This window comes from Cervus elaphus, chromosome 6, assembly GCF_910594005.1.
Source record: "Cervus elaphus chromosome 6, mCerEla1.1, whole genome shotgun sequence".
NCBI classification, from domain to species: domain Eukaryota; kingdom Metazoa; phylum Chordata; class Mammalia; order Artiodactyla; family Cervidae; genus Cervus; species Cervus elaphus.
This window is the reverse complement of record NC_057820.1, coordinates 30832467-30894160: the sequence shown is the minus strand read 5'-3', so window position 1 is coordinate 30894160 and position 61694 is coordinate 30832467. Positions and strand designations below refer to the sequence as shown.

Here is a 61694-nt window from a genome sequence, read left to right as displayed (position 1 = left end):
CAGTAGTCATGTATGGATGTGAGAGTTGGACAATAGAGAAAGCTGAGCATTGAAGAATTGATGCTTTTCAACTTTTGTGTCACAGAAGACTCTTGAGAGTCCCTTGGACTGCAAGGAGATCCAACCAGTTCATTATAAAGGAAATCAGCCCTGAATATTCATCGGAAGGACTGATGCTGATGCTGAAACTCCAATACTTTGGCCACCTGATGCGAAGAACTGACTCATTGGAAAAGACACTGATGCTGGGAAAGATTGAAGGCAGGAGGAGAAGGGGAGGACAGAGGCTGAAATGGTTGGATGGCGTCACCGACTCGATGGACGTTAGTTTGAGCAAGCTTTGGGAGTTGGTGATTGACCACCTGGTGATAGATAAGCTTGGCGTGCTGCAGTCTGTGAGGTTGCTAAGTCGGACATGACTGAGCGACTGAACCAATTACTGTTAAGGGCTTCACTAGTGGCTCAGACACTGTCTGCAATGCAGGAGACATGGATTACTAATAATATCATAGCTATGATGTATATATTTTCCTCCTTTTGTTTCACAATGACTTCGGAAAGAAAACATCTTGAGAATATATTGGTTGTAATAGCATAGTCCCCATATGTGGTTTTAAAAGTGGTATTTTTAAATTTTTGCACAAATTTTACAGTAAGTAAACACCATAAGAATTGTTTCTTACTTTTTAAAAGAAATATGTTTCACTTGGTAGTTTTATATAAAAGTACATTTCTCTAATATCCTTATATATATATATATTTTAATTTTCAATAATCTAAAACAGATGCTGGGAAAGATTGAACGCAGGAGGAGAAGGGACGACAGAGAATGAGATGGTTGGATGGCATCACGGACTCAGTGGACATGAGTTTGAGCAGGCTTTGGGAGTTGGTGATGGACAGGGAAGCCTTGGATGCTGCAGTCCATGGAGTCGCAGAGCTGAACACGACTGAGTGACTGAACTGAACTAACTGAAAGCTGGTGTTTAAAAATGAAGATAAATTTTAAGTTAATACGTATTGAATATTTGGGTTTCCCAGATCACGCTAGCCATAAAGAGACCCATCTGCCAATGCAGGCAACATAAGAAACATTGGGTTGATCCCTGATTCGGGAAGATTCCCTAGAGGAGGGAATGGCAACCCATTTTTTACAGAAGAGAAGTTACCTCCTTTGTTATTGCTACAGTGCAATGCTACCACCCTTTTGTGAATCAGAATCCGTGAGCTGTACATCTTTATTTATCCTTCCTCCTTGTCTGTTAGTCCATAATCGTTTCGAAAGTAGAAAGAGCTGTAACTCCAAAGCCTGCAACTGAAATGTTGAGTACACTCTATATTATAACATGGCTAACAAGAAAAATAATAACAATATTAGGAAACATTCACCGATGTATACTAGGAATGCATCTAAGAATCAATATATCATCCCTCTAGATAATCATATAAGCTACTATTGCTATGCATTCCATTTAACAATGAAAATCTGAGAAAGGGAAAATAAAAAAGCAGTCAGCAAGATAAGCATCAGATTCAGGATTCAAACCAATACAATTCACTTCCACACTTTAATCACTGCTTTGTCATCACAAAATAATTGTTTTGTTGCAGACATTTTGCTAAAAAAAAAAAAAAAGAAAAGAAAGAAAGAAGGGGAAAAGAGAGTAGCTGTATCTGGGTCCTGAAGCAGGACTAGATGAAATTATTCCAGTTTATTCCAATAGGAAGGAGTTATGTTAAGGCCTCCACCCTCCTGTGATGCAAAGTATTGGAGTTTCAGCTTCAACATGAGCCCTTCCGATGAACACTCAGGACTGATCTCCTTTAAGATGGACTGGCTGGATCCCCTTGCAGTTCAAGGGACTCTCAAGAGTCTTTTCCAACACCACAGTTCAAAATCATCAATTCTTCGATGCTCAGCTTTCTTTATAGTCCAACTCTCACATCCATATATGACCACTGGAAAAACCATAGCCTTGACTAGACGGACCTTTGTTGACAAAGTAATGTCTCTGCTTTTTAATATGTTGCCTAGGTCGGGCATAACTTTTCTTCCAAGGAGTAAGCGTCTTTTAATTTCATGGCTGTAATCACCATCTGCAGTGATTTTGGAGCCCAGAAAAATAATGTCAGCCACTGTTTCCATTGTTTCCCCATCTATCTGCCATGAAGTGATGGGACTGGATGCCATGACCTTAGTTTTCTGAATGTTGAGCTTTAAGCCAACTTTTTCACTCTCCTCTTTCACTTTCATCATGAGGCTCTTTAGTTCTTTGCTTTCTGCCATAAGGGTGGTGTCATCTGCATATCTGAGGTTATTGATATTTCTCCTGGCCATCTTGATTCCAGCTTGTGCTTCCTCCAGCCCAGAGTTTCTCATGATGTACTCTGCATATAATTTAAATAAGCAGGGTGACAATATACAGCCTTGATGTAATGGACATGAGTTGGTTCAAAATTGAGAAAGGAGTATTCCAAGGCTATATATTGCCACCCTGCTTACTTTAACTTATATGCAGAGGATATCATGTTGGATGAATATGATGAACAGGCTGGATGAACACAAGCTGAAATCAAGTTTGTGTGAGAAATATGAGTAACCTCAGATATGCAGATGACATCACCTTTATGGCAGAAAGTGAAGAGGAACTAAGGAGCCTCTTGATGAAAGTGAAAGAGGAGAGTGAAAAAGCTGACTGGAAATCAACATCCAAAAAACTAAGATCATGGCATCCAGTCCCATCACTTCATGGCAAATAGATGGGGAAATAATGGAAACAGTGGCAGATTTTCTTTTCTTGGGCTCCAAAATCACTGTAGATGGTGACTGCAGCCATGAAATTAAAAAATGCTTGCTCCTTAGAAGAAAAGCTAGGACAAACCTAGACAGTGTGTTAAAAAGCAGAGACATTACTTTGCCAATAAAGGTCCATCTAGTCAAAGCTATGGTTTTTCCAGTAGTCATGTATGGATGTGAAAGTTGGACCATTAAGAAAGCTGAGCATCAAAGAATTGATGCTTTTGAACTGTGCTGTTGGAGAATACTCTTGAGAGTCCCTTGGACTGCAAAGCGATCAAACCACTAAATCCTAAAGAAAACCAGTCCTAAATATTCATGGAAAGGACTGAAGCTGAAGCTGAAACTCCAATACTTTGGCTACCTGATACCAAAAGCCAATTCATTGGAAAAGACCTTGATGCTGGGAAAGATTGAGGGTAGGGGCTGAAGGGGAGGACAGAGGATGAGATGGTTGGATGGCATCACCGAATCAATGGACATGAGTTTGAGCAAACTTCAAGAGATAGTGAAGGACAGGGAAGCCTGGCGTGCTGCAGTCCATGAGGTCTCAAATAGTCAGACATGACTGAGTGCCTGAACAACAGCAAATGTATAGCCTGCTTCTTTCTCTGGCAGCTGGCTGAGTGCTATAGAGACCAGATAGAGATACATGTGAACAATGCAAATTATTTATGTGGCACATCCGTATTTAATGTGGAAGATCTTTACAATCTTTGGAAAACTATCTCTTATTCAGCTCTTCAAATGAACCATCAGGCATTTCTTCATTCTCCATGAGAAACAAAGTGAGTTCTGAACTGACACATTTTGTGTATGAAGCCGTATCACCTGAATCTTTCCTGGAGGGTGAAGATCATCAGTTAGTAAAGAAATAACATATTAAAAGGCCATAAATTGGAGTAAAAATGTCACAAATATCATGAAAGATACAAACCAAATAATATGAAGATGGAAAAAGAGAAAATGACCATTGAGAATGTAATATTCATTGTATAATTAATCAATTATACAGAAATATTGGCCTAGAAATATATCAGTTACTTTGAGTTTGTAATACATGAAAAATGTATTAATCTAATGAATAGTTAATGGTTGAGTGACTGCAGAGGTAAGGTTATCTTAGATAGGTATCTAAGTAGATACCTATCTTAGTAGATAGGTAACCCTTTCACATACCTGGGTTTTTATCTTTGGTTTTTTTGTATGTTCACCTAAATTTTAAAACTAGTTGAATGTTTTGAACATCTTGAGCTCCAGAATCCTGAAGCTTCATTCCCATATCCTCTGGGAAAAACTGTATACAGTGAACAATATTCATACAGTTACAAATTTTCTTTTTCTATTTTATTTTTCTGGAATATACACTACACAGTATGAGTTGATGGGGAAAGCTAGAATGTACCTGATAAGAAGCTATCAAAATTTTGAATTTCCTCACTTATTCTTACCAACCTAAGATAATTTCATGACCCTGGTAGATTCATTGTAAGAACTAAAAGTAAATCAGCTTAACACTTGAACTGTATTGACTCCCACTTATCTTTTTGTACGATTATGGTGCTTGGTGTCTACAGAGATTAATGCCAGTTCACCTGGGAATTAAAATCATTTTGAACTGGCATCCCAACCTAGAGGGATGTCCTAAGAAATGCTCATAGGAAGAACATGGAATAGCAGGTCAGATTGCATCATATTTTCCAGTAAGAAGGAAAAAAAATGAATATCACTTCATATAAACTTATTGTATGGACACAGAAATGATGGGTGTGTCCATGATCAAGTTTGCGTTTATAATTCTGAAATGAGCATAATCGGGTCATGAAGCCATTTCTTTGTAACAAACATTGACAGATACTATTCTCCCATATATGAATTTCTGAGTGTCTAGTAAAGTGAAGTCCCTCAGTCATGTACTCAGTTGAATCCAATCTCTCTGACTTACTGTAATAATAACTACATTTATCATGATGGTCTTGAATAAAGTGAGCCTTACAATCTTTAGCAAGTGTCGTGAATATTTTTTTTCCCTAGAAGTAATGTGAAGAAGACAAAAAAAAATTGTTTTTGCTTATTTTGAATACAAATTTGTTGAATTTATTTGTTATCGAGTAAGTGAGAGTTGGACTGTGAAGAAAGCTGAGTGCTGAAAAATTGATGCTTTTGAACTGTGGTGTTGGAGAAGACTCTTGAGAGGGATTGCAGTCCAAGGGACTGCAAAGAGTTCCAGCCAATCCATCCTAAAGGAGATCAGTCCTGGGTGTTCCTTGGATGGACTGATGCTGAAGCTGAAACTCCAATACTTTGGCCACATTACATGAAGAGCCAACTCATTGGAAAAGACCCTGATGCTGGGAGGGATTGGGGGCAGGAGGAGAAGGGGACGACAGAGGATGAGATGGCTGGATGGCATCACCGACTCGATGGGCATGAGTTTGAGTAAACTCTGGGAGTTGGTGATGGACCAGGAGGTCTGGCGTGCTGCGATTCATGGGGTTGCAAAGAGTCGGACACAACTGAGCGACTGAACTGAACTGAACTGAATCAAGGCAAAAGATCTAAGATGTGAGTAAGATTCCCTCCATGGAAGTGTTATAATTTACCATCTGACAATTGCTTTAGGGGTGAAAGGTAGACGCCTGCATTGCAAGGTGTCATACTGACTACTGACATCATATATGAGGGGATTACATCTGAGGATATAAAAAGATCATCTCTGGGAATAATTATGGAGGACTTGAGAGTGAAGCATTAAGATCTCCACATCTCTGGCCACATTTACATCCAGCATCTAGAACCATGGCAAAATTGGGATGAGACTCAGAATCAAAGAACTGTGGAGGAAACGAAACTGAGAAGCAAAAAGTCAGTAGGTATTCAATGTGCATTGCAGAACTGATGATTTTCTACTCCATAGGAAGCAGACTCTTCTAAATCCCAACTGTATTGCTATTCAAAATACCACAGTTAATGTTCCCATAACTTTAAGGAGTATGGTAGATCTGAATCTGAAGGTGAAATCATTATTTTTGGTAAAGTAGGTAGAACATTACAGAAGCAAATATTTCCTTCACATAAAAGGGAAGCAAGTTCAAAAACAAAATCATGAAGCCATATGAGTCACTTTTTATTTATAACATATAGAACTTGAATTTGTGTTCACACATATGTGTATGTACACATGTATGAAAATGCTTGTACCTACCTGTTATTATTTTCAAATAAGTCATGATACAGAAAAAAAAAAAAAAACTGAGCAGAATTTCCTAACATAGCCACATATAAATTATAAGTATTCATAGTTTTGTCCACATACCTACGGACACCTTATCTTTGACAAAGGAGGCAAGAATATACAATGGAAAAAAGACAACCTCTTTAACAAGTGGTGCTGGGAAAACTGGTCAACCACTTGTAAAAGAATGAAACTAGAACATTTTCTAACACCATACACAAAAATAAACTCAAAATGGATTAAAGATCTAAATGTAAGACCAGAAACTATAAAACTCCTAGAGGAGAACATAGGCAAAACACTCTCCGACATGAATCACAGCAGGATCCTCTATGACCCACCCCCCAGAATATTGAAAATAAAAGCAAAAATAAACAAATGGGACCTAATTAAACTTAAAAGCTTTTGCACAATGAAGGAAACTACAAGCAAGGTGAAAAGACAGCCTTCAGAATGGGAGAAAATAATAGCAAATGAAGAAACAGACAAAGGATTAATCTCAAAAATATACAAGCAACTCCTGCAGCTCAATTCCAGAAAAATAAATGACCCAGTCAAAAAATGGGCCAAAGATCTAAACAGACATTTCTCCAAAGAAGACATACAGATGACTAACAAACACCTGAAAAGATGCTTAACATCACTCATTATCAGAGAAATGCAAATCAAAACCTCAATGAGGTACCATTACATGCCAGTCAGGATGGCTGCTATCCAAAAGTCTACAAGCAATAAATGCTGGAGAGGGTGTGGAGAAAAGGGAACACTGTTGGTGGGAATGCAAACTAGTACAGCCACTATGGAGAACAGTGTGGAGATTTCTTAAAAAACTGGAAATAGAACTACCATATGACCCAGCAATCCCACTCCTGGGCATACACACTGAGGAAACCGGATCTGAAAGAGACACGTGCACCCCAATGTTCATCGCAGCACTGTTTATAAAAATAAGATATTTTTAGAAATACTGTTTTAAACTGATTAGGAAAGCCAGAGGTCATCAAACTCCAGAAAAAAGTTCTTCTTATTATAACTTCAAGTGGAAAAATATAACATGTTACAAAGGTTTAGCTTTGCATACCTAAAATTATTATCAGATTATGTATAGATTAGTTTGCCAACAAAGGTCTGTATAGACAAAGCTTTGGTTTTTCCAGTAGTCATGTATAGATGGATGTGAGAATTAGACTATAAACAGAGCTGAGCACCGAAGAATTGTTTTTGAACTGTGGTGTTGGAGAAGACACTTGAGAGCCCCTTGGACTGCAAGGAGATCCAACCAGTCCATCCTAAAGGAAATCAGTTCTGAATATTCATTGGAAGGACTGATGCTGAAGCTGAAACTCCAATACTCTGGCCATCTGATGCAAAGAACTGACTCATTTAAAAAGACCCTGATTCTGGGAAAGATTGAAGGCAAAAGGCAAAGAGGGAAGAAAGGATGAGGTATTTAGATAGCATCACTGACTCAGTGGACATGAATTTGAGCAAACTCTTGGAAATAGGGAAGGATAGGGAAGCCTGGCATGCTGCAGTCCATGGGGTCACAGAGTCAGACATGACTTACTAACTGAATAGCAAAGATTATTACACCAAAAGACATTATTTTATTGCTAGAATAAAGCATTTAACAGTATGGTTTGATTATGCTTTGATTACATGAATTTAGATTTTAAGACAAAAGGCATTAGTTCTTTCATTTTTTTTAATTTTATATCTAAAAGTATAATAATTATTTAAGTATTTCACATTTCACAAAATTAATTTTTTCTGCTAGATTTCTTTATAGTTAATGTCCCATCTAATGAAAAATGTATATTTATCTTGTACTTACTTGTGCCACTACTCCTGCTTAAAAAAAAAAAAAAAGACAAATGCTCAAAAGACTTACATTTGTCCTAAGATAGTTTTATATTTTTTCTAAAATAATTATATTTTTGATAGAGTTATATTTGCTCTATGAAAGTAATTTTAAGGTCTATCTTGCCTGAGTTATAAACATCAAAGTTCATAGTAAATTATTACTGACTGGTTAATATTGGAGAAGGGAATGGCAATCCACTCTCAGTATTCTTGCCTGGAGACCTCATGGACAGAGGGGCTTGGCAGGCCACAGTCCATGGGGTTGCAAAGAGTTGGACATGACTGAGAGAATAACACTTTGTTAATATATATTATATTGAATAATTTTTTACCTCATTAGCAAATTATTGGCTAGCATACTGAAGATAGTCTTTTTGGAAATGAAAGATTTTTTTCTTTTAAATGGAGAATTTGGTGGAATTTCCAAACAAAATCATTGTCAGAACTCCCTAAAATTGCCCTTGTATGGTAAGAAAAGGAGGACTTAGTTTTTTTTTTTTTTTTTTAAGATATATCTTTTTATTAAAATTTAACATGTCTCTTCATATTTACTGCAGATGTCAGGATGACACCAGTTAATAAGAAGCCAAGTACTTGTGCCTGGTATAAGGATCACAGTGGAGTTTATGAGAAGACCAAGGGGAAGTGATGGGATTAAAGAAAAGGAAGAAATGTAAAAATCATTTCTGATTAGATGGAGTTTCTGATTAGATGGAGAAATTATTCCCATGGCAAATAGTATTTCAGAGAAATGCGTTTTCCTCCAAAGAATCTGCAGTGTGGCTCTAAGAAATTTGCTTATTTCTGAGTGTGTTTATTGTAAGCAAAATTAATGTAGAGCAGATTTTTTTAATTAAGCTATTTTAAAAGAGTAGTTATTAAATTCCAATCATTTACTTTTGCTTCATCATGGCATCAACCATGCTAACATAAGAGTCAACTAGTTCTCAGAAAACATGTTTTGTAATACAAATTAAGTACTATCATTATGGTATCTAAATGAAAGGCAATCTTTAAATCAAAGACAAAAATTAATGTTTTGTATTACAAGAGGGACAAAGTCTGATGTGTCATGAAAAGAAATTGATAGTGTAAAATATGCTTTATGGCATCTGGTGGCTCAGATGGTAAAGAATCTGCCTGCAATGCAGGAGACCCAAGTTTGATCCCTGGGTAGAGATGATCCCCTTGAGTAGGGAATGGCAAGCCACTCCAGTAATCTTGCCTGGAGAATTCCATGAACTTGGCAGGCTACAGTCCATGGGGTCGCAAAGAGTTAGACACGACTGAGCCAATAAACAAACCCAGAAACCCTAACAGTTTCCTGATCTTCCTGATTCGAAGGGAAGCTCTGACTAGAGTGCTCTGCACAACTCCTTGTGTAGTTAGTTCCTTTAGAGAATAAGAAATAATGATTACCTACTGGACCCAAAATCATGTTAGATATTTAGGAAATATGCAATATGATTAGTACTGAAAATAGAGTTAATCACTATGTTCCCAAAGCCTCAAATGGCCTCTCAAATCATTGAGCTGAAAACAGTGAATAAAGTAAAACAGTGTCTTTAATGATTACAACTTCCATGCATTTGTTTATCCTCTCTTTATAAATACATTATTTTAAATCTTAATTGTAAATCATGTGTCACATATTTGAGTTAAGCCTTTGATCTTTGACTTGATAAGTTAAGGAATGAATAAGAACCCAGGAGAGTAAGAAAAGGATCTATTCAAAACAGTGGTTGATGGACTCTATCAAGGTTTCCCCGCTCAATTGTTAAAAAAAAAAATGAAAACAAAAACAAGACTACTCTCTTTCTTCTTTGCGGTTTTACCAAACTTCCAGCAACAAAACAGGCAACATTTAGTGACCAGAAATATAATAGTTGCCACACATGCTAACAGGAAACCAATGACATCCAAACAATGGTGCTGGTACCAGGTGAGGTCATGGAAGGCTGGCCGAAGGTGTTTGGCTCCTTTGTGATGCCTGATAAACTTAATCCAGAAGACTACTCATTCCAAGGGCTTCATAGGCTGATCATGGTGAATTCTTGATAACTTCATAGCATTTTCTTTATAGCTAAGGATTGAATATATAGTCATTTGAAAAATTTCTTAAGAACACAATATATCTAAATATATTATATATCTAGATATATCTAAATGTATGTTTAGGTAGACATATCTAAAATTGTTATATATTATTAAAAGTACATTACATAATTCTTAATACATTATGCCATAAAAAATCAAGGATTGCATTCTCAGGCATGTCTGACTCTTTGCAACCCCATGGACTGTAACCCACCAGATTCTTCTGTCCATGGAATTTTCCAAGCAAGAATACTGGAGTGGGTTGCCATTTCCTTCTCCAGTGAATCTTCTGGACCCAGAATTCAAACCCTTGCCTCCTGCATCTTCTGCATTGGCTGTCAGATTATTTTACCACTGTGCCACTGAGAGGGTAACAGGCAGGAAGGCCAGAGGAAAGAGGCTGCAAGTGCCAGACATTTTTATCTCTCTTAAGCGGCAGGAGGAAAAAGCCAGCGATATTTTTCTTCTCTATACAAATTTAAAAGGTTTCTCTTAAAATGCTGTGTTGCCATGACACCTGGTTTCACCTGAAGCTAACTACTCTCAAACCTTGAGTTAACCAATACATTTCTTTTTCTTATGGAAATGTTGTCTCAGACTCTATCTTCAAGTTGGTTCTGCCAAATGGCCCAACCTACTTACTCAGGTATTGTTCCCCTAATCTATGTAAATGAAACTATTTGTTGGTATTCTGCCCTTCTACAAAATTCAAGTCAATCATTTTATGGCCGGGGATGAATTATCTGGTGCCATTCTAAATTTTATGACATTCCTTTCTTTTCATTAACAGACTGTGAGTGACTATATAACATACAGCTAAAGACTAGGAGGGGGGTACTCTTTTGCCCCCTTCTGATGCCTATGTCAGAAGCTTTCTCTATCTCCTTTATACTTTAATAAAACTTTATTACACAAAAGCTCTGAGCGACCCAGCCTCGTGTCTGGCCCTGGATTGAATTCGTCTCCTCCGGAGGCCAAGAATCCCGGCGTCTTACCATTCAGCAACAACCTTTCACCACCTGGGAAGCCCAGAATGCAGAATGCATTTGAGAGTTTCTTTCCTCATGAGGTATTTTAGATGTAGTGGTCTACCAACTAGAATTTGTTGGATGTTTCATAGTCTTAGTAATGACTGGAGGTAAGGGAGAAAATAATAATTTTTTCTCCCAAAATAATTATTTCTCCCAAAATAATAGTATTTTGACAGTTCAGAAATAGGAATGAAGAATATATAGTTTGAAAATACAGAACTTTGATCTTGTTTGCTGACGGTGGTATTAGGAACATGATAGTAGCAGGAAGCCACATCAAGTGCAGGTCTATGAGAAAGAAATCTTTCCCCTTGCCACTCCATCCTTCTCTAGGTTTGGTCTGGAGTGTTAGTGTTAAGAAGAAGCAAGTCTTTAACAGTATCAGGAAATGGTTTCAGTCTGTGATCTTCATGGCCCTGAATGCCAGATATTAAAAAAACGCCCTATGGACAAGAAGGAGGGCTTGAGTGAGGTAGATGCTGGAATCTTGGCTTCAAGCAACCAAGGGCTACAAGTGCGATGATGAGATGGAACAATGGTGAGAACACTAATCAGTTTAACTTCTGTTGAGAAACAGAAGACCAGAAGTTTGGGCTTAGGTTTTTTAATGGCTGACTTAGATGACCTATTTCCTTGGATCTGTGAAGGAGATGAAGAAGGGAGGCTATTCTCCCACATCGAAGTGCAGTCATTATTGATGGAGAATACAGAACATTAAAGTATAAAAACTAGTGGAACAGCATATAGAAAGTTCTGAGAATGAGACTTTTGAACCAAAAGAAATACTGAGTCCTGTTGCCCTTTGAACTGTGGTGTTGACGAATACTCTTGAGAATCCCTTGAACTGCAAGGAGATCAAACCAGTCCATCCTAAAGGAAATCAGTCCTGAATATTCATTGGAAGGGGTGATGCTGAAGTTGAAACTCTAATACTTTGGCGAAGTATCTAATACCTGATGCAAAGAATGGACTCACTGGAAAAGGCCCTAATGCTGGGAAAGATTGAAGGCGGGAGGAGAAGGGGATGACAGAGGACGAGACAATTGGATGGCATCACTGACTCAATGGACATGAGTTTGAGTAAGCTCCAGATGTTGGCAATGGACAGGGAGGCCTGTTGTGCTGCAGTCCATGGGAGTGCAAAGAGTCAGACACTACTGAGTGAACTGAACTGATCTGAACTGCAGAGATTCCAGTTATTTATCTGTAGTGTATATACACGAACTCAAAAACAGCACACAAATGTGGTTGATTGTGAAAATGTTCAAATTTTACTAAGTTCTCTCATCATGTTCCTTTCTGTTAGAGCCTCAGACCTCATGACGAGTTTTCAGCCTCTTTATGCATTACTTTGCACATTCACATTGGCTCTATATGTATATAACATGTAGACTTAGTGTATTTTGTGTGTTTATGCTCAGTCGTGACTGACTCTTTGAAACCTCTTGGACTGTAGCCTGCCTGGTTCCTCTATCCATGGAATTTTTCTAGGCAAGAATACTGGAGCTAGTTGTTATTTCCTACTCCAGGGGATCTTCCTGGTCCAGGGATCAAACCCACAGTTCTTGAATCTCTTCCGTTGGCAGACAAAGTCTTTACCCCTAGCGCCACCTAGTGTCTTCTTTCTATACATCAGTTCAGTTCAGTTTAGTCGCTCAGGGCGTCCTACTCTTTGCGACCGCATGAATCTCAGGATGCCAGGCCTCCCTGTCCATCACCAACTCCCGGAGTTTACTCAAACTCATGTCCATCGAGTCGGTGATGCCATCCAGCCATCTCATCCTCTGTCGTCCCCTTCTCCTCCTGCCCCCAATCCCTCCCAGTATTAGGGTCTTTTCCAATGAGTCAACTCTTCACATGAGGTGGCCAAAGTATTGGAGTTTCAGCTTCAGCATCAGTCCTTCCAATGAACACCCAGGACTGATCTCCTTTAGGATGGACTGGTTGGATCTCCTTGCAGTCCAAGGGACTCTCAAGAGTCTTCTCCAACACCATAGTTCAAAAGCATCAATTTTTCGGTGCTCAGCTTTCTTCACAGTCCAACTCTCACATCCATACATGACCACTGGAAAAACCATAGCCTTGACTAGATGTACCTTTGTTGGCAAAGTAATGTCTCTGCTTTTTAATATAATAACCCAGGTCGGTAGGTGCCCAATATGCTACTGGAAATCAGTGGAGAAATAACTCCAGAAAGAATGAAGGAATGGAGCCAAAGCAAAAACAATACCCAGTTGTGGATGTGACTGGTGATAGAAGCAAGGTTCGATGCTCTAAAGGAGCAATGTTGCATAGGAACCTGGTTGTTAGGTCCACGAATCAAGGCAAATTGGAAGTGGTCAAACAGGAAATGGTAAGAGTGAACGTAGGCATTCTAAGAATCAGCAAACTAAAATTGACTGGAATGGGTGAATTTAACTCAGATGACAATTATATCTACTACTGTGGGCAAGAATCCCTTAGACGAAATGAAGTAGCCATCATGGTCAACAAAAGAGTCTGAAATGCAGTACTTGGATGCAATCTCAAGAATGACAGAATGATCTCTGTTCGTTTCCAAGGCAAATCATTCAATATCACAGTAATCCAAGCCTATGCCCCAACCAGTAACACTGAAGAAGCTGAAGTTGAATGGTTCTATGAAGACCTACAAGACCTTTTAGAACTAACACCCCAAAAAAGATGTCCTTTTCATTATAGGGAACTGGAATGTAAAAGTAGGAAGTCAAGAAACACCTGAAGTAACAGGCAAATTTGTCCTTGGAGTACGGAATGAAGCAGGGCAAAGACTAATAGAGTTTTGCCAAGAGAACACACCGGTAATTGCAAACACCCTCTTCCAACAACACAAGAGAAGACTCTACACATGGACATCACCAGATGGTCAACACCGAAATCAGATTGATTATATACTTAGGGATGTTATTGAAAATCTTTTTTTAATCTGTCAAAATTAATTATATGGATAATTCAAACAATTAAATGCTATAAAAATGCTTGGAATATTAAAGACTCTTTACAGCCGTCATAGACTTAATCACTTTTTTTCTTTTCCGAGTGTAAGAACTTGTGTATTATTTGACTGCAGAGATGTTATAGTGCTTTCATAGATATCCAGGGCTCTAGTATTCTTTGGTGAGTAGAGATGGGGAAGTAAAATTCAGTTGGAAATACTTGAACGCTCTTACTCTTTCTGGACATCCTTAAAGTTAATACAAAAAATAGATCCTTGGTGTCACATTGTTGGTAAATATTAAACACATAAATATAAACAAGTACACATTATATATACATGCATGTGTGTTACTGGGTCAATAATATGGCAATAAAATAACTCTAAATATGCTCTATTTAATAAGTAAATAAGTCTCACGCTACCCCAATGTTTGATTTCTAGGATTTTAGATTTGAATATATACGTGACATAGGTCTTTTATCAAAAGATATCAAATAACATTTCAAAGGCTCAGAATATTTAAATGATTACTTTCTGAGCAGAAATAATGGCTTAGAGCTCTGTAGAATGGATATTCAATACTATTAACTTGCCAAAATATTATGTACCCATATAAAAGGATAAAATTAAAATTCTTATTACATGATTTAAAAGTTTCCAAATATTCTCAAAATCGTAACTGAGTATTTCATATACTTCCTGAAAGTGAAAGTGTTAGCCGCTCAGTCATGTCCGACTCTTTGCAACCCCATGGACTGTAGGCCCACCAGGCTCCTCTGTCCACGGAATTCTCCAGGCAAGAATACTGAAGTGGGTAGCTGTTCCCTTCTCCAGAGAATCTTCCAGGCCCAGGGATCAAACCTGGGTCTCCTGATTGCAAGCAGATTCTTCACTATCCAAATCACCTATACTTCCTGGCCTTACCTTAAACTCAGGTCTCAGCCTATAATCCTTTAAGTATGCTCAATCATTCTATTCTACCTATATCAATGAGACTCTAGACAGGGGTTTGATCTGTGTCTTCCTTTCTTCTGACTGCATTTCCAACCATTTACTTTTCTCTGCTCTTAAAAAAAAAAAAAAATCCTTTCTTTATGTGTTTATTCTGTACTGTCAACTAGTGTTCTAATGCCAACAGTCAGGGTTTCAAGAAAAACCTCAGTTCACAGAAACCTTAAGCATCTGGCTTATAGTTTCTTCCACTCCAAGTTCTGTTTTTCACTCTGAGTGATGTAATATTTACAATGAGCAGCCAATGCAAAGTCATGATTCTTATTCCTTGACATCCCTGATTTAAAAATATACTGCTTATGGGAAAGGTGAATTTATGGAGGGAGTTAAAAAATGGTGATTTCCAGAGATTAAGGGGTAGGGAATGATGAAGTAATGGAGCACAGGGAGTTTTTAGGACAGTGGAGATTCTGTATGAGAGTGTAAGGGTAGATGCATGTCATGATGCATTTATCAAGGTATAGACTGTAAAACACAAAGAGTTAACTTCATTGTCTGCAGTGGACATTTGTTCATATTCATATGGATGTTAGTTCACAACATGTAACAAATGTGCCACACACAGGAGTGTGGGACACTGATGGTGGGGAAGCTGTGTATGGGACAGAGCAAAAGATAGTGGGAACTTCCGGTGCTTTGCGATCAGTTTTGCAGTCAATATGTCTCTAAAAAAAGTCTATTAATTAAAAAAAAAAAAAAATACTGCTTAAACCTGCCCCGAGATTAAAGTGTGAAAGTGAAAGGGTTAGTCACTCAGTCGTGTCCAACTCTTTGTGATCCCATGGACTGTAGCATGCCAGCCTCGTCTGTGGAATTCTTCAGGCAAGAATGCTAGAGTGGTAGCCATTCCCTTCTTTAGGGGATCTTCCAGATCCAGGGAACAAACTTAGGTCTCCACTGCAGGCAGATCCCTTACCAGGGATCTGAGTGACCAGGGAAACCCACCCTGAAATTAAAGCAGTGTATTTAATAGCTACTTGCTAAGCACTGCTTGTACCTCATTCAGCATACACATATATGAACCAATCATTTTCCCTCAAAATTGTTCTCCTTTATTTCTTCACCATGGTAAATGACACTATTCTCTACTAAATCGTCCATACAAAAATAAATAAACAAATAAATAAATGTAAAGAAATGGCATGTATAAAGAAACAAAAAGGTAACAATTAATTCTGAAAGTCTCTCCCTTAATCTCCACCTTCAGTCTATCAGAAAATCCCATTGACTTTCTTTGCAAATATCTCCTAAATTGCTCAATTTATACTCAAAATTGCTATCATAGTTTGGATCGCTATAAAGTCTTGAAGGAATTATTGCACATCTATCTCAGCTTAAAAAACAGAGACATTACTTTTCCAACAAAGGTCCACATAATCAAAGCTTTGGTTTTGCCAGTAGTCATCTATGGACATGAGAGCTGGGCCATGAAGAAAGCTGAGTGCCAAAGAATTGATGCTTTTGAACTGTGGTGTTGGAGAAGACTCTTGAGGGTCCCTTGGATTGCAAAGAGATCCAACCAGTCCATCCTAAAGGAAATCAGTCCTAAATATTCATTGGAAGGACTGATGCTGAAGCTGAGACTCCAATACTTTGACCACCTGATGTGAAGAACTGACTCATTGGAAAAGACCCTGATGATGGGAAAGATTGAAGGCAGGAGGAGAAGAGGACGACAGAGGATGAAATGGTTGGATAGCATCACCAACTCTATGGACATGACGTTGAGTAAACTCCAGGAGTTGGTGATGGACACGGAAGCCTGGCAAGCTGCAGTCCATGGGATCGCAGAGTCAGACACTACTGAGTGAACTCAACTGAACTGAATCTCAGCTCATCTCCCTGATGTATTCCCTGAATAAATTCATCTCCCTGAATCTCAGCTCATCTTGCTCCATTCTGAATAATTCAGTAGGCCATATTTATGCAAGGGTAAGTTGTATCATGCTGCTGCTTAAAAATTATACATTGATCCTTCACTGACCTTAGATTTTAAGTAAAGAATACTTAGTATTACTCATTTGATTTTTTTTATAACCTATCCTCTAATCACCTCTCCAGGCTAATTTCTCTTTGTCCAAACCCAACAAGTTATCATTACTGAATTTCTACCAGGATTTTGAGTGAATCATTCCATCTTTATTTGCTCTTTTCTATAATTATTATACTATCCCTATTATGTCCATTTTTAGACTAAGGTATGCAAAATAACTTTCAACTTCGAAATCTTGGAAGCCTAAAACAACACATTGCTTCTTTCTCGTGTCATATGTCCATCTATTGAGCCGTTCCTGTTGCTATATTCTTTAATCAGGACTCAGGCTGACAGAATAGCCACTCTGGAACACACCCCTTTGACATCATAGAGGAAAAGAGAGCTCTGGGGTAAGTGCTCCTGACAATTGAGTGCTGGACCTGGAAGTGATTCATGCAACTTCAGTTCACTGTCATTGCCCAGAGAGTATTGAACAATCCCCGAAACTCAGAGGCTAGGACCATTATTGTTGTCAAATATTTGGTATATTTGATAAACATCACTAAGGATTACCATGATAACATGGCAAATAGTTAATGGTAGCATAATATTAATAGTCTAAGGTGGATAATTCCCATTAATTCTTGTGTCTAGTTTTTCAGTTTGAGAGTCAAACACTAAAAATGATAGACTTGAAATCATTCCAGGAGGTAAATACTCAGAGAAGTATAAAGGAGCACACTTAATTTACCTTAGGCAGGAATTTGCAGGCTTGCAATGCAGTCCTCCAACAAATTCAACATTAGGTAAGTAAGGGTATGGAAATTAACAATCCCAGTAAGTTCGAATCAACCACATTTCAGCTTTTCCCATAATCTTACATAATGTGGTAGGTTTTCTTAGACAAAATGAAAGAGAGGGAAAACAATCTCATGTTAAGTGGGGCATGCTTTGCCAAAGAATTTTCTAAGAAAAATATTTAAAGAACCAATATTAGTTCTATGCAACCCATGAGAAATCAATAAGTCTTCCCCCCTCAAGAGTACACAATACTGAGATTATGATAACTAAACATGCACTTAGGTATGGAATAAAGCCAAAAGCCTGTTTCTTTCTCTCTGCCAACAGAGTCTTTCTGTTTGAGTTAAGCCTAGCCCAGCTGCATGCTCAGAATCGGCATGTGCTCCTAGCAATGAACAAAAACTCAGCCAGAGGTCCTCAACCTACTATGGTAGTCTCTTCCTCTTCTGTAATTCCAATTTACCTCATCCTCATTCCTCCAAAAGTGGCTGATATCTTTTAAAAACAGCATTTGTAATTTATCCATCTTTTCTTCTTGTGTTTGGTACTGTTCTTCCATAACTGAATACATCCTATCAGGAATGAAAATCCTTTAATAAAAATATGAAAGTAATGACTTTCTTTCCTATACATAATTATAGCTCCTGTCTAACAAGACTTTGTTCTCTTTGGTGAAGATAGAACACTGCATAATAATTTGATGGTGTAATATTTGCCATTTTGACATATTTAGCTGATAAACAGTACCAAAGGGTGACCTTTGAACTGAAGTGGAGACCAAGTGAACTTGAACAGAATAAGAACTCAAATTAGTGACTCTGCATTGAGTTATCTTCCTTATTTTGGAAACAGAGCTTCATTTCTGAATTGTATTTTATTACTGTGGCATAAGAACCTTACCCAGAGTTTGGTGTCCTTTTGAAACGTGTGCTTCATATCACTGATAGGAGGAACCCGTATCTATCTGTTTTCTCACCACATGGCTTTTTGAATATTGTCTTGATGTCCTAAGTGTGATGAAGTTTTGATCAGAAAATATAAGGGGTTTTGATCTGACCAGGACAATCTTTTTATGTGAAAGATCACAAACAAATCTCAGTAATTTAGGGGATGATTCTGTTAATGACAAAGGTATTAAAAATCCAGTTTCAGATCCAAGACAGACCCCGTACTGGAGTCTTACTGGTGTTAACCAGGGGTATAATCTTATTCACTTTGTGTGATGTTTCTCTCCCATGCTTTATTTTAATGACAGTTTTACTGAGATGTATTTTATATGCCATACAATTCTTCTTTTTAAATAAACAATTGAGTAGTTTTTAGTACATTTATAACATTATGAAAACATCACCACTGGTTCAGTGATAAAAGAATCTGGATGCCAATGCAAGAGACTCAAGAGATATGGGTTCCATCCCTGGGTCAAGAAGATCCCCTGGAGTAGGAAATGGCAACCCCCTCCAGTATTTTTGATTGGAAAATTCCACAGACACAGGAGACTGGGGGGCTGCAGTCCATGGGGTCACAAAGAGTGGGACATGACTGAGCACACATGTGCATGCGTATACACCACTGTTAAATTCAAAAGCAAATTTATTACTCGCACAAGAAATCCTGTATCCATTGGCCACCATTCCCCATTTCTCCCTGACAACCGGTAACCTATTTTTTTATCTACTTGCCTGTTCAAAAATAATCTTATTTCCCTTAATATAAATGAATTCATACATTATTATGTCTCTTTCATTGCCTTCTTTCACTTAGCATAATGTTTTTCAAGGTTCACCTGCATGGTAATATGTATCAGTACTTCACTACTTTTTGTTGCTGAAAGATTTTTGTCGAGATATACTTCATTTTGTTTATTTATTCATTGGTTGGTGAACTTTTGAGCTGTTTTCATGTTTGTCTACTAAGAATAATGCTGATATGAGCATTCATGTATATGTTTTCTGTATACATATGTCATCATTTTTCTTGATTTTAAACTTAGGAGTAGAATTGCAGGGTCATATGATTGTTTCACTAACCTTCTAATATATTATCAGATGACATCTTTTTCCTGTTAATTCTCCACTCCTGATTTAGTAATCTAGAGTGGTAAAGAACCCGCCTGCCAATACAGGTTAGATGTTTAGAGACGCAGGTTCAATCCCTTGGTCAGGAAGATCCCCTGGAGGAAAGCACTAGCAACCCACTCCAGTATTCTTGCCTGGTGAATGCCACGGAGAGCAGCCTGGCAGGCTGCATTCCTTACGGTCCCACAGAGTCAGACACGACTGAAACAACTTAGCAGCACACACACACACGCATGTGCTTAATGCATCTTATTGAAATGAAACTGATATTGTAGGAGAAATAAAAAAGCAGTTTATCTGAATAAGAAGACTGTGAGACAATATCTCAAATTTGGAAAAGCATTTCCAAATTTCCAAAAGCAATGCTACATTTGATATAACGCTGGGACATTTGCTGAATATTGAATGATTAAAGAATTATTTACATCCCTTAAGAAAAGCTAGGAAAGTGTGCCTATGCTTTGTTTTGTTATTTATTATTGATTTATTGTGGACTTTTGTGTTCTGATACTGTGAAATTAAAAACTTGAGTTATGTATTTCTGTCTGGTAAAAAAATCATCCATTAAGTTATGATTCTGTTACCCTTTTAGACATTGACCATTTTTGCGTCTAACCTAACAGTTCTTTTTCTCCCAAAATATTTACAAATATTTTCAATATATGTTTTGAAACAGATACCACCTTACTCATTTCCTTGTCAATTATTTGAATGTATCTATGACATGATTCAGTTTATAATTGTATAATTTATGTTATCCTTTTAAAATCTGAAAAATATACTTGAAATGAAAATCCTCATATACTTTATAATGAAAATCCTCAATGGATTCTGAATAGCAATCTATATGTAATAGCATTCTAAACTTTATGAGAGTCAAAGAAATGTTTTTCTTCTATTTACCAAGCCTCTATTATTCTTTCTCAGATTATCGATATATTCCCCAAAAGAATGTTAGTGTGCCAAGAGTTAGGAGTAAATCAGAGTCAGAGTTATATCCTGTCACTATTCCTTACTATAAAAGAGTTTTTACAACTGAGTACAAAGTTGTTGGAACCAGAAGTAAACAAATAGCTTCAGTCCAGCTGTAGATCCGTCACTGCTTGATCCGTTACTCAGAATATGTCACCAGAAGATTTTCACTTTTCTTTTCTCACTTTTACCTTTTGCAGCTTGGACTCTCACTTTGCAGCAGTTTTGTCCACACTCTTTAGGGTCGATTCTAGAGCTATAAGCACCTGTTTCTGTCACAGAGTGCCCAGAAAAAGCCTCCATGCAACATGTCGACCTTAATTAGGTCATATACCTTTTTTGAATCTGTGGCATATTTCTACGTAGCATACCTCAGTAGAAACACTCATATTGTTTGTGAGTTGTAGAAGAAAAATTTCTCAAAGATATCTTGAAAAAAATGAAGTGGCTACAAACAACAAGAGATCACAAGTATAAAGAAAACTGTTACTTGGGAATAAGCTTAATTTTTAGTAATGATGGGGTTTTAGAGATTTTGATACTTATGTTAGAAAATAGCAACAAAGAAAACACTTTTAAAATTCATGTGTCTACAAGCAATAAATGCTGGAGAGGGTGTGGAGAAAAGGGAACCCTCTTACACTGTTGGTGGGAATGCAAACTAGTACAGCCGCTATGGAGAACAGTGTGGAGATTTCTTAAAAAACTGGAAATAGAACTGCCATATGACCCAGCAATCCCACTGCTGGGCATACACACCGAGGAAACCAGATCTGAAAGAGACACGTGCACCCCAATGTTCATCGCAGCACAGTTCATAATAGCCAGGACATGGAAGCAACCTAGATGTCCATCAGCAGACGAATGGATAAGGAAGCTAAGGTACATATACACAATGGAATATTACTCAGCCATTAAAAAGGATTCATTTGAATCAGTTCTAATGAGATGGATGAAACTGGAACCCATTATGCAGAGTGAAGTAAGCCAGAAAGATAAAAAACATTACAGCATACTAACACATATATATGGAATTTTAAAAGATGGTAATGATAACCCTACATGCAAAATAGAAAAAGAGACACAGATGTACAGAACAGACTTTTGGACTCTGTGGGAGAAGGCGAGGGCGGGTTGTTTCGAGAGAACAGCATTGAAACATGTATATTATCTATGGTGAAACAGATCACCAGCCCAGGCTGGATGCATGAGACAAGTGCTCGGGCCTGGTGCACTGGGAAGACCCAGAGGGATTGGGTAGAGAGGGAGGTGGGAGGGAGGATCAGGATGGGGAATACATGTAAATCCATGGCTGATTCATGTCAATGTATGACAAAACCCACTACAATATTGTAAAGTAATTAGCCTCCAACTAATAAAAATAAATGAAAAAAAATAAAATAAAATTCATGTGGAACTACAAGACTCCAAATAGTCAAAGCAATCATGATAAAGAAGAACAAAGCTGGAGGCATCACAGTTTCTGATTCTAAGCAATGTTTTAGAGCTGTACCAATCAAAATGATATGATACTGGCATAAAAGCAGACCCACTGATCAATGGAACAGACTCAAGAGCCCATAAATAAGCCCATGCATATATGGCCAGCTAACATTTCACAAAGCAGACAAAAATATTCAGAGAAGGAAGACAGTCTTAAATAATTCTTGCTGAAAAAACTGGATATTTACATGCAAGAGAATGAAACTAGACCCCAATTTTACTTCACTACAAAAATTAACTTGCAATGGATTAAGAAGAATGTAAATGGAAGCCCTGAAACCATAAAATTCTTAGGAGGAAATATAGGGAAAACCTTCCGACATGGATCTTGGCAATGATTTTTTAATTATGACAACAAAATCATAAGTGATAAAATTTAAAATAAAAAAGTACAGATTAATTCACATTATAAAGCTTTTGAACAGCAAAAGAAATGATTAACAAGATGAAAAAGCAACCTATGAAATGAGAGAAAATATGTGCAAACTATTTATCTCATTTGTTGCTACTATACGAAATGTCTAAGGAAGACAAAGAATTCAACAACAGAAAAACCAAATAATTCAATTAAAAAATGAACAAAGGACCTGAATAGACATTTTTCCAAAGAGGACACTCAAATAGTCAACAAGTACATAAAAAAGTTCTCAACATCACTAATTACCAGAGAAATGTAACTCAAAACCACAATGAGATATCACCTTTCACCTATTAGGATAGCCATCACTGAAAAGAGAACAGATAACAAATACTGGTGGGGATGTGGAGAAAAGAGAACCCTTGTGTTCTGTTATTGAGAATGTAAATTGGTAAAGCTACAGTGGAAAACAGTATGGTTATTCCTCAAAAACTTCAAAATAAAACTACTACAGCACTCCCATGTCAGTTGGATCATTATTGACAATATCCATAATACAGAAACAATCTGTTTTTCAGTGAGTGAATGGACAAAGAAAATATGGTTACATCAAAAATAAAAAATATTATTAAGTCATGAGAAAAAGGAACGATCTGCCACTTGCTTAAACAAGAATGAAACTTGAGGGAAATATGATAAGTGAAGTAACTCAGAGAAGGCAAATACTGTTTGATATTATTTAAATATGAGATCTAAAAAGAAAGCGAAACAAAAAAGAAAAATGAAGTCACAGAGAACAGACTGGTGGTTGCCACATCCTAGGGATAAAGGATAGACACAAAAGGTAGGTGAAGGTGGACAAATGATATAAACTTCCAGTTTTCAAATAAGCAAGTCCTGGGGATCTAATGTATAGCTTGGTGACTACAGTTAATAACTGTGGTTGTTTTTAGTCACTTCAGTTCAATTCAGTTCAGTGGCTCAGTCATGTCTGACTCTTTGTAACCCATGAACTGCAGCATGCCAGGCCTCCCTGTCCATCACCAACCCCCAGAGTTTACTCAACCCATGTCCATTGTGTCGGTGATGCCATCCAACCATCTCATCCTCTGTCATCCCCTTCTCCTCCTGCCCTCAATCTTTCCCAGCATCAGGGTCTTTTCAAATGAGTCAGCTCTTCACATCAGGTGGCCAAAGTATTGGAGTTTCAGCTCCAGCATCAGTCTTTCCAATGAACACCCAGGACTGATCTCCTTTAGGACGGACTAGTTGGATCTCCTTGCAGTCCAAGGGACTCTCAAGAGTCTTCTCCAACACCACAGTTCAAAAGCCTCAATTCTTCAGCACTCAGCTTTCTTCACAGTCCAACTCTCACATCCATACATGACCACTGGAAAAAACATAGCCTTGACTAGACGGACCTTTGTTGACTAATGTCTCTGCTTTTTAATACACTGTCTAGGTTGGTCATAACTTTCCACCCAAGGAGTAAACATCTTTTAATTTCATGACTGCAATCACCATCTTCAGTTATTTTGGAGCCCAAAAAAATAAAGTCAGCCACTGTTTCCACTGTTTCCCCATCTATTTGCCATGAAGTGATGGGACCGGATGCCATGATCTTAGTTTTCTGAATGTTGAGCTTTTAGTCACTAAGTACTGTCTGACTCGTTTGCACCCATGGATGGTAGCCTGTTATTCTCCTCTCTCCACGGGATTTTCTAGGCAAGAATACTGAAATGGGTTGCCATTTCCTTTTCCAGGGGATCTTCCTGACCTAGGGATCAAACGTCCTGGCAGGCAGATTCTTTACTACTGAGCCAACAGGGAAGTCCATCGTTGTTAATACTGTATTGTATATTTGAAATGTGCTAAGAGAATAAGTCTAAAGTTCTCACCTCAAAGGAGAAGAGAATTTTAACTATGTGTGGTGATGAATGTTAACTAAAGTTACTGTAGTGATCGTTTCACGATATGTACAAATATAAAATCATTATGTTGTATACCTGTGATGAAACAATATGGTTGTTTTGTGTGTTTTTTTTTTTTTTAGTGAGTTTTGCTTTTTTTTTCTCATTTATTTTTATTAGTTGGAGACTAATATTAATGCATATATATGGAATTTAGAAAGATGGTAACGATAACCCTATATGCAAGACAGAAAAAGAGACACAGATGTATAAAACAATATGGTTTTAAAGCAGGACAAGAAAAATTTAACCTAAAAAGTTCTCTGCCATTTGAACCAACACCCTGCTTCCTTTTAGTATACATTTTACATCTCCATTGTACATTATCAAGATCTGCTTAGAAGATACAGGAATGTCTACTCACAATAAAACAAAAACAAACAAAAATTACGATTTCCTCCTGGCACTAGCAAAGTAACTCCTTAGGAGATAGCATTCCTTCCTTAATCTCTCAAGGGGTCACAATGACCCACCACTTGCTTTATTGGCCTCTATAAACTGTCAGTATATTACTCTGATCTAAAACCCTTTGTCTCAAAAACATATAACCGTTCTTTGACTTCTAATGGGTGAAATATTCTCCAGAGCTTTCTGAAAGACTCTCTCCTGGGTTATAATCCTCATATTAGCTCAAATAAAATTTTCCACTTGTTTCTTAGGCTAACTATTGGCTAATTTCTTCATCCACACCTGAAACTAATACAATATAAAATGTTAATTTTATTTAAAAAATCTAACTAAATAATGCAAGTAGGGTACTGCCTCCTCTAAGATAATTAGTATATTGTGCAAAATCATCCTTAGCACAATTAAATAAATTTAAAAAATCAATTATGAAAAATGAAAAACAAAGTGGCACACAGACTTACTGAAATAGAGAAAATCTTTTTGTTGGAGTCAAAACTCACTAGTTGACTTATAATGTAGTTATGAACAGAACAATAACAACAGGATGACAATGAGATAAGTTTAAACATCTAGAAACATGGTCCTTTAGAGAAAAATCTTCCATGTTTCTCTTCTGGGAAACAAGAGTAGAGAAACCAAGATTTATATATTTCTTTTCCAGTTTCATGCTCACCACATTCCAAGCCCAGGAATCAGTCAACCAAGTGTTGATAGGATACAAATATAAAACTTGAAAAGAGAAGATTAATCAGGAAGAAAACAGAGTATATAAAAAAGAGAGGTAAAAAAGAGAGAAATAGTCAGGGTTATGGAACTTACACTGTCAGATTTGAGTTTTCCAGATACTTTGAAAAAATTAGTAACATCAAATAGGATATATGGAGAAATAAAGAGAATATTTCTTCTGTGATACATATTTTCAATACACAATGATATAAAACAAAACAAAAAACCAGAAGCTTAAAAAAAGGAAAAACTGAAGAAAAAGTTATTATTTTCATTCAAAACAGTTAAGCAACAGAATCTTGTATCTCACTTAAAAGAAAACTTTTCAAAGGTTTCATACAGTCAGATAGATACTCACATTATACATATGAAATAAGAATCATTATTGCATGTAAATTTCTCTTACCTAAAAACTTGCTGTAATACTCATCCCATTCTGGAAATGAATAATGTGCAGACATCACATCACCCATGGTATACAATAACCAGTTCTCCAGCCTCTGTATAAAAGTCATACTGTCTATCAGTCTTGATATGACACAAGGAATATATAAAGAAAGCATAAGAATCCCAGAACACAATCTCTCAATGACTTTTTCATAAGAAAACTGCAAAGAATATATAAATGGAATATTGATGAGTTCAGCCACTAATTATCTACAAAGGTCTAAAGGGTCAGCAATACAGATATCAAACTTAGCTGTCTGTAACCTGCTGAGTTACTTCTTCTTTGTGACAGCACTTATCACATACTCTTTTGGCTATTGCTAAAAATATTTGATCATTTTTATCAGTTTTACTTGCCTGTCACATCATGAAAATTTTGGCAGTTCAAAAGAAAGTGTGTAGAGACCAGCACTGAATTATTCCATGAAATTTTCTTTACTTGTTGGAAGTTGAAGAATCTCCACATTAAAGGGAGTCTGGGATGATCAAGCAAAGAACTCGTTGAAGGTACCAAGACGTTATCTCATACCCATGAAGGTAGAGTTCATCCAGAATAACTTTAAAATTAATCCAGTAACTAAAATCCATGGGTCATACAAGTACCTTCTCAGTAGTCCTTCCTTTCAGGGTCAAAGAACCATAAATGTAGCATGAAAAGGACACAGAAGCCTTTCACAGTTTTCATGACATTAACTGTGCTCAAACTAAATCTGGGTTTAAACCAATTGCATGAAACTCACAATCCAAAGGTCTCTCTGAGCTTCACAGTCAGTTTATAGAAGGTTGGACTAAACTTTGAGTTGTGTACTTTGCATTAAAGATTAAAAGGAAATGCAATTGCTTTGATGGAAACAAAAATATCAATAAAGTCAATAAAATGAGTTACAAAGAAACCCCTCAGAATGAGAGCTTCCAAACTTATTTTAGTTGATATCAAAAAGGGCATGTGAAGTTAAACATAAATTCATAATAATTTCTAAATAATGTCAAGAAAATCCATCATCATCTCATGTGTATACAATGAAGACTAGAATTTTTGGAAATAAATAAATAAATGGCAAGTAGATGGGGAAATAATGGAAACAGGAAGAGACTTTATTTTTGGGGGCTCCAAAATCACTGAAGATGGTGACTGCAGCCATGAAATTAAAAGACACTTGCTCCTTGGAAGAAAAGCTATGACCAACCTAGACAGCGTATTAAAAAGCAGAGACATTACTTTGCCAACAAAGGTCTGTCTAATCAAAGCTATGGTTTTTCCAGTAGTCATGTATGGATGTGAGAGTTGGACTATAAAGAAGGCTGAGTGTTGAATAATTGATGCTTTTGAACTGTGGTGTTGGAGAAGACTCTTAAGAGTCCCTTGGACTGAAAGGAGATCCAACTAGTCCATCCTAAAGGAAATCAGTCCTGAATGTTCATTGGAAGGACTGATGCTGAAGCTGAAACTCCAATACTTTGGCTCCTTGATGCAAAGAACTGACTCATTTGAAAATATCCTGATGCTGGGAGAGACTGAAGGCGAGGGGAGAAGGGGATAGCAAAGGATGAGATGATTGGATGGCATCACTGACTCGCTAGACATGAGTTTCAGCAAGCTCCGGGAGTTGGTGATGGACAGGGAAGCCTGGTGTGCTGCAGTCCATGGGGTCACTAAGAGTCAGACATAACTGAGCAACTTAAGTGAACTGAACTGAGATTTTTTTTTTTTTTTAATATTTTGGAATTTTTTCTCTGATTTTATTTGAATGTTTGTTTGAACAGGATAGTTAGTCTCTGTGGTATTTTTCTTTCTGATGAATCTGCTAAATATTCAGATAAGAATGAGGCCATCACTTACTGCCAGATGGAGTAACTATGCATACTTTGAGATGTTAAGACAGAGAGACTTAGAGCCAAATGTTTTGATGCTAAATTCAGTACTCTCCCTGCTAAATCATATCTATCTTTAAGAGAAGCAGAGAAATATATCTTTTCACTATTAGGGCAGATAAGAGTTCAAGCTCTGGTTCTCATCAGACTAATGTTATATAGAGAAGAGATACTTTATTAATAGAGTGAAGTAAGGAAGTCATGAAGAACATAACTTGATAATATTATCCTTCTATCCAGCAAGTCTAATTGTATTATCTTTGCCTTCTTGTTCTAAAATAATTTTTATAATGCAAAGTTCCATTTTTTTTTTTTTTTTGCTTGAATTTTTGCAACTTGAATTCACTACACTCTGTAGAAATGAATCCAGTGATATTTAGGGACATTGGCTTAAAAAGTTTATTTTCCTCAAGCAATTAAACAATAGGAATATATAAAGATAACATTGTCATAAGAATAATTGTTTCTTAACAAAAATATAATTACATAATTATCCAATTGTTTACTATCTCTACACATTCTACTCCAAAATTATAAATCAATCTATTTACATTGTAGATGTCACCATTACAGTCATTTATATATCTAATCTGGAATTACTACAGAACCCTTATGGTCTCACTGCTTCAAATTCTGCACACGTGCAATTCACATTCCATAGAGAAATTTTGCTGCAGTTTAAGTTGTGTCTGACTCTCTGGGACCACATGGACTGTAGCCCACAAGATTCCTCTATCCATGGGATTATTCCAGCAACAATACTAGAATGGGTTGCCATTTCCTCCCCCAGAGGACCTTCTTGACCCAGGATCGAACCAGCGTCTACTGAATCTCCTGCTTAGCAGGCAAATTCTTTACCACTAAGTCACCTGGGAAGCTAGAGAAACTTCACTGATCTTTTTTTTTTTTTTTTTAATTCTCTTTCACAAATTATCTTACTTGAGTCAAATGTTTTAATAACTACGTCTTGTATAGATATTAAAATCTATACTCTCTGTAATGGCCCAAAAGATGCTGACTTGACTTCTAATCTTACGTTGTTCCACATTCCTTCCCCATTGATATCTGCTTTCTTTGAGGTTTTCATGGTAAGAATTTCTCCTCTGGAATGACATTAGCAAGACTGCAAAATAGGAGATCTCTGCTGTCATCCCCACAGAACAATGATTTTGGTAGTTACCTCAGGATGAGCATAACTTTCTGGGAATCTGAAAGCCCAGTGAAGAAGTTTCGGCCCACCATGGGAGCAAATAATCCCAAGAATGTATGCGTTGAAAAGGGTAAGTGAACAGTTTTGCTTTTTGTGTCACTTCTTCCCCAATTATCATGGTTCAGTGCCACAAAAGATCTATGTAAAATATAATTTCTCCCAGAGGAGAAAGTGAAATTGTGTGAGTCAGTGCATGATGTCCCAGCAATAGGAATGTCTTTTTTTTTTTTTAACCTTGCCAAGATTACTGAGTGATCTGCAAAGCTAAGGGGTTACAAGAGGCTGGGATCATTGCTGGGTCTTAGAACTTCTCAAAGCAATTCCGCTAACCATTTTGTGGTTCTTCCTACTAAACAATTTGCAGACTCCATCAGGTGGACTTCCCACCATCTCCTTGGACACCTCATCTGCAGACCAGTCTGAGTGGCCACAGGCTTCCCCAGTGCTTCATCTGTCTCACCCACTCCACTCTGCTCCTCCTCCCTGACCCACAGAACAATCTCCTCTGTGCACCGCCATGGACATCAAGAGTTAGCAAATGCAGAAATCTGACCCATATCTGTGGTATTGGGAGAATACTCACAACCTTGAACATTTCAGGACTCTATACTTGAGAAGACAAATGGGAAACTCTCAACATGCGGCTGGTATTGTGGGATCAAAAGGAGATACACAACCTAAATAAATCCCCCACAAGAGGGAGAAATCAATGTGGAAGAGACATTGGGAGGTCGTCTGTGGGGTCACAAAGAGTTGGACATGACTAAGCAACTAACAGTACACTGCTACTGCTATTTAGTACAGTTAATATAAAATTTTCAAGGCATCGTCACAAAAATAGGAAAAACACTCCTAATATTTGTATGGAGCCACAAAACACCCTGAATCACCAAAACAATCTCCAAAAGAAAGACAAAGCTGAAGATATTACACTTCCTGATTTCAAGTTATGTTACTAAGAAATAGCAATCATGAACTGAAATGACGCTGGCATAAAATATGGGCAAAGACCACTGAAACAGAGTTGAGAGTTAAAAAAAAAAAACTGTAAGAAATATGGGCAACTAATATTCAACATGAGGTCCAATAACAATAGGTGGGAAATGGATAATCCTTTTCAATATACAATGTAGGAAAACCAGATTACCATGTCCAGAAGAATGAAACTGGACTTCTATCAAATGCCACTCACAAACTTAGCATGAAATCGATAAAGAATTAGACATACAAACAAAAACCTAAAACATTCCTGGAAGAACAAATAGGGAACATGTTCCTTGACATTGGTCTTGGCAATAGTTTTTTGGATTGACTCCAAAAGCACAACAATAAGAACAAAAGTAAACAAGTGGGACCACAACAAAATAATAAGCTCTGCACAGCAAAAAAGAAAGAAAGAAAAGGCAACTGACAGATGATATCAGCAAGCCACATATCTGATAAGGCATTAATATCCCCAAAATAAAAAGAACTCATATGTCAAACCCAATCTCTCAATTTACTTTGCTGTACAACAGAAATGGTGGCTCAGTGGTAAAGAATCTGCTTGCCAAGCAGGAGACAAAGTTTCAGTTCCTGGGTTGGGATAATCCCCTGGAGAGGAACATGGCAACCCACTCCAGTATTCTTGCCTGGAGAATTCCAAGGACAGAGGAGCCTGGCAAGCTACAGTTCATTGGGTCGCAAAGAGTCAGACATGACTGAGCAACTAAACAACAACGACAGCAGAAATTAACACAACATTGTAAATCAATTATACTCCAATAAAATTTAACTTTAAAAAACTCATGCAATTAATAGTAAAATAATCTGATTTAAAACTGATCAGACACATCGAATAATTTTTCCAGAGAAAACATATATATGCCCAACAAAACAATTGAAATGCATTTCTAACTTTCACAGAAATGCAAATCATAGCCACTTTGATATATCAGCTAACGCTGTTAGAACTAGTTCAGTTCAACCACTCAGTCATGTCCAGCTCTTTGCGACCCCCTGGAATGCAGGGTGACAGGCTTCCCTGTCCATCACCAACTCCCAGAGCTTAATCCAATTCATGTCCAGTGAGTCAGTGATGCCATCCAACCATCTCATCCTCTGTCATCCCCTTCTCCTCCCAACTTCAATTTTGCCCAGCATCAGGGTCTTTTCAAATGAGTCAGTTCTTCAGATCAGGTGGCCAAAGTATTGGAGTTTCAGCTTCAGCATCAGTCTTTCCAATGAATGTTCAGGACTGATCTCCTTTAGGACGGACTTGTTGGATCTCCTTGCAGTCCAAGGGACTCTCAAGAGTCTTCTCCAACAGCACAGTTCAAAAGCATCAATTCTTCAGCACTCAGCCTTCTTTATAGTCCTACTGTCACAACTATACCTGACTACTGGAAAAACCATAGCTTTGACTAGATGGATCTTTGTTGGTAAAGTAATGTCTCTGCTTTTTAATATGCTGTCTAGGTTAGTCATACCTTTTCTTCCAAGGAGCAAGCGTCTTTTAATTTCATGGCTGCAGTCACCATTTTCAGTGATTTTGGAGTCCAAAAAAATAAAATCTGTCACTGTTTCCATTGTTTCCCCATCTATTTGCCATGAAGTGATGGGATCAGATGCCATGATCTTAGTTTTCTGAATGTTGAGTTTTAAAAGTATGAAAAGGTGAAAAGATAGGTACTTGTATTACATCATGTCATGTGGTTTGCTGATATTATATACGAGGGAATTGCATCTAAGGGTATAAAAAGGACATCTCTGAGGGAAATAAATGCCAGGAACTGAGAATGTGATTTTAGGATCTCAGTCTACTTAATCAAGCTTAGAGCCAGAATCTAGAATATTAGTAGAAATGGAGTGGAATTCAGAAGCAAAGAACCTAGGGAGGAAACAAAATTGAGAAACAAAAGGTCGGTGCAATCCAGTGTGAAACGCAGAACTGATGTTTCTCTGCTCCATAGACTGCATATTATTCTAAGCCCCAACTGTACTGCTTTTTAAAACACTACAGTTGATATCCTCATAAATTTATGGATAATGTTAGATCTGAGATTACAAGTGAATCATTATTTTTGATAAAATATGTTGACTATAGCTGAAACAAATACCTCCCTCACCATAAAAGACAGCCACATTTAGAAATCAAAGCACAGAATTTCATGGATCATTTTTCATTTATGACACATAGAACTTGACATTGTGTTCATATATGTATATATGCACATATGTACAAAATATTTGTGTATATCTGTGATAGTTTAAAATTATCATTTTAAATTAAGTCTTGATATGGAAGAAATTTGAGCAGGATTTCCTAACATAGTGATGTATGAAATGCAACTAGTTTAAATATAAAGTATTTTAGAACATGTTATACTATCTGACTAGGAAAACCAGAGGTCATCAAAATGCAAGGAAAAAAAATGCCTATTAAAACTAAACTGGGAAAATAAAGCATGTTACAAAGGTTTAGCCTCTGTATACCTAAAATTATTAGCAAATTGTTTATTTAATGCAATGATGTATAGATTATTTAAGTAGGTAAACATTAGTGCTTAAGAGAAGTTTGTTTCTATAAAATAGAATAGATTCACTTATTTATCAGAGTAGTTCTTTTGTATAAGCAGAAAATTCAGAAACAAGGTATCTAAATCTTGAACCACTTAAGCTCCTTTATGTTAACATAATTTTATACTATGCAAAAGATTTTGATTTTGGCATAAAATGGTGAAAGATTCAATTATGGTCTTTAAAGAGTATTATAGAAAAGGACATTATCTTACTGTCAGAAAAAATGCTTTAGCACTATGATAAATTACTGCTTTGATTATATGAATTAGGCCTTAAAACAAGCAGCTTTAGTGTTCATGTTTTTTAAACTCTATATCTTAAAGTATAATAATTATTTCAAACTCATAAAATTAAGAAAAAATAATTTTCTGATATTTGTATAGTTAATTTTTTATAGTTAATTCCCCATTGAGGAATATATTTATGTTTACCTTTTTCTTATTTGTGCCACTATTCCTGTAATAAAACTGAAAAATGCCCAAATCATTCATATTTGTCCTACTTCCCTGGTGGTTCAGACAGTAAGGAGTCTGCCTGCAATGTGTGAGACCTGGGTTTGATTCCTATGTTGGGAAGATCCCCTGGAGGAGGAAATGGCAATCCACCCCAGTATTCTTGCCTGGAAAATCCCATGGACGTAGGAGCCTGGCAGGCTACAGTCCACAGGGTCCAAAGTGTCAGACACGACTTTCTTGAAGATAATTCTATATTTGTTCTAATATATTTTTATGTTCTTAGACTAATCTGATAAACTAATATTTATTCTGAGATTGTAATTTGAGGTCTATTTTGCCTAGGATATAAATATCAAAGTCTATGGTAAATCATTACTAAATCTGGTTGATATCAGTTCAGTTTTATTAGTTGTGTCAGACTCTTTGCAACCTCATGGACTGCAGCACGCCAGGCCTCCCTGTCCATCACCAGCTCCTGGAGTTTACTCAAACTCATGCCCATTGAGTCGGTGATGCCATCCAACCATGTATTATGTTAAATAACTTTTTGGAGATAGACTTTTAGAAAAGAATGTTAGGGACATCTTTTTTAAAGGGGAGAATTGGGTAGAATTCAAAATCATTGTCAAGACCCCCCAAAACTGATTCTGTATAATTAGAGAAGAAAGAAAGGGAATGTTCTTTTTTTTTTTAAGAGATACCTTTTTTTATTAAAATTCAAGCTGTGTTTTCAAGCTTACTGCAGATTTCCAGCAGATGCTAGTTAGTAAGAAGCCTAAGTACTTGTGCTTGTAATAGTGATCAAAGGACTATTTATGTGAAGACCAGGGGAAGTGATGGAAGTGAAGGAAGAAATGAGAAAACCCACTGAGTTTCTCTTTAGATGGAGAAATCATTCCCCATAGCAAATAGCATTTCTGAGAAATGCATTTTCCCCAATGAATCTGCAGTGTAGCTCTAAGAAGTTTGCTTCTTCTCTCCAAATGTATATGTTCTAAGTAAAATTAATATAGGGATTTTTTAAAATTAAGTTAGTTTAGGACTTGCCTGTTGGTCCAGTAGTTAAGAATCCACCTGCCACTGAAGGAGACATGAGTTCAATCCCTGGTCCAGGAAGATCTCACATGCCACAGGGCAACTAAGCCTGTTCAGTAAGACTACTGAACTCCCACTCTAGAGCCCACAAAACACAACTACTGACACTCACATACCCTAGAGCCTGTGCTCTGCAATAAAAGAAACCACCTCAATGAAAAGCCCATGGACTACAACTAGAGTAGTCCCTGCTCACGACACCTAGAGAAGGCCCATGTGCAGCAATGAAGACATAACGCAGTGAAAGATAAATAAATTAATTAAAATAAATGTTTAAAAATTGTTACTTTGAAAGGATGGGTATTAAATTCCAGTCATTTACTTTTGCTCCATCATACCAACAACCATGCTAATCACTAGTTGTCTGAAGCTATGAAGTGTTACAATACAAATTAAGTACTATTATTATTATCAAATGAGTACTATCATTACTAATATCCAAATGAAGGGCAATCTTCAAATCAAAGACAAAGCAAAGGTTTGTATTCCAAGAGGGACAACATCTAATGTATGATATGAAAGAAAATTGATGGTGTAAAATGTACTTTACAGATGAGTAGAAACCCTATGAATCGCCTGATCATCTTGACTGGAAAGGAAGCTTTGACTAGAGTGTGCACTACATTACTCCTTGTCTAGTTCCTTTAGAATATGTGCAATAATTATTACATATGGAACCCAAAATCATGTCAGATATTAAGGAAATAGTCAATATGGTTAGTGCTGAAAATAGAATTACTCCTTATGTTCTTAAGGCCTCAAACAGCATCTCAACTGATTGAACTGAAAGCAATGAATGAAGTAAACCACCGCATCGTTAATGGTAGCAACTTTTATGTGTTTATTTGTTTATCCTCTCTTTTTAAAGAAAAGAGTCTTTTAAACCATAATTATAAATCATGCGGCATATTTTTGGAGTGACAGTTTGACTTGATAAGCTGAGGAATGGACGAGAACTCAAGAGAGTAGGAATCTGTTCAAATCAGTGGCTGGGATAATTCAGATGGATTGCATCAAGGTTTCTAGTCCACTGTTAAACAAAAAACAAAAACTACTCTCTCTTTTTCTTCTTTGAAATTTTACCAAACTTCCCACAACAAAACAGGCAACATTTAGTGACCAGGAATAGAATAGTTGCCACACAAGCTAGCAGGAAGCCAATCACATCCAAAGAGTGGTGCTGGTACCAGGTGAGGTCATGGAAGGCTGGGCGAAGGTGCTTGGCTCCTTTGTGACGCATGATAAACTCAACCCAGAAGACTGCTCGGTCCAGGGGTTTCACAGGCTGATCATGGTGAATTCTTGATAACTTCATAGCATTCTCTTTATAGCTAAGGATTGAATATATAGATAGCCACTTGAAAATTTTGTTAAGGACATGATATACCTAAAATTGTTATATACTATTAAAAGTATATTACATAATTATGAATATATTATGTCATAAATGATATCACCAAGAATGCAGAATATACATGAAAGTTTTTTTCCTCTTGAGATACTTCTAGATATGGTAGTTTATTAACTGAAACTTGTTGGATATTTCATAGTCTCTATAATAATTGGAGGTAGGGGAGAATTTCTAACTGGAAGTAACATTTTAAAGATTCAGAAAGAGGAACGTAGAATATGTAATTTGAGAATACAGAATTTTGATCTTTTTTGCTGAATGTGGTGCTGGGAACATAATAGTGACAGAAGCAGCATTTGAGGGGCAGAGCTATGAGAAAATATCTCTTCCTGTACTCCTCTTCCCCTCTCCCCGATTCGGTTCAGATTATTAGTGCTAAAAGAAGCTAGTTTTCAACAGCAGCAGGAAAGTTTTCAGTCTGAGATTTTCATGGCCCTGACATTCCAGATGAAAACAAGAAGCCTGATGTGATCCTCTGAGCAAGAAGTAGGGGCTGAGAGTAAGTCGATGGTATATCAGTGCTATTCTCAATTTGTCCCACCCACTTCTTCCCCTGCTGTGTCCACAACACCATCCTCTCTACATCTGTGTCTCTATTTCTCCCCTGTAAACAGGTTCATCAGTACCACTTTTCTAGATTCTGTATATATGAGTTGATACATTTGTTTTTCTCTTTCTGAGTTCCTTCTCTCTGTAAAATAGGCTCTAGGTTTAGGGTTTTTAATGGCTCACTTAGAGGAAGTAATCCTTTGGGTTTGTGAAGGAGATGGAGGAGGAAGGTTATTCTCCCACACTGAAGTGCAGTTATCATTGATAGAGAGTACAGAACATTAAATTGTAGAAAAATAACGAAATACATGTAGAAAGTTCTGTTTCTAGCCAAGAAAAAAAGTATGCAAAACCCTGTCACCATTTGGTTAAAAAAAAAAAAGAAAAGAAAAGACAGCTCTTTCTTGATATACAAGAATTTAATGAATAAGTACCTCTAGATGTATTCAGGAAAACAAGGAAAAAACAATAGCTCTGAGACGTAGAAAAAAATTTTGTCAGGTTAAAAAATTAATAAAAACAAATCATTCAGGAATATATATGCCAAGCATGCTGTGCAAAGTTGCTTCAGCTGTGTCTAACTCTTGCGACTCCATGGACTGTAGGTCTCCAGGCTCCTCTGTCCATGGAATTCTCTAGGTAAGAATACTGGAGTAGGTGGCCAATCCCTTCTCCAGGAGATCTTCCTGACCTAGGGATCGAACCTCTCCTGCATTGCAGGCAGAGTCTTTACCATCTGAGCCACCAGGGAAGTCCCAAAATGCAGCCTGGTCCCATTTTTATACATTTTTTTCTTTTCTATTTATAAATTAGCACACAGAAATATCTGAAGTAATATTTCTATACTGGGAATAGGTTATGTGAGAGTTGGACTGTGAAGAAAGCTGAGTGCTGAAAAATTTGATGCTTTTGAAGTATGGTGTTGGAGAAGACTCTTGAGAGTCCCTTGGACTGCAAGGAGATCCAACCAGTCCATCCTAAAGGAGATCAGTCCTGGGTGTTCATTGGAAGGACTGATGCTGAAGCTGAAACTCCAATACTTTGGCCACCTCATGCGAAGAGTTGACTCATTGGAAAAGACCCTGATGCTGGGAGGGATTGGGGGCAGGAGGAGAAGGGGATGACAGAGGATGAGATGGCTGGATGGCATCACCGACTCGATGGACATGAGTTTAAGTAAACTCCAGGAGTCTGTGATGGACAGGGAGGCCTGGTGTGCTGCGATTCATGGGGTCGCAAAGAGTCGGACATGACTGAGTGAATGAACTGAACTGAACTGAACTGAATAGGTTATAGATACCTGAAGAGAACTAAGTGATTTTTTCAACTTTATTTTTCTATATTTCTGTCACATTGCCTAAATTCTTTATAGTAGTAATATCTGTAATTTTAAAGGCATAATAAATGGCTTCCCAGGTAGCTCAGTGGTAAAGAATCTGCCTGCCATTGCAAGAGATGTGGGTTGCATCCCTGGGTCAGGAAGATCCCCTGGATTATATAGGTTTTAATATATAAAAATCTCCATTTCCCCTGGAGAAGGAAATGGCAACTCACTCCAGTATTCTTGCCTGTAGAATCCCACAGACAGAGGAGACTAGTGGACTAAAGTCAATGAGGTTGCAAAAGAGTTGACACAACTTAGCACTGAACACGCACATGAACAAAAACTAATATTAGCAAAAGTATGTGTGACTCTTTAAAAATAGTTTAGCTGATTTAAATAAATTTAGCATTTCTTTGAGGATGAAATCTATTCTCCAGTAACAACAATAGGTAAATATTTTCATAGAATTTGAGAAGTATATGACAATAATTTATTTGATGTTAGATACGTCCTGGTGATTATATAAAGGTATTGAATTAAACTGAATGAAACAATTACTCCTTTTAAAATACCAATGTTTCTCAGAAAACTGGGTACTTTATACTCACGTAGGGTTGTTAATAACTTCCTTCAAAGCGTTAAGCAGATCTGAACTCGACATTCTCTGCAAGTCTACTTCAACAGCTGCTCCTCTGGCTTTAACACGAGCAACATTACCAAACTGATCACCAAACAGGGGGATTCCCACCATAGGGACCCCATGGTAGATAGCTTCATAGATCCCATTGGTTCCACAGTGAGTGATAAAAGCTCTGGTTTGGGGATGACCTAAAAAGATTAAAAAAAAAAAAATCAGTATTCTAAATTGAAATAGAAACAGAAAGCCATAACATCTCTATAAATAATGAATTCAGTTAGGTAGCATCTTCTATATGATTGTGTGCAGTGAAGCCACATATAGATTCCTATAGGTGCTAAAGAAAGTAGCAATTGATTATTCCAGGCTAAGCAGCAATTAGTGATTCCAGCAAGTGAGTCGTTCCATAAACCTCTGAAAAACTTGTGCAGAATTAAATGATGGAGAGTACCTGCCATTGGACAAGTAACTGGGATGAGGATGCTCTAATAAACAGGATTGAGGGATTTAAGAAAAAATGCTTCTGTGAATGGGACATGGGAGGTGAGATATGCAGGGTTTCAATGTGAGAATGTTGGCAGCACAGAATAGAAAGATAGACCAAGGCAAGTTCATTAAGTACCTGTTTAAGAAAACAGAATTGTGCGTGTAATTTTATAGTAATCTGGAGCCATTTGTAATATGATAGATGGTGAAATGATTTACCAGATTTTTTTTTCCCCAAATAGTTAAGGCAGGGAAATTGCAGAGAGGTGGATGCATGCAGAGGAGAAAATGGATAGAGAGAGTCAGGAAGGTGTTGCCATATTCTATGCAAAAAGTAATGAGAGCCTGATTTAAAGGTACTTTCCTTTACCCTGATTCTGAAGAGGCAGAGATTATATCATAAGTGGAAGAATTATAAACTCCATATTTATGTTAGAGCTTGAAAAAGATTCTACCCTTGACCAAAGTCTAGTCAGGCTCCTCTGAACTCTTCTCAACTAGGTCCTGGTTTGGGGGGTTCTTTTTTCTCTCTGCGTTACCTCATTTTAGCAAGCATCCTATCAAGTCAGTTTCCCTAGACTCTTGAAACCTTGATATTTGATCACCTCTCTGATTGTTGATTCATCCCTCACCATCCCCCTATTTGATACCTGATCACTCTGGCCTGCCTTCAGAAAGAATCTGATTCAGTTGTTTTTGCCAGAATCCCTCCCCCGTTGTCTGTGATGCTTACTCTTATTAATTTTTCATCTAATGACCATCCACTCTGTACTTTGCCTATAAATCCACTTTTCCTTTTTGACTCAGACTTGAGTCCAATCTCTGATTTTCTGTGAAAGTCAATTGCAGTAGTATTCATCCTGATGGTCTTGGATAAAGTGTTCTTTACAGTCTTGCGGGGGGGCTTTTTTGATAGCTTGGGATTCTTGGTAAAGAATCTACCTGCAATGCAGGACACTCTAGTTCAATCCCTGGGTTGGGAAGATCCCCTGGAGAAGGGAAAGGCTACCCACTCCAGTATTCTGGCCTGGAGAATTCCGAGGACTGTATAGTCCATGGGGTAGCAAAGAGTCAGACACGACTGAGCAACTTTCACAGCACTTCACTTCACTTTACAAGTCTTTAACAAGTGTCATAGATAATTTTTTTCTTTAACAAACTCCAGAAGAAATGTGAAGAAGCCATTAAGGTTTTTATTTCTTATTTTGAATACAATTTTTTTGGATTTATTTGTTATTGAGTAATCGTTCAGATTATCCCTTATTTTATTTCTGTTTGATTTTCTTCTCTTTGGCCTTACCCAGAAGATCATTCTGTGGAATCCATTCATATATCCGGGTATTGGCTCCTAAATTTTCTGGTTTCTTTCCTCCATATTTCCACAGAACCTGTTAAGGCAAGTGTCTTTACTTCATTTGAAGATTTTTAGAACCACATCCTGTCAGAAGGAGGCAGTTAACTTAGAATTAATCAGGTTTAATGCCTTCAGGTATTACACAAGCAATGAGGCCCTAGTAATTAAGTAATGAATGCTTTTAAACCATTGGCACTACAATCATATTTTCAAATGCTTACAATAATCCTCATCTATATACTAACAGGTTAATTCTCACTTAGAAGATGAAGAGAAAAAGGACAATCTTTACCTGAAACAATTATGTATTGGCATTACTAGGTTATTCTGGTAAGGGGCATTTAGCAACAAAATTTTCAGACGTAAAGGGGACAGATGTTATTTACCTAAGAGCTTGTTAGCACTCTGACCTTTGATATATACTTGGTAGTGATATAGAATTGAGTATTGGTTTCAATATCTGGTTAGGGAATTGACATCCTGCTTCAAGCCACCACCTGCTAAATTTCCCTGAGATCAGACTGACTACTATGAGCCACTGGCTCCTCTGAAAGTAATACCTACTGGCCTTCAAAGTCAGTGTTCTGAGAGATTGACTTCTGAGCACAGAATATCTGGGCTAAGGAGTCCAGGATTGGGCTCAAACCTTTCAGTCTTTGGGAACCACCTCTGCTAATTAGCCTACTTGGGGATATGAGTCTTGACTGTATTCCTTCTCCATCCTTCCTGTCTATCTAATTGTGGTTCCTTCTTTATACCTTTAGGTGTAGAAGATCTTTACAGCCCATCTTCTGTTTGTTCACATCAATAACTGGTCTGTAAATAGGATCTATTTTAGTGTGCCTGAGGAAAAAGGTGAGCTAGGGGGTCTTTCTACTCTTCCATCTGAGCCACACTGCCATTACATTCTCTTATAATCTTTTATCTCTACAAATCCATTAGTAATCTCCCTAGGATCATTTCTAATTTTAATTTTTTGCATCAACTCTCTTTTTTCTTTTTTCCAGTTTAGCTAAATGTTTGATAATTTTGCTGACTTTTTAAAAGTGCTGGTTTTTTATTTTATTGATTTGTCCTGTTTTATTTTTAACCTATTTTTGTTTGTTTATCTCTGATCTAATAATAATTACTTCTAATAATCATTACTTCTTTGCTTTGGCTGCATGTTGGTTCAGCTAGCCTTCTTTTTATAGTTCTTTAAAGTATAATCTTAGGTTGCTTGTTTTAGATCTTTCCTCTCTTTCAATGTAGTCACATAAAGCTATAAGGGCTTTCCTAACAGCTCACTGGTAAAGAATCTGCTTGTCAACACAGTAGACATGGGTTCAGACCTCGGGTTGGGAAGATCCCCTGGAGTAGGAAACAGCAACCAACTCCAATATTCTTGCCTGAAAAATCCCATGAACAGAAGAGCTTAGTGGGCTATAGTCCATGGGGTTGCAAAAGAGTCGGACACTACTTAACTACTAAACAAATTCAAATTCAATAATTAAAAATTTTTCTATGGCCCTGCTTTCTCACCATATATTTTCTTGTCTCTTGCGTTTTCATTAATTTAAAAAGATATTTTCTAATTACTCTCATGCCTTATTCCTTGACCTCCTGATCCAATAGCAGAAAATAACTCAGCTTCTTTATAGAAAAAGGAAGAGATTCATCCTCTTTCTTTTACTGTTGTCATAATTTATATATTTATGCATTGTGTTCCTAATTACATAATTGTTTTTAAGCATTTATATATTAAATTTTTGAGATTTTTAAAAGTTAGATATACCAGCCAAAACTACAAAAATACTAACTTTTATAATTGAATTGACTGCAATTTCACATCACTGCAGATCTTTATTTCTTCATATAGTTTTGTGTTACTGTTTAGCAGACTTTTATTACAATCAGAAAGCTTTCCTTTTGCATTTTTTAAAATCTAGTGTTAATGATGTTCCTCAACTTTTGCTTTTCTGGGAATGTCTTAATTTGTACTTCAATGTTGAGGATATTTTCATCATATATAATTCTGTTAGCAATTTTGTCTTTCAACACTTTTGAATTTATCAACTGTCTTTCCAAGGTTTCTGATGAGAAATTGGCTGATCACTGTATTAAAGATACCATATATGTAATGAATTCTTTCTTCCTAGCTATTTTCAATATTTACTCATTATCTTTGGCTTTCAAGAAGTTGATTATAATATGTCTTAATGTAGGTTGCTTTGAGTTTATCCTACTGGAAATTCATTAAGCTTCTTGGAGGTATGGATTCATTCGTGCTAAGCTGCTTCAGTAATGTCAAAATCTTTGCGACCTGGTAGACTATAGCCTGCCAAGCTCTTCTGCCCATGGGATTCTCCAGGCAAGAATACTGGAGTGGGTTTTGTGCCCTCCTCCAGGGGATCTTCCTGATCCAGGGATCGAGCTCACAACTCTTAAGTCTCCTACATTGGCAGGCAGGTTCTTTACCACTAGCGCCATCTGGGAAGCTTGTGCAGATTCATACCTTTAATAAATTGGGGCTATTTTAAGTCATTATTTACTTTAATATGCTATCTGCCAATTTCTCTCTTTCTGGGACTCCCACAGTATATATGCTAATTCACAGGATGGATCCCCACAACTTTTAGACTTTGTTCATTTTTCTTCTCTTTTTTCTTTTTCTGTTCCTCAAACTTGATAATTTCAATTATCCTTTATTAATATTTGCCACCTCTTCTTAATATCTTCTACTTCTGTTAGGTCCATACTATTTCTGCCCTTTATTGAGGCCATCTTTGCATGAAATGTTCCCTTGGTATCTCTGATTTTCTTGACTAGATCTCTATTCTTTCCCATTCTATTGTTTTCCTCTATTTCTTTGCATTGATCACTGAGGGAGACTTTCTTATCTCTCCTTGCTATTCTTTGGAATTCTGAATTCAAATGGGTGTATCTCTCCTTTTCCCCTTTACTTTTGGCTTGTCTTCTTTTCACAGCTATTTCTAATGCCTTCTCAGACAGCCATTTTGCTTTTCTGCATTTTTTCTTGGGGATGGCCTTGCTCCCTGTCTCCTGTACAATGTCATGAATCTCCGTCCATTTTTCATCAGGCAGTCTGTCTATCAGACCTAGTCCCTTAAATCTATTTCTCACTTTCACTGAATAATCATTAGGGATTTGATTTAGGTCATACCTGAATGGTCTAGCGGTTTTCCCTTCTTTCTTCAATTTCAGTCTAAATTTGGCAATAAGTAGTTCATGATCTGAGCCACAGTCAGCTCCTGGTCTTGTTTTTGCTGACTGTATAGAGTGTCTCCATCTTTGGCTGCAAAGAATATAATCAATCTGATTTTGGTCTTGACCATCTGGTGATGTCCATGTGTAGAGTCTTCTCTTGTGTTGTTGGAAGAGGGTGTTTGCTATGACCAGTGCGTTCTCTTGGCAAAACTCTTATTAGCCTTTGTCCTGCTTTGCCTGCTTCATTCTGTATTCCAAGGCCAAATTTTCCTGTCCCTGCAGTCCATGAGGTCTCAAAGAGTCAGACACAACTGAGCAACTGAACTGAACTGAGCTGAACATTTGCTGATGTTTTGCCTCATGTCTGAGTTAGAACCCCTGCAGTGAATTTTTCACTTTAATTATTGTAACTGTTAACGCTACAATTTCTTTTTGATTCTTTTAAAAAATAATTTATTTCTCATTGCCAGTACTTCCTTTTGTCCCTGTATCATTTTCTTCTCTTTATCATTGTCTTCCTTTGTTACTTTGTCCATCTTCAGGACAGAGTTTTTAAAGGATTTGTTTCTAGTAATTCCAAAATCTAGGATGTCTCAGAAATTGTTTTTCTCAATTTATTTTATTCCTTTTCTCCCCCTTCATTCTTTTGATTGGGCTATACTTTCATCTAACTTTCTATGTCTTGTGATATTGGTTGAAATGTGTACACTGAATTTTTAAACAAGATTCTAACTCTGGAAATCTGATTTGCCCCTTTGACAGGGTTTGCTTTGTATATTTGTTTGTTTGACTCTTGAAGCATTTTTATTTGCCAGGAAACAGGCTGAGGTTAAACCTTTAGGCCTTCTAGATATTTTACGAACCATTGTCTTTTCATGGACCTGCACATAGCTTTCTAAATTCCACTGGGTGAGGTTGTTTTTCGATGGCCTAATTCAATGACTTGCTCCCAAGTGGACAAAAACAGGAAATTTAAAAAAAAAAAAAAAAAAAAAAAAATATATATATATATATAGGCTTATGCTTTAAAGTTCCTGGAAATTGCATCTTCCAGTGAAGGTTGAAATGACTGTGGCCAACTTTTGTGCCTCACCTCAATTATCACAGGCAGTAGTCAGCAATTAGACTGCAGACACACAGTATTTGGAGGTTAAAGTCTCTATTGCCTCTTATGCTGCTGCAAATCACACCAGGAATACAGGCATGCAGGCTACTGTGAGGCTGGGTGATGGAGACTTTCAAGTTGCTGCTATTCTAAAGGCCTTAAATTGACTGAAATTAACCACAATTTCCACCCAACCTTTCCACTGTGAGTTGCAAGTACTTAGATTCCAGAGTTCAAATATCATTACCTCAGATAGCTTTTGCTGGAACAATTTTGTTTATGCAGAGAGAGAGGTCTTGGTCTTGGTGCTTCAGATTCTGTCCTGGTTTAACCCCTAAGCATTGTATATTTTAATACAATTCAATATTATTACGAAGATGCTTTTTTACATTAAATATTGAAAAGGTACTGCTTCCACAAAACAATTTGTGAAAGTAATTTGGCTATGAATACAATAATTATTGTGAGCATTTGTAACTTAACATTACAGGTAATTCTCCGTTTTAACTAAAGCTAGGGGAAAAAATGTCTTTGGGAGTTTAAGAAGAACATTATTCAGTTATAACCTAGAATAGTATCAATAAAAATTATAATTTAGGGTAACATCATAGAGTGAACTACATAAATCTTTATTGTATTAATATTATTAAAGTTTTCAATTATTTAAATAGAAGAATCATTGTTTAGGAGTATCCCAAGAATCTAGGCTGTTACTTCAAGGCTCAACCAGGTCCTGATTGATCCAAATCCATTAACTATAAGGAAATATAGTCCCAAGGCATCCTGTGAATCAAGACTATAATTTAAAATATCATAGTCTTTAAAATATTTAAGATAAATATTTTAAAATATTTAAAATAAATATTCTTTTATTTTCAATCATGGCAGTTGCAACTCATTAAATTAAAGTTGTGCCTTATATTAAAACAAAATAATACAAACAACAAAACAATGTTAGATTACATGAAAGGTTTAAAATCTAGGCACAAGGCTTACTGATTAACAGTAGTGAATGATTCAGTATTAGCTCATTGTTTAAAGAAAATTCTGCAGTATGTTTTCCTGTTAGCAATGCCAGGATATCAATTACATGTGTTGTTTTCACAGTTAGTACTTTTTTTATATCTCAGTTAAATTGACAATAACAATACCAATAACTTCTACATTTTGAAGCATACTTTTTAATTAAAGAGTTTTTCCTAGATTCTAAAATAGCTGCCCCTCCCTCAAAAAATATAAATATCTGACCTTTTGTGGAATCTGGGCAAGAGCTGATGCAATCATTTTAGACTTTTCTTCTGTGAGGTTTTTGACCATTGATCCCAGAGTAAACAACACGACTCCATCTTTTCCAGAACTTTGAACAAACTCTTCAAACTCCTGTGAAGAAAACAGTCTTTGTTATGTGAGAGTGTAGAGTTATGAGTCACACCCTTTTCTCAATGTGCCTGAACTAAGAATGATTCTATTTTTTCATGTTAACCATTTCAGAGTACAGAATATGACCTGAAATCATTGGTTAATAGGCAAATTAAAAATTATTTAAATTGGAGGTTCCCTTTTAGCACATTAGAGGTGTGTGTGTGTATGTCTTTACAAATTATTGACTATATGTATCTTTTGCCATTGCTGAGCTCTTTACTTATATCATTTGACTCTGATCCAGGGTAACTAAAGTAATATATATGGATTTGCAGATGAGAAAGCTATCTCAGAAATGTTAAGTAATTTGTCCAAGGCTACAGAGTTTCCCTGGTAGCTCAGCTGGGAAAGAAAGGATCCACCTCCATTGCAGGAGACCCCAGTTCCACTCCTGGGTGGGAAGATCTGCTGGAGAAGGGATAGGCTACCCACTCCTGTATTCTTGGGCTTCCCTGGTAGCTCAGACTGTAAAGAATCCGCCTGCAATGCGGGAGGGCTGGGTTTGGTCCCTGGGTTGGTATGATCCCCTGGAGAAGTTAATAGTTACTCACTCCAGTATTCTGACCTGGAGAATTCCATGGACAGAGGAGCCTGGCAGGCTACAGTCCGTGGGGTCCCAAAGAGCTGGACTCACTGAGTGACTTTCACTTTCACACAGCTGTAGGTGTTACAACCAAATTTCTAAGTTACTTCAGCATGATTAAATATGTCATTTTACTTTGAATGTGATGCTGTAGGTGTCTATTATATGACTGTCATTCTCAGAGTATGCATTATAAGAACTTCTGCATTACTTGTCCAGTCAGGAAGTTATATAGCTACCTCATTTCTAAATGTGCTGTGGAACCTTCTACCAAGAGAAAAATTAAGCAATATAAAATAAAACTGAAATTTAGAAAACAGAAAAAAGTAACTGTACCAAAAGTATGTCATTATACTGACTGTGCTTCAGTAGAAAATGAAGGATAAATCTTATTAGCATCGATGGCTAAATATGAGGTGAAGCATCAGAACTACTTAAGAATCAAATGTTATTCATTTGGAGCATTGTGGAGAGGGTGCTAAAAGGCAATAAAGAGAACTGAATTAGTCATTGGCTTACTCATCATTTACCATTTTACACGCACTAACTCTGAAATAGCACACAAAAGTTGTTATTGTTCGTGAAAAGGTTCAAGTTTCACCAGGTTCTCCATCATATTCCTTTCTATTAGAGCCTCAAACCTCATGATTACTTTACTCTTCACCCTCTTTATGCCTTACTTTGCACCTTTGCATTGACTCTTGTAGCTGTATAACCCATGTTGATTTAGCGTCCTTTGTTGTCTAATTTTTGTAATTAGGGATATTACTGAACCAGCATTAGCAATACAAATTATTCAAATAATTCAATGTTATGAAAATGCTTGCTACCACTGAAGAACCCTACTGATATCATAGATTTAAGAATCTTTTTTGTTTTTCATATGTGTGAGAGCATATCATTATGTGACTGCAGAGATGTGATTGTGCTTTTGTAGGGGCCCCAGAGCCCTAGTGTTCTCTGGTGGGTGGAGACAGGGACTCACTGGAAAATCTACAAAGCTCTTATGCTTTCTGGACACCCTGCAAAAAAATAACAGGTTGATCCTTGATGCCACATTATTGATATATAAATAAATACACACATTACACATACATACACATTAAACATTACACATACATATGTGTGTTATTGGTCAATACTAAGACAATAGAAGAATTCTGAAATATTTTTGAGCCATTTAGTATATCTGTTTATCAGCAAGCCTCACACTATTCCAACATTTTATTTCTAGGATTTTAGAACTGAATTTTTACAAGGCATAGATCTTTTATTAAAAATCATGGGAAAAAAACAACTTGGAATACTTGAAGGATTACTTTCTGAGCTGAAAAAATGCTTATGACAATGTAGAATGGATATCCAACATCATCTATCTTTTCAAAATATTGAAAATTGTGCTTTAAGATTTTGATGTGAATGTAAATGTCTCTGAAAATAGTTTATTAATTTTAAAAACTTCAAAAATACTTCATTGACCTGTCTCCTGTGATTAAAACAGTGTGTTTAATAGCTGCTTGCTAGATACTGCATTGTACCTCATTCAGTTTATACAAACATGAGTTGACCATTTTCCTCAAAATTGCTCCTTTCTCCTTCTTCACTTTGTAAATTACAATATTCTCTACTAAATTCCCATACAAAATAGTAAATATAAAGGTATGACATATCCAAGAAATACAAAGCCAAGGATTAATTCTGAAACTGTCACTCTTAACTGCCACCTCCAGTCTATCTGAAAATCTTACTGACTTTCTTTGTAAATATTCACTAACTCTTTCCATTTATGCTCAAAATTATTATTATATTGCAGTTTGGATTTCTATAAAGTCTTTCTGAAACTATTGCACCTATTTCTCCCCCAATTCCATCTCAGCCCATTTAAATTGTACTCCATTCCAACTAATTCAATAACCAAAATATATGAAATGGTAAGTTGTATCACGTTATTGCTTAAACCCAGGTCTCCACCACTCCAGGTGGATTCTATCCAAAGACTACTTAGTATTGCTCATTTGCTTTTTTCATAACTTACCCTGTGATCATCTTTCCAGACTAATTTCTTTCCTCTACTTAAACCAAACAAATCATTACTGTAAGTTCTGCCAGGATTTTGGGTGAGCCACCACACCTCTATTTAATCTTTTCTCAAAGTATCATAATTTCTCTACTATGTCCATTTCTTAGACTAGGTTATGCTGAATACCTTGCAACAAAAATCTCAGTGTCTTGGGGTTTCCCTGCTGTTTCAGGGATGAAGACTCTGCTTTCCAAGGCAGGGGACGGCTGTGCAATCTTGGTCAAGGAACTAAGATCCCACATGCTGCAGCAGCATGGCCAAAAATAAACAAGTAAATAAAAGGCTCCAGAATCTTAGTGTCTTATAGCAACAGCTTCTTTTACCATATATTCATCTATTATTGCATGTATTTTTAATCAAGATTCAGATTGACACATGCTGTTCACATCACAAAGGGAAAGAGAACTCTGGATGGAATAAGTGCATCTGACAATTAAGAGTTGGATATGGAAGTTACACATGCCTCTTTAGCTCATTCTCATTGCCCTGAGAATATTGGACAATTTCACTAAACTCAGGGGCTGGGAATTTTATTTTAGCTAAACATCTGGCATATTTGATTAGCATCAGTAATGATTACCACAATGGTGTAGAAAATCTGGTAGCATAAAAGTCTAATGCGGATAAGTCCCACTAATTCTTGTGTCTAGGTTTTCAGTTTCAATATCAAATACTAGAAAAAATAAACTACAAATCATTCCAGGAGGTAAATACTGAGAGAGGCAAAAAGACACATTTAATTACCTTAGGCAAGGGTTTTGCAGGCTTGCAGTGCAGTCCTCCAACAAATTCAAAGTTAGGTAAGTAAGGGTGAGGAAATTCAAAATCCCAGTTAGTTCTCATCAACCACATTTCAGCTTTTCCCATAGTCTCGCATAATTTGGCAGATTTTCCTGAATAAAAATGAAAGATGATAGAGGGAAAATCATTTGATATGCTAGGTAGGACATGTTTTATCATCGAATTTCCCATGAAAAATCTTTAAAGAACCAATATTAGTTCTATGCAACCCAAGAGAAATCAATAGTCTTTTTCCCCTCCAAGAGTACAAAATACTGAGACTATGAAGAACCAAACACAGAATTAAGTATGGAATAACCAAAGACCTTCTGCTTTATCTCTACCAACAGAATCTTTCAGCTTGAGCTACACCTGAGCCCTACTCCATGCTCAGAATCAGCAGGTGCTCTTAGCAATGAACAAGAAACTCAGCCAGTGAACCTCAGCCTACTGTGTGGTACAGTCTCCTCCTCTTCTGGAATTTCAATTTATCTCATCCTCATTGCTCCAAAAGTCTCTGAAAGCTTTAAAAATAAGCAACTTTTTAAATTGAACCACTGTTTTCTTTTCTGGTATTGGAAATGTTCTGTTACTACTAAGTACATCCTATCCAGAATGGAAATGTTATACAATAAAAATCTTCAAGTGATTATCTTCTTTGCCATACAAAATTAGTTTCACAAAACTCTGTCCTCTTTGGTGAAGATAGAGCACTGCGTCATAATCTGGTGGCAAAATATTTTCTATTTTGACCTACTTGTTGACAAAAGTGTCCCCTTTCAAAAGAAGTGGAAAGCATGTGAATATTAACATAATAGCAGCTCAAATTAGTGACTCTGAATTAAATCGCTTTCCTTAGTTTGGAGCAAGAGTTTCCTTTCTGAATTTATATAATTACTGTGGTATAAGGACCCTTATTCAGAATGTCAGTGTTCTTTTGAAATATGTACTCCATATCACCAATAAAAAGAAACTATAGCTATTTGGATTCTCACCACATGATTTTTCAAAAAATGTTTTCCTTGATATTCTAAGAGTGCTGAAGTTTTGATTAGAAAATATGAGGGATTTTTGAATTGCCAGAGAAACCTATCTGCTTAAGAGATCACAAGCAAATCTCAGTAATTTAGGGGTCTGATTCTGGTAACATCCAAAGTATTCAAATTTCAGTTTCAGACCTAGTATAGACCTCATATTAGAGCCTTAAATGTCAGCTATGGGTATAATCTTATTTTCTTTCTGAAATGCTTTACTCCTCTGCTCTTTTAATGACAATTTTATTGACATGTAATTTACACCATACAATTCTTCCTTTTAAATACACTATGTGGTCTTTTATGCTGCCTTCCTTTATTTAGCAAGTTTTCAAGATTGATTCCTAAGGTCATATGTATCAGTACTTCAAGATTTTTTGTTTCTGAATAATACTTTTGTACAGATATACTTCATTTTTTTTATCCATTCAGTAATTGTCAAATATTTGTGCTGTTTTCATATTTGGCTCTATGAATAATGTGGTTATGAGCATTAAGGTATGTGGTTTGTGTGGATAAATGCATTCATTTTTCTTTGTTATAAGCCTATGACTATAATTATGGGGTCATGTCATTGATTTGCCTTCTTTTGTTATCAAATAATATCTTTTTTAGTTAAAATCTGCATTCTTGTTATTAATCTAATGCGCTTCAAGCATCTTATTGAAAGGAAGGCAATATTGTACAAAAGCTATAATTGATCTGAGTAAAGATTGTGAGCCAATATCTTATATTTGGAAAACCATTTCCCAAAGTTCCAAAGCAATACCACTTTTTGTGTTATGATGTTGCATTTGTTGGATACTGGACAATTCAAAGATTATTTATATCTTTAGAAAAATGTATCTATGTTCTATATTGTTATTTGTTAGTGATTTACTGCAGATTTTTGTTTTTAGATACTGTGAAGTTAAATGATAACTTGCATATTTCCATTTAGTAGAAAAAGTCATCTCTTAAATTATGATCTTATTGCCTTATTAGACATTGATTATTTTTGTGTCTAACCTAATAATATTATCCTAACATTCTTTTTCCTCCAAAACTGTTTATAAATAGTTCCTCAAAATATTTTGAAGCAGATGCAATCTTATCTGTTTCATCATCAATTATTAGAACATATTCATACATAATAAAGTTAATAATTACATAAATTATGTTATATTTTTAATTTGAAAAAATATACTTGGAATTCATTTTATAATGGAGATTATAAATTGATTCTGAATGATAGTCTATATCTAATAATATTTTTAAATTTATAAGTAAAAGAAATGTTTTCCTTCTATTTTATGCCTTTATTCTTTTTTTTTTTCCAGATTATTGATATATTTCCCAAAGAATATTTCAGGTGCCAAGAGCTAGGAAAGAATCAGAGACAAGAGTTATGTCCTATCACTAACTTCACACTAAATTACGTTCCTAGGCTGAGTATCAAACTGCTGGAACTAGGAGTAAACAAAACTCTTAGATCCAGCTGTAGATCAGTCACTTCTTGATCCACGGTTGAGAAAATGTTATCAGGATGAGATATCAATGACCTTTTCTCAGTTTTGCCTTTTGTACCTTGTACTTTAGACATAGGTGAGTGATGGGTGCAACAGTTTCTGCCTATTTTTAGGGTCAGTTCAGTTCAGCCGCTCAGTCGTGTCTGACTCTTTGCACACCAGGCCTCCTTGTCCATCACCAACTCCCGGAGTTTACTCAAATTCATGCCCATCGAGTCGGTGATGCCATCCAGCCATCTCACCCTCTGTCGCCCCCTTCTCCTCCTGCCCCCAATCCCTCCCAGCATCAGGGTCTTTTCCAATAAGTCAACTCTTTGCATGAGGTGGCCAAAGATTTTTAGGGTCAAGTCTAGAGAAATAAACACATGTTTCTGTCACAAAATGCCTAGAAACTATCACAATGTTACATGTCCACTTGGATTAGGTCTTATGCCTTGTTGAACACACAGCATATTCCTGGGCAACATACTTCATTAGAAACACTCATACTGTTCCTGAATTGTTGAAGAAGTGATTTCTCATAAGAAATTTAGAATGTGCTGAAAATGAGGAAAATGAAAAGATCTATATAAAACAAAAGATTACAACTATAAAGGAAATTTTTTAAATTTAGTAATAAACTAATCTTTTAGTAATGACACATTATTAGAGATATTTCTGTCCAAAAGAGTAAAAAAAAAAAAAAAAAAAAAAAAAGAAAGCAACTTTAAAATGTATGTAAAACTAAAACTGACTCCTAAAAGCCAAAGCAACCTGCAGGCATAACATTTCTGATTTCAGGCAATATTGCAAGCTATAGTGATCACAGCCATATGGTATAGGCATAAAAACAGGTACATGAACAAGTGGAACAGAATCAAAAGCCACAAAATAAACCCATACATATATGATCAACTAATATTTCAAAAGGGAGCCAAAAATATTCAATGAGAAAAGATCATCTTTTAAATAATCCTTACTTGAATAAAAAAGAAAAATGATATTCAAATGAAAAAAAATGAAACTAGACTCCAATCTTACTCCACTACAAAATTAACTGGAAATGGATTAAAGATTTCAGTGTAAGATCTGAAACCATAGAGTTCCTAGAAGAAAACATGGCAGAAACTTTTCTTGATATGAGTCTTCAGTGATTTTTTAAGCATGATACCAAAAGCATAAGCAGCAACAAAATTAAAAATAAGCAAATGAGACTACTTCAGACTAGAAAGACTGTGAACAGCAAAATAAATGATCAACAAAATGGAAAGGCAACCTATAAAATTAGGGACAATATTTTCAAACCATATATATGATACAGGATTGCCATTCAAAATGTCTAAAGAACTCATACAACTGAGTACAAAAATATAAAACAAATAATTTAATGTAAAAATGATCATGTGTGCATGCATGCTAAGTCACTTCAGTCATGTCCAACTCTTTGTGATCCCATGGACTGCAGCCTGCCAGACTCCTCTGTCCATGGAATTCTCCAGGCAAGAATACTGGAGTGAGTTGCCATGCCCTTCTCCAGTAAAAATGAGCAAAGGACTTGAATAGACAATCTTCCAAAGAAGATATTCAAATGGCTAACAAGTACATAAATGGGTGCTCCCCAATGCTAATCAGGAAAATGCAAATTAAAGCCACGATGAGCTATCACCTCATGCCTGTTAATATGATTACCATGAAGACAGGAGATAACAAATGCTGGTGAGGATATGGAGAGAAGGGAGCCCTGGTGCACTGTTAGTAGGAATGTAAACTGGTGCAAAACTCTGGAAAACAGTAGGCAGGTCCATCAAAAAATAAAATGATAAAACTGCTACCACCTCCCATGTTCACTATAAAAAGTGCTATAGCATTGTTTACAGTAGCCAAAATATGGAAAAATTCTAAATATTTTTCAACGAGAAAATGGATAAAGAAAATATGATTACATATACCATGAAATAGTGTTAAGTCATGAGAAAAAAAAAAAAAAAAAACCTGTCATTTGCCTCAATATGGGTGGAACTTGAGGAAATCATGGTAAGAGAAGTCAGAGAGGTAAAGACAAAAACTATGTGAAATCACTTAAATGTGGAATATTTAAAAAAACACAGAACAAAAAAGAAAGTGAACTCATAGAAGCTGAGAACAGGTTGTTGGTTGCCAAATGCCAGGATTGGAAAGTGGGTGCAATAGGTAGGTGAAGGTGGTGAAAGTGTAAAAGCTTTCACTTATAAAATAAGTAAGTCCAGGGGATATGATGTACAGCATGTTGACTACATATAGCAATACTGTATTGTATATATGAAATGAGTTAAGGGAGTAGATCTTAAAAGTTCTCATCTCAAAATTAAAAAGTTGTAACTACGTGAGGTGATGACCATTAACTAGAGCTCTTGTGGTGATCACTTCACAATATGTATAAATACAAAATTATTACATTGTATGCCTGAGATAAAAGAAAATGAATTTCAAGCAGGGCAAAAAAAAAGTAACATAAATTTTTCTCTGCCATTTGGGCCACTCACCACCCTCCTCTTTAGCGTACATTGCATGTCTATATTCCACATTAACTAGGTCTCCTTAGAAGACACAGGAATACCAACTCATCAAACAAACAAATGAACAAAGCAATTTCCTTTTAGTGCTAGCAAGGTAACTCTTTAGGAGAAAACATGCCCTCCTTAATCCTATAAGGTTATCACAATGACCCACCACTCACTTCGGCCTATGTAAGTTGCCGGCATTACTCTGATACATAAACTTTTGATGTATAACCCTCTACCTCAAAAACTCATATAACTGTGCTTTGATTTCTAATCGGAGGACTTTTTACAGAACTTTCTAAAAAACTGTCTCCCAGGTTATAATCTTAAGGTTGGCTCAATTAAAATTTTCAATTTTTTCTACAGATTAACAATATTCTGTTGACATCTAAATTCGTACAAAGTAACATGTCAATTATATCTTTAAAAAACTAACTGAATAATGCAAGCAGAACATGGCTGATAGGGCCCACATGGGGTCTCACTGATAAGATGGCTCGTTATTCGTGGTGTAGCTACTAAACCATCAACCCCCATAAGAGAGAACTGAGAGACCTTAGTTTTTCCGGAGTAGGAAGGCATAGCAGAGTAAATGACCCCTGTGTCAATGAGAAAGGAGATCGGCTTACCTGCCAGTGTAAGAGTTACCCTGGGCTCCATACAGGTGATGAGAGTTGGGGCCTGGGGCCCTGGGCACCTTCAGACTTCAGAGGCAAGTCTGAGGAGGCTGAGCAGAGCTGGGTCAGAGGACTCCTGCTCGGGACCAAGAGGGGAATGTCCAGATCCCTGGAGGGGGACTTGGGCAATCGACCTTCCAATGTCCCTTTATGCCACAGCTGGGGAATGGACCTGGAGGGGGCCTTGGCTTTAGGCATGAGCGGGCCCAGTGGCCTTCTTTGCCACATTTGAAGCAGGGGCCCGTTGGCTTCCTTTCTTTGTTGGTTGATGAAGGCTTGGAGCCATGTAGGGCAGTGGCTAAAAAGTGGTATTTGGCCTGATCTGGTTGGGCCTTCTCTAGCTTTGCCTGTTCTTCTCGATTATTGGAAATCTCAAAGGCTCAATTTAAAAGGTCTCGTTGAGGGGTTTGAGGGTCTTCTGTCTTTTTTAGTTTCTTTCAGATATCTGGGGATGACTGGGAGATAAAATGGGTGTTAAGGACAATGGTGCCCTCTGCTGAGGTGGGGTCTAATTTTGTATATTTTTGTAGTGCTTCCGTTAACCTGGATAGAAATTGGACCAGGTTTTCATCTAGTCTTTGAGTTATTTCCCTGCAGCTTATCTAAGCCGATGGCTTTATGCCCTGTCTTTTGAATGTCCACAATGAGGCAAGCAGTCATATGATTATGGGCTGCTCACCCCGGTCTCCCTGCCTGATAATCCCAGTTGGGATCGTCTCAGGGGACAGCCATTGAGCCTAGGGGCTTAATATCCTGTGTATCTCACCAGCATGCGGCTGAGAGGCTTGCCATACTCCATACTCCTTCCTTCTCTTCTGGAAGAAGAGTGGAGAAAAGTGTGATGTAAATATCATGCTAGGTTAAGTCAGAAGACTGGGTAAGATCCTTGAATTCTTTTAGTAATTATCCGGGACTGAGGAGGAGGAGCCAAGACACTTTTCAATCTGAGACAGAAGGTGAGGGAGAATGGGACGTGAACCTGGACAGTGTCTTCTCCTCCAGCTGCTTCAGGTAAAGGCAGGCGTGGAGCAAGGCAAGGAGCGGGGTCCTGGGGTGAAGTTTCCTGCTTTAAAGTTGTTCGGAGAGGGGATCTAGGGAGGTCAGGGTAAAGCCTTGGAACCCTCAGGGCAGAGGGTGGGGCTGAGGTCTCAGAGCTTGTCTGAGGCTGGGCAGGGAGGGGTGTTGGGAGCGGCCTGCCCCTGAGAAGCAGGGAGGGAGGAGGGGAGGTAAGGTGGAGGTTGTGGAACTGGATCTGGAGCGGCTGCAAGGGGATTGGGAGCGATAGGGGGTGGGCTGTGGTCGGAAAGGTGGAAGGAAGAAGAAAAGTCTGAACAAGGATCAGGAGACATTGTATTAGGAGGATATGGCCCAGAGTGGGCCGAGAGTATTTGAGAAGTAGAAGGGGATTCACAGAGAGCGAAGAGCAAAGAAAGCCTGAACAGAAGGGACTTCTAACCACTTGCCATTGCGGCAGCAGAAGTTATCGCGCTCCGGTAGAGTATTAGAATCAAGAGTTCCCTTTTCTGGCCACTGGGACCTGTTATCAAGTCGGTTTTGCGGCCAGTGTTAGAATAGTGAGTAAGTCTTTTTGGTCTTATCTCCCCTTGGAAGCCCAAAGCTTTTAGGTTTCGGAGAAGGCATCCCAGAGGAGTAGATTTTGAGGGCTGGGATTGAGAATTTCCCGTTGCGGCCGAATAGGGAAGTTAAACAAGGGCGAGAGAAAGCGAGCGAAAGGTCCCAGAGACCCGGTTCTCTCGGACCTGAGCGCCTCCCGGTTCTCAGCACTTTGGCGGAGAGTAATAATAGTCTGCTTTGAAATGGGCGTCCGCTGTTTCAAAGTCAGACAGGGCACAAGGCCGAGGGGCTGAGGGCCGGGGGATCCTCCCGCCGATCGCTAGGACTCGAGGTCCCAGGGAGGGGGCCTCCCAGCTACGGTGGATCTTCCCTCCCGGGTTTCGGCACCAAAATGTAAAGCAAGTGCAGAGAAAAAGAGAGCGAGCCGGGGCAGTCAGACAAGAAAAGGAAATTCATTAGAGGGAAAAGAGAGGGCGACTGGCTCTTAAGGAGAACCAGCCTTCTCCCTTTCTGATGGAATCCTTCTTATACCCCACCAATGAAAAGTTCCCTGACGGGCTGGTCGCGTAGCTGGAGGTCTGGAATCTGGTGGTCTCACAGCTTTGAGAAGATAGGCGCCAGTGAGATAACAGGATGTCATTTGGGCAATTTGGTCAGCCTCACTCACTGTGCTTTATTCTTTGTTTGTGAGGTCGACATAACCAGCCATCTTATCAATGAGACCCCCATGTGGGCCCTTTCAACAGCTTTCTCAAAAATCTTCTTCAAAATCCTCCTTAACACAAGTATATAAACTTTTTTTTTTTTAATAAGCATATACGTTATGCAAAAGGAAAAATGAAAGCATAAAAGGACTTGCTGAAACGGATAAAATCTTTAAGCTCAGGATCGAAGCTCAATAGTTCATTTCTAATCCAATTATGAATGGAACTGCAACAATAAGGCAGCAATAAAATACGTTTAAAAGTCTAGTTAGAGAAAAACATTTCTTGTTTCTTTCTTTTTTGGAAGGCAACGAGCAGATGAAACCCATGTATGTTTATTTATTTTCCAGTTTCTTACTCATCATGTTGCAAGCCTGGGAATCAGCAAACCAAGCCTTCAGAGGATGCAAACAGAAGGCCTGAGAAACAGCAGGTTAATCAGAAAGAAAACAGAAGGTGTAATGCCCTATTCTAGGGGATCTTCCTGACCCAAGAATCATCAAACCCCTGTCTCTGTTTCCTGCATTGGCAGACAGGTTCTTTACTGCTAGCACCACCTGGAAAGCCTGCATATAAAAGGAGAAGTAAACAAGAGAGCGTATAGCCCAAGGTTATGGAACTTAAACACTGTCAGATTTGGGTTTTTGTAGATATCCTGGGGGAAAAAAAAATAGCAGCATTGAATAGGATTTATGTATAAACATAGAGAATATTTGATCTCTGATAAATTTTTAGTACTCAGTAATCTAAAACAAAACAAAAAAGGAAAAGCTTAAGAAAAGAATAAAGAATGATAAAGAATTGTTATTATTGTTGTTATTCAAAACAGTTAAGAAACATGAGCTTGGGTATCACTCAAAGAAAAACTTTTTTAAGCTTTCATACAGTCAGATAAACATTTGCATTTTCCATATGAAATAAGAATCATTATTACATGCAAATATCACTTACCTAAAACCTTGCTGTAATATTCATCCCATTCTGGAAATACAAAATATGAATACATCAGGTCACTTATTGTATATGATAACCAGTTCTCCAGCCTCTGTATGAAAGTCATGTTGTCTGTCAGTCCTGACATGATGCCAGGAACATAGGAAGAAGGCATAGGAAGCCCAGCACACTTTCTCTCAATGACATTCCCATAGGAAAACCGAAAGGAGTATATAAATGGAATATTGAGAAGCTCAGCCACTAATTCCCCACAGAAGCTTAAAGGATCAGCAATACAGATATCAAACTTAGCTTCCTGAAGCCTGCTGAGCAACTCCTTGTTTGTGACAGCACTGTCACAGATTCTTCTGGCTGTTTCTAAAAAAATTTTCAGCAGTTTTGTCTGTTGTACTTGTCTCGCCCACCATGAAACTTTCGGCAGTTCAAAAGAAAGTGTGTAGAGACCAGCATTGAATTCTTCCATGAAACTTTCTTTACTTATTGGAATTTGAAGGATCTCCACGTTAAAGGGAATCTGGGTAAGATCAAACAGAGAACTTGTTGAAGGTACGAGGACAGTTATCTCATGCCCACCGAGGTGAAGTTCATCCAGAATAACCTTTAAATTAATCCAGTGACTAAAATCCATGGGCCATACAAGTATTTTTCCAGTTCTTCCAGAGTCAAAGAACCATAGATGCAGCATGAAAAGGACATAGAAGCCTTTCACAGTCTTCATAATCAACTCTTGCTGAAACTAAATCTGGACTTGGACCAAGTGCATGAAACTCAAAATCCAAACATCTGTCCTTGACTGTCCCAATCAATTTATAGTAGGTAGGACTGAACTTTGGTTTATGTACTTTGTATTACAGATTAAAACAAAATGAAACTGCCTTGATGGAAAAAAAAAAAAAAAAACAGTCGATAATGTCAATAAAATAATTAAGGGAAAAAGAGAAACACCTCAGAATGAGTTTCCAAACTTCTTTTATAAGCTTCTCTGGTGGCTCATATGGGGGAGAGTCTGCACTCAATGCAGGAGACCTGGATTCAATCCCAGGGTCAGGAAGAAATAGCCACAGAAAAAAACAAAACAAATAAAAAATTTCAGAATGAGGTTTTCAAAACTTCTTTTCATGAATATCAAAAACAGGGGACTTGAAGTTAGACATCAATTCATAGTAATTTCTAAATAATGTTAAGAAAGTTCATCATCATCTGATGAATATTCAATTAAGACTAGATTTTTTGGATCTTTTCCTCTGATTTGATTTGAACATTCATTGAACAGAATGGCCTGTCTAATATTTCTTTTACTGATGGCAGATTATTTATCCACTGAGCCACTAATATTTGTCTATAAATTTGTACTCATATTTTCATTGTCTGGAAACTAACAATCTCTTCCTATTTAAGAAGGATATCATTTTCAAGTAAAATATTTTAGGTCACATATTTTGTCTTTCAGAACTTTGAATATCCCAAACAACTCCATCCTGGCCTGCCGAGTCTCTACTGTTGGACACTCAGTTGTGTCCAACACTTTGCAACCCCATGGACTACATCACGCCAGCCTTCACCATCCTTCACCATCTCCCAGAGCTTGCTCAAACTCACGTCCATAGAGTCGGTAATCCCATCCAACCATCTCATCCTCTGTCTTCCCCTTCTCCTCCTGCCCTCAATCCTTCCCAGCATCAGGGTCTTTTCAAATGAGTCATCTCTTTGCATCAGGTGGCCAAAGTATTGGAGTTTCAACTTCACCATCAGTCCTTCCAATGAACATATAGAATTGATTTCCCTTAGGATGAACTGGTTGGATCTCCTTGCAGTCCAAGGGACTCTCAGGAGTCTTCTACGACACCACAGTTCAAAAACATCAATTCCAGGGCTCAGTTTTCTTTATAGTCCAACTCTCACATCCACACATGCCTACTGGAAAAACCATAACCTTGACTAGATGGACCTTTGCTAGCAAGGTAACGTCTCTGCTTTTTAATATTCTGTCTAGGTTGGTCATAACTTTCCTTCTAAGGAGCCAGTGTCTTTTAATTTCATGGCCACAATCACCATCTGCAGTGACCTTGGAGCCCAAAAAAATAAAGTCTGCCACTGTTTCCACTGTTTGCCTATCTATTTGCCATGAAGTGATGGGACCGGATGCCATGATCTTAGTTTTCTGAATGTTGAGCTTTAAGCCAACATTCTCACTCTCCTCTTTCACTTTCATCAAGAGCCTCTTTAGTTCTTCTTCACTTTCTGCCATAAGGGTGGTGTCATCTGAATATCTGAGGTTATTGATATTTCTCCCAGCAAACTTGATTCCAGCTTGTGCTTCTTCCAGCCCAGCATTTCTCATGATGTACTCTGCATATAAGTTAAATAAGCAGGGTGACAATATACAGCCTTGACATACTCCTTTTCTATTTGGAACCAGTCTGTTGTTCCATGTCCAGTTCTAACTGTTGCTTCCTGACCTGCATACAGGTTTCTCAAGAGGCAGGTCAGGTGGTCTGGTATGCCCATCTCTTTCAGAATTTTCCACAGTTTATTGTGATCCACACAGTCAAAGGCTTTAGCATAGTCAATAAAGCAGAAATAGATGTTTTTCTGGAACTCTCTTGCTTTTTTGTTGATTCAGCGGATGTTGGTAATTTGATCTCTGGTTCCTCTGCCTTTTCTAAAACCAGCTTGAACATCTGGAAGTTCATGGTTCACATATTACTGAAGCCTGGCTTGAAGAATTTTGAGCATTACTTTACTAGAATGTGAGATGACTATAATTGTGCAGTAGTTTGTGCATTCTTTGGGATTGCCTTTCTTTGGGATTGGAATGAAAACTGACCTTTTCCAGTCCTGTGGCCACTGCTGAGTTTTCCAAATTTGCTGACATATTGAGTGCAGCACTTTCACAGCACCATCTTTCAGGATTTAAATAGCTCAACTGGAATTCCATCATCTCCACTAGCTTTGTTCATAGGGTTGCTTCCTAAGGCCCACTTGACTTCACATTCCAGGATATCTGGCTCTAGGTGAGGGGTCACACCATCATGATTATCTGGGTTGTGAAGATATTTTTTGTACAGTTCTTCTGTGTATTCTTGCCACCTCTTATTAATATCTTCTGTGTCTGTTAGGTCCATACCACTTCTGCCCTTTATTGAGGCCATTTTTGCATGAAATGAACCCTTGGTATCTCTCATTTTCTTGAAGAGGATTCTTTCCTATTCTATTGCTTTTCTTTATTTCTTTGCATTGGTTGCTGAGGAAGGCTTTCTTATCTCTCCTTGCTATTCTTTGGAACTCTGCATTCAAATGGGTATATCTTTCCTTTTCTCCTTTGCTTCTCGCTTCTCTTCTTTTCATAGTTATTTCTAAGGCC

General features: G+C 37.2%; 1 protein-coding gene, 1 long non-coding RNA gene and 1 pseudogene across 3 annotated transcripts; 1 reads left to right on the top strand and 2 right to left on the bottom strand.

Annotated features, from left to right (window-relative positions):
- Positions 1 to 17712: 17712 nt before the first annotated feature.
- LOC122696639 lies at positions 17713 to 26913 on the bottom strand (annotated as a pseudogene).
- An 8325-nt stretch (positions 26914 to 35238) lies between these two features.
- LOC122696499 (UDP-glucuronosyltransferase 2C1-like) lies at positions 35239 to 59262 on the bottom strand. Its single transcript, XM_043906572.1, has 6 exons — positions 58328 to 59262; positions 49324 to 49472; positions 45743 to 45874; positions 40129 to 40216; positions 38314 to 38533; positions 35239 to 35752 (listed from the first exon to the last, which is right to left on the bottom strand). The coding sequence occupies exons 1-6, from the start codon at positions 59046 to 59048 to the stop codon at positions 35473 to 35475; spliced, it is 1590 nt and encodes a 529-aa protein (XP_043762507.1). The 5' UTR covers positions 59049 to 59262; the 3' UTR covers positions 35239 to 35472.
- On the top strand, positions 56403 to 58177 carry LOC122696501. Of its 2 annotated transcripts, none has more exons than XR_006341766.1 (2): positions 56403 to 56671; positions 57727 to 58177. It is a non-coding gene; the product is annotated as an uncharacterized LOC122696501 (long non-coding RNA). The 2 variants fall into 2 exon arrangements; XR_006341767.1 differs by having other exon boundaries at positions 56403 to 56675.
- Positions 59263 to 61694: the final 2432 nt, after the last annotated feature.

Bases quoted from the DNA above. Each gene is read 5' to 3' on its own strand.
- LOC122696499 (XM_043906572.1), bottom strand. From the start codon at position 59,048: ATGAAGACTGTGAAAGGCTTCTATGTCCTTTTCATGCTGCATCTATGG. The intron at 49,473-58,327 runs GTAAGTGATATT...ATTTTTATTCAG, and splicing joins ATATTACAGCAAGGTTTTAG to GAAAATCTGCCAAATTATGC. The intron at 35,753-38,313 runs GTGAGTATAAAG...TTCAATCCTTAG, and splicing joins GAAGTTATTAACAACCCTAC to CTATAAAGAGAATGCTATGA.